Source organism: Malania oleifera, chromosome 1, assembly GCF_029873635.1.
Source record: "Malania oleifera isolate guangnan ecotype guangnan chromosome 1, ASM2987363v1, whole genome shotgun sequence".
Lineage (NCBI taxonomy): Eukaryota > Viridiplantae > Streptophyta > Magnoliopsida > Santalales > Ximeniaceae > Malania > Malania oleifera.
The window spans coordinates 130626298-130692857 of NC_080417.1; the positions used below are offsets into that span (position 1 = coordinate 130626298).

Here is a 66560-nt window from a genome sequence, read left to right on the forward strand (position 1 = left end):
ACATTAAAGATTTGGATGCATTACTTGTACGGTGAGAGATGCAAGATAGTCTCTGATCACAAAAGTTTGAAGTACTTTTTTATTCAAAATGAGCTGAACATGATACAGAAGAGGTGGTTGGAACTTATTAAGAATATAATTGCACTATCAATTACCACCTAGGGAAAGCAAACGTGATAGCAGATGCTCTGAGCAAGAAATCAATGGGACCAGCACTAACAGCTATAGACGTTCAGCATCCAATCCTGATGGATCTGGAGAGACTCAATGTAGAGTTGGTAGAGAGCGATCCTCAGGCATTTATTGTCAACTTAGTGGTGCAGCCTACATCACAGGAAAACATTAAAGCTGCTCAAGAAGAGGACCCAGAATTAGCAGAGGTAATAGCTAGAGTACAGGGTGGTCAGGGAGAGGAGTTCAGTAGTTCAGATGACGGAGCTCTGAGGTTTCACACTAGATTGTGTGTTCCTACAAATGATGATATTAGGAGAACAATTTTAGAGGAGGCTCACAGATCTCTATACACGGTTCATCCTGGCAGTACTAAAATGTATAGGGATCTGTGAGAGCATTTCTAGTGGAGTGGCATAAAGAGAGAGATTACTAAATTTGTGCAGCAATACTTGATGTGCCAGCAGGTTAAGGTTGAGCACCAAAGGCCGACAGGGCAGTTGCAGCCACTTTACTTCCCTGAGTGGAAATGGAACCACATATCCATAGATTTCGTCACTGTGCTACCGTCGGCACCGCATGATCAGAATGTCATCTGGGTAGTTGTTGATCTGCTGACGAAAACAACCCACTTTTTACCTATTAAAGTTAGCTACCCTATGAACCGATTGGCAGAGATCTACATTCAGGAGATTGATCGACCCCATGGAGTGTCAATATCTATAGTCTTGGACTGTAACTCATGCTTTACATCACGATTTTGGAAGAGCTTGCAAGAGCCTTTGTGGTCTCAATTACCATTCAGCACCGCTTTTCATCCTCATACAGATGGTCAGACAGAGAGGACAATCCAGGTACTTGAGGATATGCTGCGAGCGTGTGTATTGGATTTTTGGGGTAATTGGACCTAGTATTTGCCGCTGGTTGAATTTTCCTACAATAACAGCTATCAGGCCAGCATCGGCATAGCACCTTACAAAACACTTTATGGTAGGAGGTGTTGTTCTCCTCTATAGTGCAGCAGGCGTACAATAAAGTCCGATTTATTAGAGAAAGAATTAGTACAGCTCAGAGTCGGCAAAAAAGTTATGCAGATAATCGTCGTCGGGAATTGGAATTTGAAGTGGATGATCACGTATTTTTGAAAATAGTACTACTGAAAGGAGTTATGAGGTTTGAAAAGAATGGTAAGTTGAGCTCTAGGTTTATTGACTCGTTTGAGATACTTGAGAAGGTTGGGTCAGTTGCCTATCGGCTAGCTTTACCACCAGTTTTGTTCAGAATACATGACGTATTTCATGTTTCTATGTTAAAGAAATACGTTTCAGATCCTTCACATGTCATTAGTTATGCAGAATTGGAATTTAGTGATGCTCTAACTTATGAGGAAACTCTAGTACGGATCTTAGACAGGAAGGAATAGGAATTGCGCAGTAAGAAAATACTACTAGTAAAAGTCTTGTGAAGGAATCACGCGGTAGAAGAAACTTCTTGGGAGCTTGAGGAGGAAATCAGACAGAAATACCCACACTTGTTTAGTGTGGTATAGTAGTAGTCTGTATAGTTCAAATAATGATAGTTTTATTTTGTTTAATACAGAGTGATGAATGTATGATTGTAATTTAGAATATAGGATATGTAGTGTTTTTTTGGTTTTAGGGGAATTTTCTTTTATGAGTATATTTATAATCTTCCAAAACTGTTTATGTAACCACGGTATTTCTCCGTCATAAGTGAGGGTTAGTAATAAAATAAGTAACCCATTTTCTTTAAAAGATGATGTCAATACAAATAGTAAATTTCGAGAACGAAATTTTATAAGAAGGGGAGAATGTAAAGACCCGAAGAATTAAAATAATTAAATAGTAAAAGAAGGGAGAGAAGAGAATTTTTCAAAAGGGATTTCAGTAGGGACTCGTCGACGAGTGTAGAAGTGCTTGTCGATGAGCAGGGCTCATCGACTCGTCAATGGGAACTCGTGCCTCGTCGATGAGAAATTTTCCAGAACTTGAAATTCATCGACGAGGAGAAGGTGTTCATCGACGAGCTCCCTTCATTGACTCGTCAACAAGACGACGTGTCTCGTTGATGAGTCCACGTGGACAAGCTTTCTATATAAGGCCGAAAATTATTTTTTTGTGGGAATTTCATGCTTATTTTCCCCTCTCTCTCTCTCTCTCTCTAGAAAACGCATTCTCTACCTTCTCTCTAAGTTTTCGGCTCCGTCTCTCCCCGGTTCAATGATCAAAAGCTACTACAGTGATCCTGGAGAGATTTTCTACAACATAGCCGAAGCAAAATATTGATTTAAGAAATTTAGGAATCATCCCAAAATCAGGGCAAGTAGATTATTTGGGTATTGTTAGTATTACCAAGTTTATTTGAGCCTAGATTTTGTATTATATGAGAATATACTGGAGTTTTGTGAAGTAAAATCAAGATATTATATTTTCAGGAATAGGGTGTTTTGGGACCCTGCAGGCATGGATTGAGGACTCCAGTGGGTGATATTTCAGGAACCCGGGTAAAATGATACATGGTTTATAGTTTAGAAATTATGCATATATGGAGTTGGGGAGAATACGTATGTGATAATTATCTAGGTGAATTCACTTGTTGATTAGGAAATTATGCGTGTATTATCTTAGGATGTTGAAATTATGAATGTTGCATGTGTGAGATTGTAAATAGCAGTTAGTGCTCAGATAGTCAGGTAAAGGAAATATGCTATGCTGGGAAATTTTAGTACAGTTATTAGTATAAATTATATGTTTTACCAGATTATTATTCAGATTATAAAATAATAGTATAACAGAAATTATAGATTTCAGAGCATGTGAATCTAATTATTTAATTGTGTGGCATGAGCTTGTAACAGATTAGTACAATATTTATACAATTTACAAATACCATGTTTTCAGTATATTAGTAGAAAATATCATGAAATATACATATTCTATAGAATGATGAATTTTCAGTATACATACAGATAGAAATTTTATAGAATATTCATAAACATGATTTATAGTATTTCCAAGATTCCATGATTTCAGAACCATAACACCCAAATACTCAGATATTCAGACAGATATTCAGATATACAAATGTTAAATATTCAGTCGGTTATTCAGATTATTCAAATCAGTTTTATAGTGTTGTAGTTATTTCAAAATAGTGGTAAAACAGTAATATAGAAATATTAGTTACATATATAGTATCATATCCTAATGGACCAGATTCAATCAGTAGAGCACGGTTGCGTAGTTATTTTCAATTCAGAATGCAACCACATAACTCAGATAATATGTTGATTTTCAATAGTCGATCGTGCCTATGTTATGGACAGGCTCCCCGTCAGTTAGGGTTAAGGAGGCTGGTCTGACATTCGAAGTTTAGTTGACTTATCCTAATCGGCCAGCCAGTGATAGGGTCCCGCTTGCGAGCCGCACAACCCTGTCGTGAGGGGTTAAATCATGACTTTCAATTATCCATTTAGGGAAATTTTCTCAGTTATTATATATATATATATATATATATATATATATATATATATATATCCAGATTTATAGAAACCGTAGACATACCTACGAATATTAAAAGTATTATGAATAGAAAATTCAAAAAAACGGTTTATATTAAGTAACATAAGTATGAGCTATACTGTACATTATTTATATGTGTTTTCTCAAAGTCAATTATTTGTAGTACTTCTAAATCAGATTTTATAATTATGTAAACTCATCTGCTACACACTAGTAATAACATATTTCGTCTTACTGAGTGTTGTCTCATCCCAGTGATTTAACATTTTTCAAGTGACCCAACTAGGCGAGCAAATCAGACTTGTAGATAGAGCGGACTACAGTGCTGTCCTATATGTAGGGTGAGTGTTTTTGGGAAGTCATTTTTTTAGTAATCTCTAGGTTTGGATGAGGGTATTTTGGGAATGATTATGTATGCATATTCTGAAAAATTATGACTCCGGTATTATATATATTGACGTGGTTTTATGTATTCTGCTTTTCGCTGCATAGGTAGTTTATTGTGTCTTAAATTCCACGATTCCTATCTGGTCCGTGATGATGGTTTGGTTTATATTAAAAGGTATCAGAGTAGTGAAATTTTACAGTTATATATATATATATATATATATATATATATATATATATATATATATATGGAAAAAAATGGCATGAAAAATCAAGTCGTTACAATATTAATATATTATAATAATTAGTATATTATATACTATTAGTAAATTAAAATATATTATAAATTAATAATTAGTGTATTATTAATATAACTTATATTATATATTATAATTAATAGCTTATATTAATATAAAAGTATAATTAGTATATTATTAGTATTATTTAAATACTGTTCATAACTTATATTAATATATTATAATTAATTAAATATTATATTAATTAAAATTATATTAAATAATTATAATATATTATAATATAATATGATTAATAATAATAATAATGATAATATATTAATAGGTAATATTATAATATATATATACTAATATTATTGATTAACTAATAATATGTAATATTATTAATAATATACTAATATATTATCATAATATATTAATATTATATTATTATTAAATATATACTAATATATTATTAATACTAATATAAAATAATATTTACATTATTAATATAATAACCTATATTTAAGGTGAAAGTGAATAGAAATATTGATAAAAATAATATTATAATATGATTATTAATATTATTAAATATTTGTATAATATTAATATTATAAATTAATAATCATAATAATAATCTAATTTCAGGATACTAATATTATCAATAACATATTAATAAGAAATATTAATATTTTTTTCATATTTTACTTAAATTTCATTAATAATCACTAATGATTAGTTTAATTAGTCATTTTCACCCAATAACACTAATGATTAATATGATATTTGCAAAAAATAATATTTGTTTATGATCCATTCTGTATTGATCATTCAAATCATTAAATGATACAAATGATCCAATAAAAATGGAGTGCAATAGTGATTTCCTAATTAAAATGTATATAGTACAATTTGGTCCCAAGTTATCACCTAGGAAAGGCTAATGTAGTAGTTGATGCTTTGAGTCGAAAGTCGGTGGGTGCGTCAGTTTCAGCGGTTGTTGTACAGCATTAGATCAGGATGGACCTAGAGTGGTTTGGTGTGGAGTTAGTAGAAGGAAACCATCAGGCGTTTATTATCAGTTTGATCATTCAACCAACCTTATAGGAGAAAATTAAAGCCACTCAAATAAGAGACGTGGAGTTGATGAAAATTGTGGAGAAAGTACAGAGCAAGCAACAACTAGACTTCAATGTTTCTGAGGATGAAGTTCTTGGATTTCACGCCAGATTGTATGTACCTAACGATGCGGAGATTAAAAAGACGATTTTGGAGGAGGCTCATTGCTCTCTCTATACTGTTCATCCAGGAATTACAAAGATGTATAGAGATCTGTAAGAATCCTTCTGGTGGAGTAACATGAAGAGGGAAATTTCCAGATTTGTAGAACAGTATTTGACATGTCAACTGGTAAAAGCAAAGCACTAGAGGCCAGCGGGACCACTTCAACCACTGGAAATCCCTAAGTGAAAATAGAAGCACATCTCAATGGACTTTGTATCGGGTTTGCCTTCAGCGGTGCATTGATAGAATGTCATCTGGGTAATAGTGGATCGGCTGATGAAGACTGCGCACTTCGTTCCAATCAGGGTCAGTTATTTTATGAATAGGCTGGTAGAACTTTATGTGCAGGAGATTATACGACTTCATGGCGTTCCAGCTTCCATTGTTTCAGATCGAGATCCATGGTTCACCTCTTGATTCTAAAAAAGTTTGTAGGACGCTTTAGGATCTCAACTCACTTTCAGTACCGTGTTTCACCCGCAGACAGATGGGTAGTCCAAAAGGACCATTCAAATTTTAGAGGATATGTTACGGACATGTGTGCTGAATTTTGGGGATGGTTAGATTCGCTATCTACCGCTCGTTGAGTTTGCGTATAATAAAAGTTATCAAACCAGTATCGAGATGGCACCATATGAGGCTTTATATGGTCGCCGGTGTCGATCTCCATTGTACTATGATGAGGTAGGTGAGCAGTCGATTTTAGGGCCGGAATTTGTTCAGCAGACCTCTACAAAGGTTAAGCTTATTAGAGAGAGGATTAAAACAGCACAGAGTCAGCAAAAGAGTTATGCGAATACTCGCCTACGGGAGCTAGAGTTCGAGATTGATGATATAATATTCTTAAGGATTGCTCCAATGAAATGGGTGATGGGGTTTGGGAAGAAAGACAAGTTGAATCCTAGGTACATTATACCATTTGAGATCCTGGAAAGAATTGGTCCAGTTGCCTATCAAGTAGTGTTATCCCCAGCTTTGTATAGAGTTCATGATGTTATCCATATATTAGTGCTGAGGAAGTACGTGTCAGATCCTTCGCACATGATAAGTTATGAGCCTTTGAAGATCGAGGATGCTTTGGCATACGAGGAGGTACCAGTTCAAATTTTAAATCAGAAAATACAAGAGTTACATACAAAGAAAATACCATTAGTGAAAGTATTGTAGCGGAATCATGCAGTTGAGGAGGCTTCTTGGGAGTTAGAAACAGAAATACACTAGAAGTACCCATAGCTTTTCAGAAAGACTTAGCGCTAGACAGTTCAGTATAGCGGCACAGGTAAGTGTTGATTTTGTTTGCAAGTTAGATAAGATAGGTTGTGTAGTTTTGTCAATTAATTATGGTTTTGTACATAAATAATCTTTGGGATATTTTTGTATGATATTGTAATCTCTCGAGACATTGTGTGTAACCACGATATTCTTCCGCCATAAGTGAGAGTAGTTAATAAACTTGGGACGAGGCCGCTATATGGGTGGCTACCGACTCTTCTATAGAGATGGATCGTGAGTTAAGGATGTAGTTGGTAACAGTTAGCAAATTTCGAAGACAAAATTTTTATAAGGGGGGGATTGTAGAAACCTAAACCCAAAAAATAAAAGAAATGAATAAGAAAAGAAAAAAGAAAAAAATTAAAAGGGCAAAGCAACAGGACTCGTCGACGAATCCCTGGTTTTCATCGACGAGTGCCCTTCTATGACTCGTCAACGAAGTGCTAGCATCGTTGACGAAGAAATCTTGAAAGCCAAGAATCTCAGGCTTAAGGTTCGGCAATGAACCCCCTTCTTTCTTCGACAAATGTTCTTCTGCAATTCATTGACAAATGCTTTATTTCGTCAACGAATCCGGCCAAGTCAACGGCCTATAAATAGCCCTTAAATAACTTTTCCATTAAGAAATCAAAATATGTTCTTTCTTTCTCTCTAATCCCGCGAGAAACCGCTTTTCTCTCTTTGATTTCTCGTCGTTCGTCCCAAAATCGATGATCGGAAGTCACCACAATGATCGAGGAGCGTTTCTCTACAAGTCTAGCGAAGTAGATTTTTGAATTGGGCTTTCCAGATACTACTCCAAGGCTAGGGTAAGATTTAGGGAATTAAGCAAATTTAATGTTTTTGGGAGTTTAATCATTCATTTGGAGTATATGGATCTGGGAAATGTTAAAATAGTATTTTACCTAGGGTTGAGTTGATTAAACTAGGATTTATGAATTCAGAGTTCATGTGAGTTGTGGATGCGTGTAGATGTACTTGTAGATGATTACTTTGACTGTGTCTGGGCTGATCCCCCAAGGCATAAGTTCAGCCTTCGAACTACACAACCCGTACCATGAGGGAAGTAAATGGTATGTTAGTCTCAAGGAGTGTATTTTACGCATATATGTTAATTTATGTAAATCGTGTTATTAATTATTAAACTGGTTCATACTAAGGAAAAAAATGCATATTTTTCAACTGTAATGGTGTGAGTATTAGTATGTGAATTTAAAATGCATGAATGTTTATGGTGAAGTAAACTCTCCACCCAAGGGCTTGCTGAAAAAGGCGAGTGCCCTAATAAGTATCAGTTGTAGCCATACCAGGTTACATAACGAATTAAAGTAGAGGGGAGCTACATGTATGAGCGTATAATCTCCCCTATCCTTAGGAACTTTCGCTTTTTAAATAATTGTTTGTTGTGTGTGTGTGTTAGTATGATCTGAGAATGATTTTATAATTGTGGTTAATTAACAACTGATGATATTTTTGTATATATTAAAACTCACGTTGACCACACACTAATATTAACTTAATCTGCCTTACTGAGAAGTGTCTCACCCCAATATACAAATCATCTTTGCAGGGCCATCTCAAGATCGAGTTTAGCGAACTCCGGGGAGAGGTGATAAATAGTTTCGGTTTTTTTGTGTGTTTGTAAGAACTCCAATGTATTTAAGATATGGTTGAAGTCCCTGGATATGTAATATGGTCGTATAGACTGAGTTAGTTTTCTTTCTTTTTTGGTTGGGATGTAATATGGATATTGGGAGACTTCTATGTATGTTAGCAGTTTAGAACTCTAGTAATGTTTTGGAGAATGTATCATCTATTTCCACTGCTTTTATATGATAAATATGGTATCAAGTACACAGATGTCACTAAAGTAGCACCCCGAGCCCCATGTGGCAGGTCGGGGCGTTACACTTTGCTCTTTTGGCTTCCGCTCAAGTGATCATGATTCAGCCTTGTTTACTTATTCTACTTCTGCCGGGCGTATTATTCTCCTTCTTTCTGTAAATGATATGATTTTAACTAGCGATAATACAGATGGGATTGCAGAATTGAATTCAAAGCTGCACCACCACTTTAACATGAAAGATTTGGGACCCCTGATATACTTCCTTGGCTTTGAGGTATCCTATTCTCCTAAAGGTTATCTCCTTTGTCAGTCTAAATATACAGCTGATGTCATTCAAAAAGATTGTCTTACTGATACTCGAACTATAGAAACTCATCTTGAACTCAATGTTCATTATACCTTTTCTGATGGGGTTCCATTGGCGGATCCATCGTTATACCATATTATTGTTGGCAGTTTGGTTTATCTCTCTATCACTCGACCTGATATTACATATGCAGTTTATATTGTGAGTCAGTTTGTCTCCTCTCCCACTACGATCCCTTAGGCTATAGTTCTCCGTATCTTGCATTATATCCGTGGGACATTGTATCAGAGTATATTACTCCCCTTTACATCCACTTTAGGACTTTGTGCTTACTCTAATGTTGACTAGGCTAGAGATCCTACAAACCGCAAGTCCACAACTAGTTTTTGTGTTTTTCTTAGTGACTCTCATTTTTAAAAGAAGCAAGAAGCAATCTATAGTTTCTCGTTCTTCTACTAAGGCTGAGTATCGTGCCATGGCTTCAACTACTACTGAAATGGTTTGGTTGCGTTGGTTACTTGCTGACATGGGTGTCTTACTTGCTGAACCCACTCTTATGTATTGTGACAACACCAGTGCTATTCAAATTGCTCATAACTCTGTCTTTCATGAACGCACTAAGCATATTGAAATTGATTGTCATCTCACTCGTCATCACCTTCGCCTTGGTACCATCTCTTTTCCATTCATTTCTTCTACTATGCAGTTGGCTGACTTCTTCACAAAGTCCCACACTATTAGTCATTTCAAGTTTCTATGCGGCAAACTCTCGATGCTACTTGGTGCGCCATCGTGAGTTTGAGGGGGGATGTTAGATAATAAGTATAGTTGACTAAGGGCAATTTAGTCTATGCACATATTTAGGTTTAGGTTTATTTTTGTATTTAATCTCTTTGTATTAAGTTTCTGGGTATTGAAGCATGGACGTATGAATTCTCACACTCCGATCCACCTAATATGGAAATTCCTTGATTTTGATCCAACTATTATCAAATTTAATGGGTGTTTTTACCCCATTTTAAGCCTTCACAATCGAGCATCATTGGCTTGTGGTCCTATTTGCATCTTGTTAATGCTCTTTGACACAAATTTTGATGGTTTTCTTCCCATTCGACACTAATTAAGAACCTATCTAGCTTGCAAAGAATGGGAAGATCTTGGTTGTTGGACCATGTAAAGTTTGCGCCACTTAATGGGAGATTGATGAGTTTTCATTTGGAAACGAGCTCAAAAAATTTCCCCATTTAATTTTCCTATTAAATCTAATAGTTCTTGATCTTTTCACTAGCTATATAAGGCCCATACACAACTGATAATAAACTCGCTTTCATTGAAATTTTGTTTAGTAATTCCAATGAAATGGAATGTTTGCCTTTGATAATTTTCCCTTTTTCTCCAAGAACTAATTGTTCCATAGTATGATGATGCCCCCACCGACCTTTCAATTCAATTCCTTCAAAATCGAAGTCTTTTTCTTTCCTGATAGACTTTACAATCCTCCTCTCGTATCTATTCAACTTTGTTTCTTGTAGAGAAATAATACCTGGTTTCCATAGATTTAGAACTACTCTAATTTGTCTTCTCTTAGTGTTGGGAGAAACAACAATACTTAAATTTCCTCTTTGTGTGAATCGGTAGGAAACTATAAAATAGAGCAACATATAAGCGAAAAAATATACATCCAAACAGCACAAGCAAAAGACACACAATTTTTACGTAGAAAACCTTCTCACAGTGTGAGAAAGGAAAAATCACGGGATCGTAGTCCACTAAAACAATTCCACTATCAACAATTACGAGAATACACAAGTCTTCTCTATTCTTTAATGTTGTTTAGGGACGGAAGAGGCCTTTAATAATAATAATTAGTATAATATAGTATTATGATATTATTATAATACTATATTATGATACTATATTATTAATTATTATATTAATATTAGCTATTAAATATAATAGTATATAGTATTATAATATACTAATTATTATAATATAGTATTATTATTATACTATATGTTATTAGTATAACACTATTATATATTAATCATATACTATTATTATTATAATAGTTAGTAAATTATTAATATAAGTTATATTATATATTATAATTAATAGCTTATATTAATATATAAGTATATTTAGTATATTATTAATTAGAATTATTTAAGTACTATTAATCTCTTATATTAATATATCTAAATAATTAATATTAAATATCTTAATTAAAATCATAAATAATACCCCCACTAATTTATTATCGATTATAACTTATATTACTTCTTAACAAACCCTAAATACAGTATTACTTTATTATCTATATAATATATATTAATCTAATCCAATATATAGTAATTCTAATATATTCTCTCTCCTCTCTCTATTTCAAAATTTGTACGCAACCTTCACTGAAAACTCCCCCGATTTTGGGTATTTCCATATTCACTTCCCTAACTCCCTCAATTTGGAATTCTTTTGATTTTCTCAACTTGCTCCTTGGATACATACTCTAGAATTTTGTCTAACACCCATTAATTCCCTTTTATCCATCCATAATTCCTTAACACTTATTTCTTTTACATGTTATGTAATTAGTGTTATTGGGTGAAGAATGGTAAGTGCTTCAACCTAAAATGTAGACCATGATTGTCGTTTGAATTAATACTATCAAATAATTCCAGAAATGGTGAAATGTTGTGATTTGAGCATATTAAACTAATATATGATTAACAATTGGGTAATATTATGCAAACATATCGGTAATTAAGAGAGCACATGCTTAATCTAATTAACCAAACGACAATGTTATCATATGGTATAATAGTCATTATAAACTACTTTAACATAATAATAGTGGATTATAAATAATTAATATGATTATATTTATAAACAACTAGTTAATTATTATTCTTACTTTTTATAACTTTATTTTTACCAATCTTCTAAACTAATGGAAACTTTTTATTGCCTAATGTTCTTGTAAGCTGCATACGAGTATTGATAATTTTTTTATAAAAAATATTATTTGTAATGAAAATTTGAATATTTTTAAAAACAATATCAAAAGCTAAATAGAAAGAAATTTCACATATACATTTTTTAAATTAAAAAAATAAATATAACGTGATAAATTAAAACTTTCGACTTATAAAGTTCAAAATCTACAAATTATAATTATGTGCAAGACTAGTTTGTTTATTTAATAATTCATTTTTTATTCAACAAAATTAAATATACATGGGACTCAAAAAAATTTTAAAAAAAATAACTTATAGAATTATTAGGAGAAAAAAAAATGAAAATTTAAGGAACTACTAAGAGAAGATATGATAGAAAGAGTATTTTCTTATATGCCTCAAAGTTTTTAACATAACCAATATTTTTGCAATAAATAAAAGTATGCAACAAAGGATGAGTAATAATAATTATGAATTAATTATAAATAATTATGAGTTAGTTGCATAATACGTAATATTTTTTGCTATATTATCTTTACTATTTAATTGAAATTTTATAAGTATACATCTAAAAAATCTAGACATTAAAAATTGATTATTAAATGTAAAAGAATACTTTAATTTGTACCTTGTTATTAATTAGACTATAAGATAAATTACAATAATTAAGGTGTTCTGGGGTGGTCCACATTTGTTTTAGTGGATGTAGTATCCTCATCGATGAGGACAATAATATATACATACATACATATACATATATATATATATATATATATATATAAATAATTAATTAAAATATTATATGTGTGTGTGTGTATATATATATATATAGAGTAAGGATAAGTAACAACCTTTATGTTAGTTATTTTTAAGGTTTTTGTTCACGTCAAGCGATACCTCTAGACTAAGGTAATATAAAATTACTTTTTACACTCCATGTTTATGCTTCATGTGATAATGTATTGACTTTTTCCAATCATGCAAATTTAAATATTTTCTTCAATAAAAAAAAATTATAGTATTTTATTTTATGTTTTAAATGTTTAAATAAAATAAAGTTTGTGCTATAATGGGATGTTAAAAAAAAATTAATAGTTTATAAAATTAAATTGTTGTTCATAAATGACTTATTATGTTTTGTTTGTCATTTTTTTCATAAACAAACATGAAAAGAAAATTTTTAAAAAAAATTTTTGGACTTCCCATCGAGTCTAATTACAAACTAAAAATAAATTTAGTAAGAGGACCATGTATGAAAAAAATCATTTCTTAATTAATTAATTAATTAACATCAAGAAAGGCATAAGGTGGTAGATTGCTCAGTTGCCAGATTTGTTGACAAACAAAGATACATAACTTTCAACTCCAGAAAAGGAGAAGGAAGTAGCAAAGAAAGAAGAAGCGTTTCTCAGAAGAGAGAACGTCGAGTTCCAGTTCTAGAACAAAGTCAAATGAAGAAGGAAAGTTCATCTAGGAAAGATGAAAAGCCCAGTGACAAGAGTTATATTCAGTGCTTCATTTGCAGCTAATATGGACATTATAGCACCCAGTATATCCAGAATCCTAGAACCATGAGGGTAAAAAGAGAAGGCATACAGAAAAATGACTCAATTTCCATCAATAAGAATGTTTCAGGATCCAGTAAAGATAAAGAAACAGTTGAAGTTGATTTGGTTATAAAAGATTTTCTGGGAAGGACTCCAGAAATCTCAAAGGAAAAAACAAATTTGCTAGAAGGGATAATCAATAATCTAGCAATTCCAGCAAATACATCTTTTTCAGTTAGTCTAAAAGAAGTGGTCAAAATATTGGAAGAATTTGAAGCCATTATTTCAGAAAACTTCAAAACTATGAACTGGAAAAGTACAGCAGAACTCATTCATCAACAGATCAAGCTTAAAGTTGAAATGAATATCCAACTTAAAAAATACAACTTTACTACCATAGTGATAGTAAGTATTTCGGAATATCTTGAATTAAAACAGTTTTGAATGAGGAGCGGATTGTATGTTTCGAAATAACACATTCTCACAAATATAAACCCTGAATTATTAATTGTAGTACAAAAGGCCTTGAGGATAGGAGAAGTCCAATTTTTTGGATTCAGCAAAATAGGACAAGCTTTTGATTTCCTACCATCAATGGTAAAATGTGTGTTAAATTTCACTAATCCATGACAGTTATGACGGATTGGATACATTGAACCAATTAAGTTAAAATCAGGAAGAGTTTTGTTTTAGAATTTTTTCCAGAAGATTGAAAGGACGGAGCAGTCTCAGATTTTCATAAAGAAGAACCAGACTAGGAGTATTTACAGAAACATAGGAAGTTCTATGAATTGATTCAGAATTTATGGGGAATTTATCTTCTTGAAGCAATGATGGCTTTGGATTGTATATTTTTCGCAGATCATGAAACTTTGATTGCTGTTGAAGGAAAGTACCTCCAGAAGTTTGAAGAAGCAAATTTAGCAAAATTAGTAATTGGAACAAAAAGAATAATTAATCAAATTAAAAATTAGGAGCATCATCTTCCTTTAACCCAAGCCATGAAGAGTGATCTTCAGATTGTACTTGTAGAGTTAGCATGAAAAGAGCATAATGAAGAGATCATTGGAGCTTTGAAAGATCTCTAAAAAAGGACGAGATCTTTACCAGATATACGATACTGAGCGGACTATTAGACATTTGTCTAGAACCATGTCATATCCCAGGCCTCGCCGAAAGGACAATCCGTCGAGTCATATCAATTGCTTTTGTATTTGTATTATCAATTGCTTTTGTATTTGTATTCTTATGCTTTAGTCAAAACTTATTTTATTAAAAGTTGTCGGTATTTTGTTTTGTTTTAAAAAGGTGAGTCAGCAAAGCATGTTTTGTCCCCTCCTTTATTTAAAGTAGCTTTTACTTTATGTCAACATCGAATTAGCATCTACTTTTGAAAAAACAAGTTGTATTTATCCATTAGTAATGCTTGTCTATATAAGGGAGCTCCGACCCTCGTGTTCGGAGATGAAAAATTAAGATACATTAAAAGAAGTCTATTCAGTTCAAAACCTCTCTCTCTCTCTCTCTCTCTTTGAGTCTTTCTTTCTATTCCAAACATTATTATGTGAAAATTGAAACTCTACAGAAACCCAAGGAAGCTCGTTGGAAGGAGCGTTCATAGAGGTTCCATTTAGACACCAAGCATAATAGTGGGATACGAAAGACTACCTGATACAGCTTTATGCAAGGTCCTTTGTTATTCTTGTCTCATAATTGAGTCCAGTAAGAATTTGCGAGAAATTGGTGATGTTGAATTGAATGACTGAATAAACACCATTTATAAGTATTCTTACGTATATTCCGGCTTTTCTCTTTTCGTGCACATCATTTTGTTCATGTTTCATGCAATCAAGTGAGGATTTCTTGTACATGCATCACAAATATTAAACACAGATTATTGTTTATCTATATATATAAAAGTGAAAGTTTAGAATTTAAGTTCAGTCGGGTTGGCTCATGTGGTAAGGGTGATTTGTGACTTTTATAACCCCAAGGTCACGAGTTTGATTCTCCATTGAAAGTCTACGTCAGGGTTTTTATCGAAATATAAATTTAGTTTTTATCTTATATTTATTTTTACCATTTTAAATATTTTAACTTAAAATCTTTTTGACATGTGCTTTACGTATATATTTATATTTATAGTATTATATATGACGATAGCTGAGATGAGGAAAGATACAACTTAAAGGATCCTGGGTTAAAAGTTAGGACACAAATGACTCCCCACCAACTATAGGTTAATGCATTGGCATGAGTATGGAGGGCTTGCTTTCAAATATATATATATATATATATATATACAACTTATTTAAGTGCCAATTGGATATAATCAACATGCATGTACCAACTGTTTGTGTGTGGGTGTGTGTATATATATATATATACACATATGATATTATATTAAAGCATGGTGAGTGTTTGAGAATTTCACTTGAAAGTTTGTCTCACATTAAAAAATTTGATTAAATGATAGGTGTCTATATACATGATTCAAGTCCAAGACCCAATAGGCTTAAACTTTTGGATCAAATTTGTGTACACCCATGTGTATCAATCTCACCAATGAGCTCCTCTTATGCTAATAGTAAAGGCGACTTATGACTTTGATGACCCCAAGGTCACAGCTTTGATTCCCCCTTAAAGCATTACTCCAGTGAATTACCAAGGGTGTGTCAATGGGCGGCGGCTTTCACCCTCCCGGGAAGTTTGGCGTGATGATGGTTAGAGTCCTCGAATTATTAAAAAATATATATTATATTAAAATTACTCAAAAGATATTTTTTGAGAATTTGTTTATTAATAATTTAAGATTTTTATGTTTAATTTTGTTTGTTTAACTGGTAAGAGCGAAGTTTGGGCCTTTTAAGTTTCAAACTTCAATTCCTCGCTTCTGATTTATCCAATGAATTACTAGGAACGTGTTAATGAGCAAATAATAATGTTTTCATCTCAAAAAATTAAAAAATAATTTTAAATTCTAGCTACAAAAATGTGGACTTAGAAGTACCTTGGATCCTTAAAAAGAAAGTGGTGGGGATTTGAATCCTACTAATTAATGTTTTGGACGCAAATGGGGGCAGAGCTTCAAGTAATTAGGCACTTGCTCTCGTAGAAGTTATAGTACATGCTTGTTTTAAACACTTAATTAAGGGCTTAAAAAAATCAATTTCAATTTTTTTAATTTGTTCTTTGATATAATAATATGTAGTTTCTTTCATTCAATGTTTTAGAGATTAATTCTCACCATCTTCACTAATTCTTCTAATTAAAATTAGAATTTAGCGTAAAAGTATGATGGTATATGTTCTCCATTTTGTTCAAGCCCAATGAACTTGCACGTCCAAAGACGTGTTAGAGGTATTAACATTTTAAAATTACATTTAGTTTCTCAACTAGCTAGTATGTAGCTTAGATTTTTGGAAAATTTGATTGTATATAGCTTGTTTTTGAATGGATGTTTCTTGCAAGCTACGTACAACCCGACCTATATTGCAATATTAACAAATAAGTCTTGCAATGTTAAGAAAAATACTCCCATTACATCTGTATATATACATTAGTGTTGAATTTAAGCAATAAATAAATAAATAAGAGGAAGTTTTGAACCTATTTGAATGCAAGACTAGTCTCTGCAGCGAGAGTCACGCAATCAATATTGAAGAATAACTTAATTGAAAAACTTAAGTCATTAAGTAAAGTTTAATTAAAGAACAATTTTTATTATTTAACATGTTCCATCATGTGCAAACTTTTTAGGCTACAAAGTTGTACAAAATTTAGACACATCATTTTTTACCCTAACTAGCTGTTTTAATATGTATTAAAAAATCACTCAACCTAAATGGGTAAATGAGCTATTAGAAACATCTAACATACAATACCTAGAGGTGTTCACTAGGAAACTCGAAAATCCCTTGTTTACAAGGAAACTCATACATTTCTTTTCATTTATGGAAATCTTGCATGGAAAGGTAATCAATTATACACATAAATCTATTCTTATACCAACATATCTATCATTTAAACTTTTAATTTATCATTATAATTTGTCATTGGTTATTGAAGTTCATTGCCTTTTCTTTTTCTGATTTATAAACTTATAAAAGTCTTTACTTTGTTGAGTTTATCATAATTGTCATTATTAAACTATTTCTTTTTCTTGGTTTTTGAGTGTTGAATTCATATTTCAAAATTCTAAGTTGTTTTTTTTTTTTTTTTTTAAAGAGGGCGACACCTCCTTTCTTTATTAAAAAACCCTCCACTTATAGTGGAGGAAAACCGTGGTTACAGCAAAACAAGTTACAAACAGAAAGAAACGCAACAAAACAAAATGGATCGAAGACAAAACAACACACTAGACTCTTAAATTAGGAATACCAATTTTATCAAGTTGTATCATGTCTTTAACTAAACGAGGTAAAGAATCAAACTCCAGATATCTCATAATGGTGTCTTCCTCTCCCTGACGTGCCAGGAAGTTTGCAGCCTTATTTCCTTCTCTGAATTGGTGAGCAATGGTGAAATTAATCATGGAAAGAGTCTCAAGCAACTCTTCCCAAAAATCCCACAAATACCATACCATCCAATTCCAATAAAGAACCCAATCAACCACTACATTAGAGTCACATTCAATCTCCACATTCATATAACCCAAATATTTACACATCCGCACTCTCTCCGTCAGGGCCCTAAGTTTGGCTTTGTTATTCGAGCCATAGCCAAAGAAGGAAGAAAAAGCTCCCATAAAAATCCCCGCTGCAACCTTGAATCATACCACCCCCTCCACATGTCCTTGGATTCCCACGGCAACTACCATCAACGTTCAATTTTACAGACCCAACCCGAGGTTTCCTCCACCTAACCACACAGTGAGTCCGTGCCTTCGGAGTGATAATTGGAATCTCAAGAGCACTTAGAATCTTGCTATCCTGAGTAGAAAGAGATCTGCTTGATCTCATATTCTCTAAAATCCTCCTGAGCCAAACCTTGATTGCCAATCAAATTCCTTCAGCCGATTCCTTAGCACCTTCCATTCGGGCTCTACAACGACACACCCAAAGTCTCCAAGTTAGTAAACTCGGCAATATACCAATGATTACACCCCTCTAAGTCGATTTCTTAACATAAGTAAACTATTGTTGAACACAACAAATCCAAGAAATTGCATTCATACAAGGAACCCCCAAGGCTGTTGCAGCAAAGTCTCAAACCTTCACAGCAATCTCACTCGAACAAAGCACATGATTCAAAGTTTTTGTTTGCCCCAGCTTGCAACAGTTACATCAAGAAGCAAGAGCAATTTCCAAGGATTGAACTTTCTCATCCAACGGCAAGCTATCAAAACGAGCTTTCCAAACACATACACTGACCTTCTTTGGCAAGAGATTATGCCACAACCTATCCATATCCCTTACATGTGGCCCTTTGACTCTAATTAAATTCCACGCACTTGACGACATGAAGCTTCCTTTATCATTGAGTTTCCAAATTAGAATATCCCTCCCCCCCACCCCCCCGGTCTCCCACAAGTAATATTCTGAATGACTTCTTCGACTTTTTCATTTCCCACCAACTCCACTAATTGTTGCCTATCCTAGGCACCATCCACCCACACATCTTTAATATTAAGCAGAGGGTTTTGAATATTGTTAAATTGCAGACAAAGCGGGCCACTAGCCAACATTTATCAAACCAAAACAAACCATTGCCATTCTTTACCTTCAACTGCACATTCTCCATCACCTGAGGTAGAACCCGCATAACTAATTTCCAAAACCGAGAACTTGAGTCTTTAGGAACCACAATAGAGATATGTCCTTGTTTCACATATTTAGCACAGAAGAATTTTGTCCAAAGATTATCTAAAGGCATAAGCCTCCATGCGAATTTCATATGTGGAGATTTTTGAACTTCACCAAAATCACGAACACCCAAACCACCCTCACTAGTGGGCTTGTGCAGCTTGGACCACGAGCACCACTTCACTTTCGGCTTTCCATTTATCTCACCCCAAAAGAACGTTGAGATGATAGAATTCATCTTCTTGTGGATTGCCTTTGGAATGTCTAATACCGCTAACAAATGAGTCACTATACAAGTGAGAACATGCCTTCAAAGAATTAGACGACCACCTTGCGAGAGCAGCTTTAACTTCCATCCCGCCACCTTACTTTTTATTTTTTGAACCAAAGGTTCCAAGGATCTAATCGTTAAATGCCCAAAAACGAGCGGGACTGTCATTCTTAGTTTTTCATACTTTTGGCTTCTTGACTTGTTTCCTTTTAAAAGTTTATCCAACTTTAATTTTTTAATTACCTTCACTTGAACTCCTTTATACATAGGCACACTACTTGGACCTTGTGAACGTTTAGCACCAAAAGTTCCCTACTTACTCATAAGCTAAGATATAGCCCATTCATTTTGAGGAAGCTCGATTGATTGGGAATGGGTTAACCATGTATGGTGCAAATTCCAAGTTTTAGGCCTTATGGGTGGGCCAAGCTCTGGCCCATGTTTTACCTTTTCCTTACTTCAAATTACTTTTTGGTCCATTGGAATCTGACTAGATCTAGGCCCACAAATGGGAGGCAACCCATCTCTCATCTCTTATCCTTTTCTTAACCCTCTCAAGATTCAAAAACATATACCTTTGACATGAAAGTCCCAAACTCTAACTATTGGTATGGTTTGTAGTGATAGATACTAATTAACCATTCTAATCTTTCTTTGTGCCTATACTGAGAGTCTTGTTACCAAGATTAATTCATTCTTGCAATTATAAGCCTCATGTATCTTTGAATTCCCCTCTCCTATATTGTTTTTGTAGTTTCTTCGTGAAAACTATGTCCAAGTTAATTGACTTTGAAGTTGTTTTTGCTTCCCTCGGTGCACGAGTGTAGGTGCAAGGAGGTGGTGTCACTATCCCAAGGATGGTGATCACATATACTTTCCATAGTGAACAAGGGACAAACTACTCTAAGAGAAGTGTATGGTATACCTCAATTTGATCAATTTTTTTTTTTTTAATTCCTATTAGTCACATTTTTTTTTTTTTTTCCAAATGTTAAGATAGATCATTATGGATGATGCATTGTTGACAACAAAATCAATTCCAACACATTCAAAACCAAAACCTACAAGGATGTGCACACACTTCAATCAGTGGCAAGAGAGGCACTTTCTCCTTAGACCTCCTTAGGGTGACTATGAGAAGAACCTAAGGAAGCTAGGGATTAATAACTATGAGAAGAACCTACACTACTGCTAGAACACAACAATAATGTGCAAACATACAATATCCTTAGGACTATATTAAATGATCTACAAGATTTTTATCATCCACGCAAAGAATTAACCAAATAAAATTTATAAACCATTAAACAAGAACTTCAAAATTGAGAATGTCATGCGTAGAAATTCACCACATTCATGGAATTTTTTGCAATGCATGATAATAATGTACAAATGCAATCTAGCAAATGACGTAGACTATTGGAGGATGTTAAGAATGAAGCTCCCTAATTCCTATATGTTTGGTAGCTAAAACAAAAGATAAAAGGTATATACTGAGAAGATACCATGGCATGTGGACATTATAGTAAAGGACAAGGTTGACTGTGAAGGATAAGGAGTCATCCAAGGACAACATAGTTGAATCAGTTCCTAAATGTTAGAATGTGAACTTCAAACAAAAAGCAACAATAACAATGGACGACCTGACTTCTAACCTAAAACCCATAACCCAATCTTCAGGAAGAAAAGAAGTCGTTATGTTTGTGGAAGACTTGATCATCATGCTCCGTAACATAGACACATAAAGAGGAACAATAAACATCAATGTTAAACTAATTAGCAAAACCTTAGTTGAAGTAGATGCTATAATTGCAATTTGTTCTTTAATTGAATATGGTCGTGAACAAGAAGGTCTAGGTGATAGATTGATTTTGGTGCTACCTGTAGGAACATCTATGGTAACAGAAATACCTTTACCTCTAGTACACATATATACGAATGGGAAGAAATTGTATACCTAGGGAATTGAGGTCCCCTTTTATTCTGAGAAAAGGGAAGGTTTTTTATAAGCTTACTTCCGGAGAAGTTCTATCATTGTCTAATGTACTTTTAAGTTCATGGTATTCAAGTGAACATTTTTATCAATATCACTTCTTTGAAAGATTGGAGTGAAGGTTGCATTTGAACTTGATAACTTTGTCCATATAAGAGTAATGTTTCTAAATAAGGGGGTATTGTAGTCATGGTCATTTCAATATGAATGGTCTTGAAACTATAAATAAAAATACATATATTTCTTTTGATTCCTTAATTATTTTTTTTTTATCATAAATGTAAATGTATTGACCAAAATGGATATGTACAATACTCTGGGCATACCCAAGAGGAGGGAAACCAAATCTCCACAAACAAAATCAAGCAAATACACAAAACCTAGGCATACCCAGGGCCAAAAAGGCTTTACAAAGTATTAAACTCAACAAAACCCATCAAGAAATAAGATAATTGGGTTCGGATGACAGAGTCAATTTATCAGTCAGCCGAACCTACAAAAACCATAAAACATTCTCAAAACCAACTAATCAATCCTTAATTGATTGTATTAATCTATGTCACGATAGAATAATTAGGGCATGTTAGCTTATAATACGTCAAGAAAATTGAAGAAATTGGCTTGATTTCTTTTTCTAATTCAGTATAAGCCTATATGCAATGTTGAAACTAAAGCTATTTAAAAGACATATAAATCAATAGATATTGAAAATAAAATACTAAATTTGATTTGTATAGATTTAAGTGACTTAAAGCACACTATGGCTTGAGAAAGATGTTAGAATTTTGTGTTTTCCCATGTTACATATAAGGTTATGAGATTGTGTATGTTTCGACAATGTAATATTGGTGCCCCTTCGAATATGTATACTTACATAATTGGAAATGTATTATTCCATTATGGACATTTGTGTATGTTCACGAGATTATGTGTGTTTTGACTTATATGACATTAGTATCCCTATCGAATATAACTTTTTGCACAGCTCGATATGCATGATCTCATTTTAGACCATTATGTTGGATGGTGGTTGCTCATGTTCGATATTCTTTGTTGTGACTACATGTTGTGCATTTTTAGTTCGGAGATTTTTTTTCTTTTCTTTATAAAACTTTAGTTATATATGTAGTCCAAGTTGGATATTATTAGAATTTTGTGGACTTGCGTAATCTATTTTACAAAACCTAAACTAAATAAATATCAGACATTTTGGGAGTACGTATCCATAGGCATTATAGTAAGTGATCACCATACTATAGATATGGGCCTAAAGTACTAGTTCGTGAGATTTTAGTGTGTATGAGCCTTGTTTACACAAGGAGTCTGTGATGGATAGGGCTTCCTTATGTTGGTATATTAGCAACAAAAAGAGGTTTTTCCTCACCCAATTTTCACAGTAGTTCCCCATCAAGTTACACATATAAGAAGAGAAAAGTGTAGCAAGCTCTAGTCAATCTTTTCATATCTCAAAAATGGAATTCATGGTACAAGGTACACGTTCTGAAATCATTACCTATTTCAAGTTCATTTGCTTCATTGATTAAGGTGATCGTTTTATTGTTCTAAAAATTATTGATCAAAAGAGAGATATATATTATATATTATTTATCCATGACTAGAACTATTGTGGATACACTAGGGTATATCTTTTATGAAACAAGTCTAAGGCAATTGAAACATAAAATATTCAAATGAATTTGAGAACTAACTAAATAGGAAAATAAAGAATTAAATCGTATAGAGGAAGAGGGCATGAATCTAAACCTCATAATGACACCTCTTACTCAGCTAATCTAGAGTTGCACAAAGGAAGAACAAAGTTTTGAAAGAAATAATGAATTCTTTGCTAAAAAGAACTAGTAAACAATCATACAAATTGTGTAAAGAATATAATTCTAAATTAAAGAAACACTTTAAAGTGTGAGGATTTTTCCAAATTTATTGTCGTCAAACCTAAAAAAGAGAAAGTTTGGTTTAGAACCCCTTATTCTATTAGAAAATTAGAACATTGGCTCTCCGTACTCTTTGATTATATGCTAACTAGAGAGACAGAATATAGGTTTTGAGTCCTAGCTTAGAGATGATGTTTTGGATCATAAAAAGTAGAATTTTTTTAGCAAATATTTTCTCTTAAAGCTAACCAATGAGAATTGTTCACACTCTAAATATGTATTGAACTTGAAAAGTGAGAAATTGAGAATTATAACCAGAATGGAGAAAGAAGGGACAAAGACTGAAAAGAAACTAACTTTGGAGATGAGTATTACATTTTCTTAATCGAAAACAACCCATTTATTACAACTATGGTGTAACTTGATAATAGTGATTTGAAAGGCATTTTTAAGCTTTTTAGGGCAAAAACGCACCAAGACGTATGTGAAAAGGTGTAACTCCATAAAAGCGTATGCATCAGGCAAAAAGGCGTACGCCTCAGACAAAAACCATCGCCTTTTTACTCCTCAGCTTCAAGGCGTACGTCTTTCGGTATTCCTAGGTTAAAGCACATTTTTAAAAGGCCAAGTCCTAGAACACACTAAAACCCTATGCTCCCTCTCTCCCGCGAAGTTTCTTCTCCTCTGCTCTGTTGACGAAGCCTCTGCTCTCTCTTTCGAAGCCTCAACGAAGCCTTTGCTCTCTCTCGAAGCCTCTGCTCTCGAAGTCTGTCCGACAGGTCTAAGTTTCTCGTCTCTTGTCTCTAAGATTTTTGTTTCAGATTTTAATTGCTTAAATCTTGCTGCACATGCTAAAACATGTCTGAAGCTGATTCTAAGGAGCAGAAAAAGATTTTATTTGGAAATACATAAAAGAAGTTGATGGAGACAAATACTTTAAATGCAAATTTTGTGATCAACGTTATAGTGAGACTGTCACAAGATTTAAACATCATTTGGCTGGTACAAGGAAGGGAATGAAACCTTACCCAAAAGCCCCTCAAAACGTGAGTGATGAGTGCAAGATTGCTCTTGAAAATTATGAGAAGAGAAAGGTAAAAGAAATGAACTTCTTAAAGAGATTGGGCAGGGTCCAGGACAAGGGACTCAAAGTGCTATGTCTCCATTAGTTGGAGATTTTGAGCAGCAGAATAGTGGGAGTGGACATACTTCTAGGGCTAGAGGTCCAATGGATAAGTTTTCATTTTCACAGACCAAACAATCCACTCTAAACTCAAAATAGAAAGAGGAAAAAAGAAATGAAGTGCGTAGGAAAGTTGGTCCTTGTGTGTTCAACAATGCCTTACCATTTAATTTGATGGATGTCGTATATTGGCATGTTATGGTGGATGATATTGCTAATTATGGGCCAAGTTTCAAGCCTCCATCTATGCATGAGATGAGGACATGGATCCTTAAAGATGAAGTGAAAGACATCACCGAAAGCATGTTAAAAGACCACAAAAAAACTTGGAATGAATATGAATCTTCAATCATGGATGATTGATGGACTGATGGGTGTTTCAAGGATCTTGATTAATTTCCTTATGAATAGTCCTGCCGGTAGATGGTTTTTAAAATTCATTGATGCTTTTGATTCTATAAAAAATGGTGATTTGATGTTTAAGTATATCGATGAAGTAGTTGAAGAAGTTAGTGAGGAGAATGTTGTGCATATGATAACTGATAATGCGAAGAACATGATAAATGGTGGAAAAAAGCTTATAGAAGAGAGAGAGAGAGAGAGAGAGAGAGAGAGAGAGAGAGAGAGAGAAGCACTATTGGACTCCATGTGTTGCACATTGTTTGGATCTCATGTTGGAGGATATTGTAAAATTGAAGATCCATGCAAGGACAATCCTAAAGGCTAAGCAAGTTATGAAATTTATTTATAATCATTCCTATGTACTTGCAATGATGAGGAAGCATTTCACCAAAAACAAAGAACTCATGGATGCCTTGCAATGACGCGCTTTGCTATTGCATTTTTGACACTTCACAACATTTACAAACAAAAGCGAGGTCTTCAATCTATGTTCTCTTCGGAGATGTGGTGCACTTCTACATATGCAAAAATGCATGAAGATATAAGGAGCCGCTCAATAGTTTTATTTGACCAACATTTTTGGCCTCACATGACATATGTTATCAAGAGTGTTGTCCCTCTTGTGTGTATTCTAAGGGAAGTTGATTCTGAGGAAAGACCAGTCATGGGGTTTCTCTATGAGACGATGGATTCGGAAATGGAAAAAATTGCGACAAATTTTTCTACAAATGAGAAGAAGTATGGACCCATTTGGAGCAAAATAGATGATAAATGGATTCCACAACTTCATCGCCTTTTACATGCTGCAGGATATTATTTGAATCCCCAATTGCATTATAAGGAGAACTTCTCTCATTGTGAAGAAGTCAAGCAAGGACCATTTGAATGCATTAGAATGTTGTCATATGAGGAGAGGCTAGCTGCAGACATCCAATTGAATTTGTTTGATAATGCACAAGGGGATTTTGGGTCTCGTGTGGTTGTTGATTCTAGAATGTTGAGAAGCCCAAGTAAACTTAATATTTCAGTAAAAATTAGTTTAGTAGTGTACTCTATCCTTGTTTCTTCTTATAAATTGAAACTTAAACATGTTTTTTCTTCTTTTTTCTTTTGTAGCTGATTGGTGGAAGCATTTTGGGACAAAGACCCCAAAATTGATGAAGCTTGTTATTCGTGTTCTTAGCCTAACATGTAGTGCTAGTGGATGTGAGAGGAATTGGAGCACATTTGAGCAAGTTCTTACTTCTCACTTCTTACAAATACCATGTTATTATAGTTTCACTCAAATATGAAAATATCTTCTAATATCTAAAAATTTAAATGTTTTAAACTCAATTGTAGATTCATACGAAAAAGAGGAATCGATCAGAGCACAAGAGATTGAATGCTCTAGTTTACATCAAGTACAACACCAAACTGAGGGAGAAAGCTATAAGAAGAAGATAGAATTATGATCCAATATTGGTGTCAGAAGTAACTTCAGATGATGAATGGATCACAGAGAAAGAAGAACCTATCCTCCCAAAAGATACTTCTTGGTTTGATGATGAAAATATCCTAGATGTTGATGTTATTAGAGCTTTGCCCGTGGTACCTTTTGAAGGAGATGATGCTCAAGCAACACAAGCTTCTGGTAGCTCACATTCTAATCTTCCTAGCAAAAGGAAGATTAGTGATTATTGTGAGAACTTGAGCACATACATATCAATAGTCATTTTTGAATCTACTAATTTATAATTCTCCATTTCTCCTAACTCCTAACCTAAAGCTTTATTGAATATGTAGGCACTCAAGACAAAGGCAAGAGGCCAACATTGGGCACAATTGAGGAAGACGATGATGTTGAAGTGGGAGAGGAATTTATTAGTGGAATAACTCCTATTATAGATTATTTTGATGAAGATGAGGACTTTGTTGAAGATCTTGATAGTTCTCTCTGAACTTTATTAATTAAAATTTAGATTCTTAGAAATTAGAATCTTTGATGATGAGGCACTTTAATGCTATAATTTGGCGTTTTATCTTTTTTTGTAAACTTATGGCTTATTTTTAACATGCATTGTTTGAGTTAGGTAAAATTGGCCTATATGATACTAAGAATTACGTTTTTATTTGTTTCTCCATTATTCTAACATTTTTCTCATTTTCATACTATCTATAAATATTTTATTTATTAATTATTTTAAAATATATAATCCCAAAATGCGTACACCTCAACACCTTGAGGCCCACGCCTCGCCTCGCGCAAGGTAAAACGCCTCGCCTTACACCTTTGCCTTTTAAAACACTATTTGATACACCAACTTAACCTAATGTACCCTTCTCAAAGGATGCTAAAAAGAATGAAATTGAATCACTTGAGCATAATAATATTTGTAAATTATTTCATCACCCTTACAAAACTAAACCATTAATAGAATGGATGTTTTAAAAGAATAAATTTAAGTCTAAATGGATCCATTATATTGAAAGTTTTAAAGTTTAGTTGCTAAAAGTTGGACACAAATGAAAAATGTGGACTAATTTGAGACATGGATACATTCACTAGCATTGCTTCAATTAGAATTTTAATCTCTTTAAACTTGGCATGTAATATTTTAATTCATCAAATAGAATTTTTTTTTTTAAATTTAAATTTATATATTTCTATTTTTTAGTATACAAATGCATGACATATTGGCAAATTACTATCTCTTAGGTTCATTTAACTACCTATGAGGACCATGCATGGACCTAAATTGGTTGGGCCAAAAGCCTTACAGAAGGAGAAGGCCTAATTTCGTTAGGCATGAATGTGAAATTGAACCGAAGCAACTTGTAAGTGTGTCATCAGAGAAATGTTGGGTGATTACAAACAAGCATACATACGTTAGTCCATGTCTCCTTTAGAATCCATGGTACACTGTTGGTTTGACATATGAACCTTAAACTATATAGGAGTCAGGACAAAAGCCATGTGTCATGGTTTCATATATTAAGGGTGGTTTGATATATGAACCCTAAACTATGTAGGAGTAGAGACAAAATGCATGCATGTGTCATGGTTTCATATTTTAAGGGCAATGTCATTCTTTAGGATCCATCTAAGAAAAAGAGAGAGGGTTGCGTAGCCTCACCAGAGGAGTTCAAATCCACCACTCATCCTTTAGGGTGAGGGCACCTACCCTTTTGATTAAGTGATTTCTAATTACTATAGTTCTCATATTGGGCATTGTCGATGAAAAGGGGTTTCGAAAAGGCCTAGCCATTAGCAGGAGATGTTGAAGTTGCGCATGAAGTAGTATCTATCTCTTACAGCTATTTTTTAATCAAATGTTTCATAATTTAACTGCACAATTCAAGAATTAAGCTGAAATAAGGAGAGAAGGAAAATTGTACAAGGTGGTCGACTAGCACTACAAGAAAAAAAAAAAAAGATTTTTTAGTGACGGAGGCATTAGTGACAGAGCTAAAATCGTCACTAATAATGATTCATTAGTGACAAAAATAAAATTCGTCACTAATAATTAGGATAGTAACGAAACTACTAACCATCATGGAAAATGCAGTATTAGTGATGATTTTAATTTCGTCACTAATACTTTCATCACTAAAAGTAGGTATCCCGCTCAAACCATTACACAAAAATATTAGCAACGATTTATTGACTACTAGGGACAAATTTTCATCACTAATAGTTGTGTTTTAGTGACAGTTTTTTAAAAATCGTCGCTAATTGTGGGTTTTAGTGACGTCTTTCAAACCGTCACTAAAAACCTTGCCCAGAAAACCCCAATTCTGCATCTGATTCTTCGCGCAGAAAAGGTTTCCCTAAAAATCCTAAGGCAGAATCCCCAAAACTCCGAATTTCCCTCAACCCTGCTGCGAGTCGCCAAAGCCCATCTGCGAGTCAACGAAGGCCATCTGCGAGTCGCCGTAGTCCGCCACGAGCCACCGCTCGCCTGCAAGTTGCCACAGACGTATCTTGTCAAGGCCACAGAAGAAGCTTCATGTAAGTTCCTCTAATTGAAAAACATGTACAATAAGAGGGGAAGCCAAATATGGAAAGATTGGTTCATGAGCCAATGATTTTCGGACTTTTTTTTGTTCTTTGCTAAGATTTGATATGCACCATCAGTGCACGGCCCAATAGTTTCTAAGTAGTCCTATGTCAATTCTCATTATCTGCATTTTCCCTCTATTTGTTTAAATACTATCATAAGTTGGATACAGTTAGTCCTACCATAAAGCATGTTTATGGCAAACTGAGGCCCACACAGTTCAAACTTAACGTAAGTACATTACCCACAGATTATGAAGAATATTTATTTCCATATCAATAATCATCTGGTGACATTACACTGTTGTCTTGTGGTAGAATATCTATACGAACTTACCAGAAACATCGAGACGTGACAATAGAATTGTAGCACTCACGAATCATATACACGTGTGTGTGTGTGTGTGTTCCCGAGCAGACATATATATATATATATATATATATATATATATGTGTGTGTGTGTGTGTGTGTGTGTGTGTCCTATATTATTCGATTCATTAAAATTTTCTACAGAGAAAAACATTTTAGACACTTCCCTTTCCATTTCCAAGTCTTATCATTCATTGAATACAAATTACTCATTTCATCTCCTATATGGGGATCATATAACATAAAATGAATTAAATTAATCAAATCTAGAACTGCATCAACATTTAATAGCACCTCTATATGATTAAATAAAGAGCCAATAAATAAATAAATGAAATGATAAACATGAATTATTAGTTTGAGTGAAGTAAATTTCCAAGCTCCCGTGGAATTGCACCATAAATAAAATTCTCACACAGATAAAGCTGTGTGAGGGTGGCAATTGTGCTGAGCTGGGTTGGAAGTTCTCCATGGATCCTATTGGTGCAGAGGTCAAGGACCTCAAGATGATAACAGTCAGCAAGAGCTTTTGGAATTGGACCAATGATGAGGTTTCTTAAGATATTTAACTCGGTTAATTGAGGTAGCTTACAGATGCTTGAAAACGATAAATTTCCAGACAAATTAAGGTTACTGAGTTTTACAGAAATTACCCTAGAATCAGAACTACACCCTATGCCAACCCAAGAGCAGGGGGTCATATGGGAAGAATTCCAGCTTTGGAGATTGTTATTTGGGTCAATGAGTGATTGTTTAAACTCCAGAAGAAAAGCATCCTCCTCATTTAATGACCTTACCAAGACGACACCAAAAGTAATAATCAATAGCAATTGAAAATGCTTTCGGATTAGGGAACCAGCAACAGTTCTTGCCATTTCTGGGAGACAATAAGAAAGGAGAAAAAGGAAAGAAAAGGAACAAAATGAAGGTCCAGAAAACAAGCAAGTCTTGTTTTCCAATACTACAGCATCAAAAATGTCTTTAAGGCGATTTCAATACGAAATTATTGCATCATTGTGATAAATAAATAAATATTGAAAAAGGGTCAATCATCAAGAAGCTTGTAAAGCTGGGAGAAGATAAAATGGTCGGCCGAATTCATGACCAACAGAGGAGAATTTTAACAAGAGCTTCCAATCCATAACAGAGGAATATGTATCAATAAAAATGCCATTTATATTTTTTTTAAAAAAAGAAGCTTCTTTATATCTAGCAAAGGCACATGGAGACACCAGAAATTAAAGGAACAGTGGCCTCAGCTGTGCCATTTACGAAAAGGGACTTATCCCCATCTCAGCATGAGGCCTTTCAAAAGTGAGAAAAATAAAAGGCCATGGAACATTCAAGAGAGGGAGAGAGAAAGAGGTGCCTACCTTTAACCTAAGAAATACTTGCTGCAAGGATTTCCTTTTCAAATTGACTCAATCATTCATCACCCTCGTTTTTATGAATTTCTTCAAACATTTCAAGGTACATTGGTAACCTACCGAGCTTCTTTGTCTGTATTCATTGCATATAAAAATGATAAAGCATATTATACACTCCACAAATTATTTTTTTTTTTTTTTAAAAAAAAGGCATCAATAATCATACGAAGAGAAATCTCTACTCCTCGAAAGGGATTGAACCAGCTGCATGAATTAACCCAGATCCTTGAACACAATTATTTTAGTCTTCTTACCTCGCTCAGTCCACTTCCCAGAAAGCCATATATCTAGCATTTGATTCCATATGCTTGTCGCAAAGTAATCTCATGGGTCATCACAAGATGCTTAAATCTTCCCTATGCAGACCTTTTTGTTTTCTACATGCAGCACTTATCCACTTCCTATAATTCTCAGTGGAAAAAATATTCCACAACATTCTCCCTTCATCCATGTCCTCTGTTTTGAATTGAAAATATCCGTACAATGTAAAAAAATAGTAAATGTCATGACAAATAAAATGCGCACATGCTTAATAAACTAGAAGGTAGAACATACTAAGAGTCTCCCAAAAGCCATGTCCTTCTCTGCTAAACTCCACTGAGTCCAATAAGTATGCGTGGGAAGATGTGCTTTTATGATTAGTCCATTTTTTTTGCATATAGGTACTTCAAGAAAACTAACACTAGAAGGTAGAACATGCTAAGAGCCTCCCAAAAGCCAAGATGTGCTTTTATGATTAGTCCATTTTTTTCCATATAGGTGCTTCAAGAAAACTAACAATTAGCACAAGATTTAAAATAAATATAAATTAAGTTTATATAAAATCAAGTTATTACTTATTCTCTCCCATAAGTGGGAAATGGCGTGCCTCTGGATTTGGAGGCTCGTTTAATCCTCATGTATTCCCATGATTCTTCTTGGTTGGGTGATTAATATCATTGCTATGAACATCTCCAATACAGAAGCTACCTAAAGTGCTACTGCTCTCTCTAATAATGATAGGAGGGGAAGTAGTGGCTCCACCTCTGCCTTTACCACGCCCTCCTGCACTCCCACCCCATCCACACGCCCACGCCTGTGCCCATGCTATCATAAGTTTTATTTTGGTTCATACTACTAAATATTTACAAAACAATATTAGCATAAAAATCCCAACTAGCAATATTAGGGCATAGAAAATATTAACATAAACATCGAGATTAAATAAGAAAATTCAATTATTTTCACACATGCTTAGTCATCCTCATCATCCTTGTCCTTCTTATCATCATCAAAATCAGCACCATCAGTTTCTTCATTTTTTTTTTCTTCCCCTCTTTTTTCTTCCTTTTCTTTCTATTCATTATCAACTTCTATGACATCCTCAACTTCAACTTCTTCACCTAGTTAACCATCATTGTGAAGAATTATATAATCATCATCAATGTCCAAATAATTACGCAATATATGCATCTCTTTCTCTCAATATGTATCTTCATTTTCATTCATGGTTGCAGATTGTTATGCATATCATATGTATTCCTTTCTTTAGTTACTATCATAGTATACCAATCTTGGCAATTTTTTGATACATATTTAGCATTGAAGACCTAAGTAGCATAACCTGCCAGCACAAATGGTTCATTTGTACATAGCCTAGACTTAATTTTTACATCTACAATCCAAAATTTTTCCACTCCAACTCCATGAACAACATCAAAACAAACGCATTTAAATAAAATCACCTTGTTTCCCATTCCAAAAATTGTAATCTAAGTACCTTGAATTCTTCTTCTTAGAATTGATGCAGAACAACCTTAATTACTGAAGGGTGATTAAATGATCTTGATCCTTTGATTTGAATTCATTTGATCTTCTCAAATGCTAGATCAGCAATCAAGCAACTAGTTCCGGATTCTCACCCGCATAAAAATAATTCCACATTTCAGGAAAATTCATCAAACTGACCCAGACATTTCACAATAAATATGAACTCCATCAGTTTGTTTTACTCATGTTCTTGAAGTATGCCCTTATGTAAGTCAATATAATGCTGGCTTTATGCAAGTTCAAGAAATCAGTATCCTAATCAACTCTGATCCCCATATATCCTTTTATCTTTCTTTTTCTTTTCTTTTTGATATTCAAAGGACTGAGTCCATGCAAAAATTGGAACACAACATGGCATGAATGGCTAGTGAAAAATATGGTCATCCAAAGACAATGCTAGTCTTGCCATTCAAATCCTATCATGTAGCAAAAAGGTAAGAAACGATAAATTTTTGCGACATGATAAAATTTAAATGAGAAGACCAACATGTTTTAGGTTACCATAAAGTTGAGAGGACTTTGAAGTAAAAAGAAAAGAAAAAAAAAATTGAGAGAAATAATGGTCCAATACCACAGAAAATTGGTGGAACAAGCCAATGGATTTCTTGTAGTGTGCTAAAAATATATAGCCTTTTAGCTGGACCATCTATTTTTCAATGGTTATAGGACCAATTTCAATTTCTGCTACCTACCAATGCAAATATGAAAAAAAAAAAAAAAAAAACACTTTAAAATTCTGTTAATTTATGCACCACCATGGTCTAATATTAGAATCAAGGCATAAATTATTAATATTAAATGAAATTACATGTCTTGGTTATGTTAATGACCGAGATGGTTTAGAAATCAACTAATTTTTATCCTGGAAATTGGATTGATCAATGAGATGGATTCAAGGGACTCATCGCCAAACTTTATACTTCAACCCATGAAATCCATGGGTTAGGAATATGTGTTTGGAAAAAATGAGAAACCCTTTTGAGTCCAGTGTAAATGATCCACTAATCAATATTAAATTTGATAAGTTGATTCAAGGAGCCAAATTCATGGCATGTAGAAACATGCTTCCTTAACAAAAAATGCACAAGTAAATAAAGTAAGGTGCATTTTATTCTGCAGTAAAGAAAACATAAAAAAGATAACTTAATCCCAAGGGATAATCCAACAATTAAAGTAAAATTGTAAATCATTACAAGTATTGAATTGTTTTGCATATTAGCCGGTGGTTCTTTTGTGGTGTAGGAAGAAAAATGTTGAGATCTTGCCAAAAAAATGGCCTAATAGGTAGAGGTGCGGATAGACCGATCTCCAACCTATCTTTTTTGCTCACCCTAAGCGTTTCATAGGTCACCAAAGGGTTCTTGACAAGGTTTGAAACTGGATTGGCTATCATATCATTGTCACAAGATCATGTTCTGATGCAAAAGATCATTTAATTAGCTGCAGATATCACTTGCCTTATTACTCCCCAAAATCCCCCAAAAATCCTATATGGCTATTTTGCGGTGCGCAAAAGAGAATGTTATTATACGTCATGTTTGGTTTGCGGACAGAATTGGAGTAGGAAAGGAATGAAATGAAAATTTGAATAGGAAGCATGATGAAATTAGGTGATAAATTCAAATCCATTCCATTCTTACGTACCAAAAGTATAGTTAATAGAAAAGTCAGACCTAACATGCTAGACTCTCACCAAATAAAAAAATCTAGATATATCGATTGCAAGAGGGGTCAAACCATCTTGTATTTTCCAACACCTTACTTGCCCCTTTGTCTTCTAAGAGAGGTTAAGACTTGAAACCTATGTTAGAGCAATGTGCTACCTCTTGTTGTGTAGCCTAGACTCAGTGTACATGCTCAATAAACCAAAAAAAACACCCTACTTGCCCTTCTGAGGATTCATGCAAGTCACCTATGAGTGTCTAAATTTATTTTATATATATATATATATATATATATATATATATATATATATATATTTATTTATTTATTTGCAACCAATGATATTTTATGTCATTTGGATCTTAACTAATTCACCGATTATAGGGACATTTCCGTAATTTTCATTCTCCTTTATATAAGCACATATAAGATTTGAATTTGTGAGCAACAACTTACATTATCTGTGGGGGTTATTAGGCATATGATTTGATTGGCTTTGATATCACTTAATTTGTCACAAGATTGCATTATGATGCAAAAGATAAAAAAAAAACTTGATAGGTGAAAATATTGAGGACTTGTAATGAATTATTGACCTCAACATAGAATTTGGAAGCAGCTAATTACTTGGACCAGCCCACATCATTGGAATTCAAATTGAAGTATATACTCCATTGATATGAATCTTAGACACCCATTCATCAAATGGTACCTCATTAATTACAAATTATCCCCAAATTAAATTTAATAACCTTTAATTAACTCCTTTTAAAATAAACAATTAATTAATTAATTAATTAAATGACAAAATTAACAGGAAGTTAAAAACCTCAATGTGATTTATTCAAGTCATGATAATATAACATCTTATAATTAATGGACTTTAAATCTTATGTGAAGCAACCATTTCTTGTCGTATTTTTCAAAAGCATCATCTATCCTATTAGACCCGAAAAATCTTAACCTGCAATTTCGGCTGTCTGACACCCTATACACCCTCATTGACTTTGCTAAATCTGAAGGGCAGGTTTGTTTAGTTTGAAAAATAAGAAACTCAACAGTAGTCAACAGTGAATGGAAGACTCTGGTGCATACAAAGGCAAGCTAGCCCAAGTTATTCCGCTATTGGGCCCTTGGCTCGGGCAAAGCTAATTAAGCCACACCTTGGGTCGACAAAGGAAAGGGTGAAAACCAAAAACAAAAGAAGGGCTAAACTGAAGTTTTCCTACCAGCATTGAAGCTCGAACTTTTAATAATATTTTGCTGAATTCTGTCCATTAGTTTTCATGTTTCTTAATTCAATTTTAAGTTTGAAGAAGTAAACATGTTTTCATCAATTTTTTTTTTCCAAAAAAAATTAACAGTTATATGCCTATTATAAAACTTTATATTTTTTCTGTACTAGCAAAAGTTTTGCCCCATTTTAACCCAAAGAGGAAGCCTCACTTTGGTTAAAAATTGTCAAAACCAACAAAATAAAATAGTTTAAATCAATTAAGGTCGGTTTAAAAAATACATATTATGGTTAATAGTTTTTTTTTTTTTTTTAAATTACCAAATTCATTGACAATTCAATTCGCCTAGCTAATAAAAGTGATTGATCAAACAACAAAATCTAGACGCACACATACATCTAATGCTTTTCTATGTATCAAAAAGAATTATGCAGCTAATTGATCAATGTAGTCTAGCTAGTTTTCAAAAACTTTGGGGTATTAGTACATTAATTCTTTCGGACGTTTTAACTTTTGAGCACATGAAATTTATTTTATCTATTCACTCTCCGGTATTTGAATAGCTTTCTATAGTATCATATGGAGATAAGCATGGTTCGGGTTGAATTAGAAAAAAAAAAAAAAATGAAAACTCTTCCCCCTTTTCCATTTTCCCAAGTTTTTTTTTTTTCATGAACAGGGGACATATCAAGTTAAGTCGAGTTAACATAATGGCATAATTGAACTTGATCAATTTTAGAATTGATGAACTCAAACTTAAATATGAAAGTTCTTAAAAATTGAGCTGGACTCAATTAAGATCTATTTGATTCTAAAATAATAGTAAATACATACATAATATATAATATTAAATATATTATATACATTATATATATTACTATCTTATATATAAGCTCCTTTACACTTGTGAGTGGTCTTGTAAAACTCATACTCAACTCATCAGGGTAATCAAGCAGCTCAAGTTCGATTTGAATTCAAGGAGGAAGTCAAGTTATGAAGTGAGTGGAGTTAAGAGTAACTTGTGAGTCAAACATTTACTTACACCCCTTTCCCAAGTCGTCATACTATTCTGAATCAAGATATAACAAGGGACAAAAAGTTAAGAACTTGTCATAATTATTTGAATGAACGGACTATGTCAATCCAAAACTATGACATGTGTGTTACCGTATATAATTTAGCTATTAATATTGATGTACACAATATTTACCATGCATAGATGCTGAATATTAGGAATATGTTAAGACTTTCCTTTGTATAGCATAATATCTACTTTTCTTGTAAAGATTGGCTATTACTACTTTCCTTGTAAAAATTGGCGATTTGCCTTTATAATGAGAAAGGACTAAACTGAGAATGGACAGTTTTTCCAAAAGATTCCTTGAATTTGACATGGTATCAGAGCAGATTTCTAGTTTCTTACCTGTTTCTCAAATTTTTTTCTTGGATTTTTTTTCGGGGGTCCATGTTTTGGGATTTCAGTAATTTCTGTTGGTGGTTTCGGCGCTGTCTGTTGCTGCTCTTGTGGATTTCGGCACTTGGTTGGTGAGTTTGTGGTATTTATTTTGGTTGTCAGTGCTTTCTGTGGTGAGTTTGTGGGCTCTATGTGTTGAAATTTTATGGAATATTTTTTAGTTTGTGGGTTTTCAGTCCTTTGTCTTTTTCGGTGCTGGGATTTTTTTGTCTCTTCGTGGGTGCTGGGATTTCTTGTTTGTTGGCATCTTCGGCAACTTCTTTGTGGAATTTCTAGGAGATCGGTGTTTCTGCTGTGGGTGGAATTTTTTTTTTGGGATTTATGGTATTTCTCTTGGTTAAATCATGTCTTCTACTGAGCCTTTCAGGGTCCGTTTTACTGGAAAAATTATTCTGCTAAGGAGTTTCAGTTTCAATTGTTTGTCAAAGGGAAAATCTTGTGGGGTCATATTGATGGGAGTGATCCCGCACCTTGAGATGACGAGGCTCTGTCTAAATGGGTAATCATGGATGCTCGGGTTATGACCTGGATCCTTAGCTCGGTTGAGCTTCACCTTGTTCTCAATATGAGGCCTTATAAAACTGCCGCTGACATGTTGAGTTATCTGCATAAGGTTTATAATCAAGACAACACAGCTCAGCATCTTCAATTGGAGTATGAGATGGCTAATTTCACACAGGGAAGTCTCTCTATTGAGGAATATTTTTCTGGTTTTCTAAATCTTTGAGCTGCCTATTCAGACATTATTTATGCAAATCTTCCCACTGCAGCTCTCTCTGCTGTTCAAGCAGTGCATGAAACAAGCAAGAGAGATTAATTCTTGATGAAGCTATGGTCCGACTGTCGCGACGTCCTGGTGGAACGAGGGTGCCCCAGAGTTGTGCGAACTGAAAAAGATGTGAAACATGGAAGGTGGAGTTGCCACTAACCTTGGGGCACCCTCGCTCCTCAGGGACGTCGCGACAGCTTGGCGACTCTGCTAGGGATGGCCAATCAAATGCAAGGTTCTAAGATCCCGAATAAATACTCAGGTGTAGGACTTGAGGGCCAATGCCCTGGTTTCAAAACAAATGGATTAATTTTTTTCCTGGGTCATCTGCCCCAGTTTCAGAATTCATGAATCAAATTGGCTTGAGTCAGCTGCCCCAGTTTGGGTACTCAGCAAAACAAGGATCGATTATTAGCAAGGGAGACAAAAACTTGTACAACACAACAAATATGACTGAATGATGCTACATGATGCATGTTGCTACTTACAATGTCAAAATGCGGGGATAAGTATGCATGTTGATGTGATGTGTATGCACTTTTTCTTTCCTATGCAATGCATGAAATGCATGATGATGCCTGAATTTTCCTTTCCCAGCGCACCTGTGATCAATAAACCAATCTTTGATCTTGGCCATGTTTTCAAATTCCAATCCGATATGAAGGCACCTGACTTGGCTCAAATGAAACTCAACACGAAATCTGCCCCAGTTACATTTATTTGTCATTGATCTTGGTCATGTTTTCAACTTCCACTCTGATATGAAGGCACCGGAACTGGCTCCACTAAAGCTCAACACGAAATATACCCCAGTTACATTTATTTGCGACCGATCTTGGCGTATATTTTCAAATTTCACTCTGACATGAAGGCTCCTGAATTGGCTCTACTGGAACTCAACATGGAATCTACCCCAGTTAAATGCATCTGTAACTGCTCCTGGCCATATTTTCAAATTCCACTTGAATAAGCAAATCTCTGAATTGGCTCTCCTGAAACTTGACATGAAATTTGCCCCAGTTAGATTATTCTGTGACCGATTCTACCCATATTGCACTTTCTCAACGAGAACCTCTTTACAGGAAAATGGACGGGTGATTTTGAAACCTTTCGACTATCCGTCCTCTTCTTGGAGTTTTGAAGAGTAAGAAGGTTTTTTTTTTTCTTTTTTAGGGATAAAAATGATTATGCCTTTATGACCCCAATTCGTTAAATCAAGCGATCAATATGTACAAAATAGATATTCTACCATGTTCAAATGCTGTTTTAGAAAAAGGGGAAAATTTACACCAGTGTCGCAAAGTCAAATGATGTTAATGTTAATTTATCAAACTAAACCCTTAAATAGCTAACTTTCCCTTTTTCACGAACTACCCCAGTTCCATCGAAGGAGACCCCTCTTCTTCTTTCCTTCAATGTTGCAAAACCCAAATGGAACTCCCTCCTTCAACTGTTTGTCCATGGTTTAATCGAGCTCTGCCCATGTTTCGATCTCAAGATGGCCTTTACGAATCGGGACAAAATGTAGGCTTAGGGATGCGGGTTTTCAGAAGAGAAAGGGAAACTAAGGCTCGAGAATCTCACCCCCAAATAACGTTTTCTGCCCCAGTTTGGGGTTTCTACAAGGTATTGACCGAACTTGTTAATTTGAACAAGCTGCCTACGTACCTTTTCAGGATCAGGTCATTACATAGTTCAGACTCAGTCAATTCATTTGAGACAATAATGTGTACCAATCTGGTCAGGACTTTCATTTGAACCGTAATGTAGGCTAGGGGTATTGGTTAAAGAAAGAAAGGTTTAAATAAGGCTCAAAATTATCAATCTTATCAAGGGTAATTGTTAGTCAAAGATCACATATGAATTATGTCCCTTGTTTCTTTCTTCATTTTTTTCTTTCCTTTGTGCATCTTCTTTTTACTGCGTCTTTTGCTTTTCTTTTCGTGAAGGAATATCGACTTTGTTTTCATTTGAACTCCTTTTGGGACGAAATCTTTTTAAAACTGCCCTAGTGTGGGGTGATCCTTTGACAGGTTAGCCAAGAACTCGGATATTTTAAGCTCAACAGGGCTAGCAAAGAGTATTTTCTTTCTCGACTTTTTCTAGGTAGCAGGAAAAAAATGGTCTGCCATCATTTTGGGTAACCAATTGTTATATCACATGATTTGCCAGACCTTTGGAAACCCCGAACCCGGTTTAAACTTTTGGGAAAATGACTTTTGAAGAAAATGGTTTAATATTCAAGCTCAACGGGTTTAACAAATGGTAAATAAATGTTTGGTTCTTTTGAAGGGAAAACTGGTCCACCAAAAAGGGTCATCTGTCATTTGATCAAAACATGAGAAGACAAACAACATAAACATTTTATTGAATTCCTTCTGAGAGTTTACACAATTTCTGAGCAAAGTATTTCTTTAAAACATCTGAGTTAATGGGGTGCAGAAGAACGGTTTCGTCCATGTCTACCGACAACAAGGCGCCTCCTGAAAATGTCTTCTTTACCACGTAAGGCCCTTCATAATTAGGAGTCCACTTACCGTGAGGGTCAGTATGGATTGCAAAATTTTCTTCAACACTAAGTCTCCCTCTTGGAATTGTTGAGGTCGGACCTTTTTGTTGAAAGCTCTCATCATTCTCCTTTGGTACAACTGCCCATAAGCTATGGCGGCCATTCTCTTTTCTTCAATCAACAACTGATCATATCTGGATTGCACCCATTCTGCCTCGATCAACTCTGCCTCTTTTAGGACCCGCAAGGAGGGGATTTCAACTTCTAGTGGAATCACAGCCTCCATTCCATACACCAAAAAAAAGAGGGGTAGCCCCTATAGAGGTTCGAACTGTAGTTTTGTAAGCTAACAAGGCAAAGGGAATCTTATCATGCCAATCTCTCGGTCATCTTTTCCAAGATACTCTTGATGTTCTTGTTGGCTGCTTCAACAGCCCCGTTCATCTGCTGTCTATAAGGAGCTGAGTTATGATGCCTAATCTTCTATTGACTGCATATCTTCGTCATTACTTCATTGTTCAGGTTCTTGGCATTATCTGAGATTATCATTTTCGGAATCCCATATCTGCAGATCAACTCTCTCTTTATGAAGCGACTGATTACATTTTGAGTGGCACTGGAGTATGATGCCGCTTCTACCCACTTAGTGAAATAATCGATGGCCACGTAGATGAACTGATGCTTATTGCTGGCCTTCGGGGTTATCGGCCCAATCACATTCATGCCCCATGCTGAGAAGGGCCAAGGCACAGACAAGACTTGGAGTTGGGCCAGAGAAACTTGTATACGATCCCCATAAATCTGAAACTCGTGGCATTTCCGAGCGTACTCTATGCAATCTCTCTCCATGATCACCCAATAGTACTCACTCCCGAGGATCTTTCAAGCCAGCGAGTGACCTCCGACATGGGTACCACAAATACCTTCGTGGACTGCACGCATAATCTGCCTTGCCTCTTGCACCTCTACACATCATAGGAGAGTCATATCATGGTTTCTCTTGTAGAACACTTCCCCATCCAAGAAGAATCCCATAGCCAACCTTCTGATTGTCTTTCAATCATTTTTAGAGGCTCCCTCGGGATACTCGTTCTGTTGAATGTATGTCTCAATGTCATAAAACCATGGTCTCTAGTCAATCTCTTCGGTCACTGCGCAGTATGCCGATTCTGACTGCACCCTTATTCGAATTGGCTCAATCTCCATTCCTGGTTCCACTTTGAACAGAGCTGCTAGTGTGGCTAGTGCATCAGGAATCAAACTGTTCTCCCTTGGTATGTGGAAAAACTGATGCGGTCAAATCCTTTAATCATTTCCTGGATGTACTCCTGATATGGTATCAGCTTTGGAATCTCGGGTTTCCCACTCTCCAGTCAACTGATGAATAACCAAAGCTGAATCCCTTTTTACGGCCAAATCTTTAATGCCCCAGTCTATGGCAGTTTGCAAACCCAATACGCATGCTTCATACTCGGCTACGTTTTGGCACAAGGAAAGGTAAGTTTTGCCGTGACCGGGTAATGTTTATCTTCTGGTGATATAAGCACGGCCCCTATTCCATGTCTCCACATGTTAGTTGCCCCATCGAATAACATCACCCGTCCAACCTGATCCCCTTCTTCTTGACTTATCGAATCAATGTCTTTGTCCGGGAACTCAAACTCCATGGGCTGGTAGTCTTCAACAGCCCTATCCGCCAAATATTCTGCTATGGCGCTCTCCTTAATGGCCTTTCTTGTCACATAAGTGATATCATATTCTGTCAACAGCATTTGCCAATGAGCCACTCGACCTGTCACCGCCGACTTTTCAAAGACATACTTGATCGGGTCCATCTTGGAGATCAACTACGTTGAGTAATACAATGTATACTGTCTCAGTCTGCTAACCACCCATACAAAAGCACAACAAGTCTTTTCCAAATCAAAGTACTTAGATTCACACTCCGTGAATTTCTTGCTTAAGTAATAGATGACCTGCTCTTTTCTTCCAGACTCGTCGTGTTGCCCTAACATGCAACCCATACAATTCTCCAATACTGCTAGGTACAGTATAAACGGCCTTCCAAGTACTGGGGGAACTAACACCGGAGGGTTCAAAGAGATATTCTTTTATCTTTTCGAAAGCTTCTTGACATTCTTCATTCCATTTCTCCAGATTGTTCTTTCTTAACAACTTAAAGATGGGTTCACAAGTGGTGGTTAGCTGGGATATGAATCCGGCTATGTAGTTGAGCCTGCCCAGGAAAATCTGGACCTCCTTCTCAATCCTAGGGCTAGGCATCCCTCAAATAGCTTTTATCTTGTTCGGGCCAACCTTGATTCCCTTCTCGCTTACTATGAATCTCATTAGCTTCCCCGGAGTAGCGCCAAAAGTGCATTTCTCTAGATTCAACTTTAGCTGGCATTTTCGCAATCTTTTAACAGCTTTTCTAGATTTGCCGCATGGTCACCTCCATCTCGGGACTTAACGATCATATCATCCACGTACACTTCTATCTCCTTGTGCATCAAGCCGTGGAACAAGGTTACCATGGCTCTCTGATACGTGGCCCCTGCATTCTTTAGACCGAATGGCATAACCTTATAACAAAAGGTTCCCCATAACGTGATGAAGGTGATCTTTTCTTTGTCTTCCGGGCCATATTAATCTGGTTGTGTCCTGAAAAGCCATCCATGAATGAAAATAAAGCATGCCCAACTGTATTGTCTATTAACACATCAATGTGTGAGAGTGGGAAATTATCTTTAGGGTTAGCTTTATTTAGGTCCCAATAGTCAACAAAAACTCGTACATTCCCATTCTTTTTTATTATCGGGACCACATTGGCCATCCATTCGGGATACTTGGCTACTTCCAAAAACCCAGCCTCAAACTGCTTTTGGACTTTTCCTTTTTTCTTTATCAGCGTATCTAGCCACATTCTCCTCAACTTCTACTTCACGGGCTTACAATCAAGGTATGTGGATATCTTATAAGTCACCAAATTCGTGTCCAAGCACAGCATGTCTTGGTAAGAACATGCGAAAACATCTCGGTACTCCCTCAAAAGGTTGATTATTTTGCCTTTTTCCTCACCCCTAAACAGTGCCCCAATTTTTATTTGTTTTGGTTCTTCATCAGTCCCCAAATTTACTGTAACTATGGGGTCACTACTGGTTAAGGTTGATTTTTCATCAGATTTCAGCATTCTTTCCATTTCAGGGGACAAATTCATTTCATCTTCTTCAATTTCAGCCTCCTGGATTTTGTTTTCAAAATTAACGTCAATTTCCGGCTCATGGGTACTGGTATTATTATTTTCCCTATTCGTGCACGAAATCAAAGCAAACAACCTTTTGACAATTGAACTCAAGATGCGAATGATGTCAAGGAATGCATAATCTATTTCATTAATGAAAAAAAAATCTATCTGGGACTATATTGCCCACGGATTACAAAACAAGAAAATTTAGAACAAAGAAAATAAAATCATTACATGAAGAAAATAGGATAGTCAAAAGTGTCCCATTTCTGCAACTCTGCTCCAGCGGGTAGAGGGTGAATCCATTTGTTTGAGGCATCCACAGGATCTTCCAAATCTATCACCGATATGCTCAGTTGCCTCATCTCCGCCTCAAGGTCGGCTTGACTGCTTTTTCTGAAACTCTAACTAATGGGCGGGACATCTGATCCCCTCTGGGCGCTCACTTTACCCGTGAGCCTCTCCATTCTCTGTTCTTTCTTCTCACCTGCCTTCTTTTTTCGATCTGCGAAGGTAGGGGTATAGAGACCGTATCTATCATTCCCGCCTTCTGGCAACAGTGGTGTCAGAATGCCCTGGACATATTTTCCCAATCCTTTGTCTGGGCAATATCCCGATTTGATCAATTCAGAAGCAACAATGTGTACTGAGGAAGAAATCCGGGGTCGAGGAATGAAAGACTACTCCATTACAGTAGTGGCATTGATGATTTCAAGGCCCGAAATGAATCCTTAAGGGCTTCTTCAGCTGCTTCCACATAGGGAGTGGAAGAAAGTTTGGTCAACATTAAATCGGTCTCTCCATAGACATACCCCATTTTGCCTTCCACTACGAACTTCACCCGCTGATGCAAAGACGAAGGAACTGCCCTAGTATTGTGTATCCATGGCCTTCCCAACACGCAACTATAGGATGGCGTAATGGTCATGACTTGAAATGCAATGTCAAAAGTGACCGAACCAATTTGCATAGGAATTTCTATAGATCCCACGAATTCCCTACGAGACCCATCAAAAGCTCACACAATCAAATTGCTCTCCCTCATGTAAGAACGGGTAACTTTTGCAGAGTAGTCATTGGCATGACGTTAAGAGATGACCCATTGTCTATTAGTACTCTTGCAATCATATGGTCTCGGCACTTGACAGAGATGTGCAAGGCTTGGTTGTGACCTTGGCCTTCTGCTGGGATTTCCTCATCAGCAAATGTGATGTAATTAGTGGTTGTGAGACCCCTTTACATGATTAAAGTTGTCAATGTTGATGTCCTGAGGAATGTAGGCCTGATTAAGGACCTTAAGCAAGGCCTCTCGATGAATCTCCGAATTCAGCAGAAGCGACAAAACAGATTTGTGTGCGGGCATTTTTTTAACTGATCGACAATGTTGTACTCACTATGTTTGATTATCTTTAAGAATTCTTCCGCTACCTGTGGTGGGACGGGCTTCTTGACATTTTTGCTTTGCTCCCATACCTGCTCCAAGCTTGTTTTCTCCAAGTGCTCCATTGTGTATGCTCTTCCACTGCGAGTTACACCTTTCACCCCCACTATATTGTTGGTGCCTCCTTCAACATGAGCTTCACAGTCATACTTCCAGGGCACTGCCTGGTTGCTTTGATACAGGAATGGCCTAGGAGTAGAGATTACGAGATGCGCCCATGTTTCTGGGATAAGAAGGATCCTCTTCATAGTGGGTATGAATGGCCGGTTAGTGTACAGAGGGTGCTCTGACCTGTCCTTCCCAATGGCTGAGACATCATTGCTTTTTTTGATACGGCCAATCTCCACGCATTTGTTATTCACTAACCCTTGCAGGAATATTCTGAAAGTCACACAACACTGCACTGATCTTCCTTCTTTGCTCTGGCATGCACAGAGTGTGTCGTCCGGACAAATAACCTCCTGCTCTATCTGGCCTGCGGTGATGAGTTCACTGAACACCCAATCTAACGACATTTGATCAAGATCTACTTCTTGAACCCCTTCCGTCCCTTCTTCTATCATTCCAACATTATTCCCCCCATGATCAAGTAGAGGATTTCCTTAGATCCCTAATTGTTTGTCGTCAAAAGCCAACCAGCCCGCATCCCTTAGTGTTTGTACTTTGTGCTTGAAGGCCCAGCATCAGTTGATGGTATGACCGAGAGAGTTAGCATGGGAGTCACAACGGGCCTCTGGATCATACCAATGCGGGGGAGGGTTCGGAACGGGAATTTCAGGCACCGTTGATACCATTCCTCTTTCCCGCAACTAAGGAAATAGTTCAGCATATGTCATAGGAATGGGATCCACTTTTCGAAAATTTCTAGGGATGTTCCTGTCACGTGTTTGCAAATTCTGAGGAGCCGGCACGTGCCCAGGAGCCATAAACTGGGCCCTTGCGCCCACATGCATTGCCTAATTTACTGTGGGTTTGAAAAACAAAGTTTCTCCTAGGCCACTGATTCCGGCCTCTCGGGTACTAATTCCTCTTATTGAAACAACCTTGAATCATTGGGGTTCTTCTTTCTTCCCTTTGGTCCACTTCTTACTTGGACTAGTTTCAGAGATGCTGCTTTTGGCTTTTTCGGACTTTATCACTATCTCTATCCTTTCTCCGGTAAACACGACATCCATAAAATCATAGGGGGTTGCCCCTAAAAGATGCCAGAAGTAAGGATCTTTCAACGTGTTTGCAAACAAAGAGATCGCTTCATTGTCGTCCACCGAAAGGCTCACCTGGATGGTCATGTCTCTCCATCTGTATGCATATTCCTTGAATGTTTCGGTGGACTTCTTTTCCATTGCCTGCAGGGTCACAGGGTCAGACGCCATCTGTGTCACATGGCGATATTGAGTCATGCAGGCATTAGTCAAATCCCTCCAAGTGCGAATTCGGGATCGATCTTGTTGAATATACCACCTAATAGTCGCACTGGTCAAGCTATCCTAAAAACAATGCATCACAAATCTCTCATCATCGGAATATGCTGCCATTTTTTTACAATAAAGACGCAGAACGGTTCGAGGGCAACGGGTTCTGTCGAATTTTTCGTAGTCTGGGACCTTAAACTTTGGTGGTAGAATCACCTTCGGCACCAGGCAGAGGTCCGTATGATCAACAAAGTCGAATGCATTGGTTCCTTCCATGGCTCTCAAACGTTCCTCGAGCATGTCATAGCAACGCACGGTTTCAGATCTATTTACCCCCGTGTCTGCGATCATCATCGGAGACATTCCAGCCGTAGGCAATCCCGGCATCGGTGCAGTAGGAACGAACGAGGAGATATTCGATAGTGGGCCCTCTGTGACAACAGGCGGCGACGCTGATGTTTGCCCATGAACTGGGGTGAAACCCGGAGCGTGGGTGGGGTCTGAATCTACCACTTCATCTTGTATTTGTACCGCCTTTCCCTTGCCCATTAGCAATTCCAAGAGTTTACTCATTTTATCATTCATTTCTTCTTGCCCCTATTTTAGGCCCATAACCCTGCTTTCTAGCTATTCACCCATAATTCTTGCCTTCCTTCTGGTGTTGTAAGGGTGGGTAGAAGTCTCAATTGTTGCAGTTTGGTTTTACCCCTTGCTTTTGTACAGAAAACCTCTTCTTTTAGAAAAATGAATGCATGATTATGTTATGCAATGGATTTTTAAGGCATGGATGCAATTCATAAATACACAAACAAAGACATGGACATGTATGTATCCTAGTGTACTTTAACCAAGGTTCACGAAAAAATCTCCATCATTTCATTACAAATTTGCTTCTTTAAAAGGGCATCTTCATACAATATTTCAAAAATACAAAAAAGCCCTAAGTGATTTAGATAGATCTCCGATTCGGAATCCCGAGCTTGCCCTTGATTGAGTGTCTCGTGCCTTCCTGAGCTAACTTCGGCTTTTGAGGCGTTGTACCAGCCATCTTTCGCTGCAAAGCTCGGTACTTGGCTTCCTAGTAGTTAGTTTTTGTCACACAAAGTTCTATTTTGTCTAGAACTTCGTTATATTTGTCCCTCTATTTATCCCACTGATTCTGCAACTCCTGTATGTAGAGGGATTTCCCTTCAATTTCTGCTTTGGCGTTTTCTAACATCCAAAATTTCTGGTCAAGTGATGCTCGAAGCGCTCGTATTTCCTTCCTCATAGCCACTTCCTCCTCCTCTGATTGGTACCGAGTTTTCTGCCGCTTGATTTCTCTATGATAGAAAGCAACTAACTCTTCCCTTTGCTTTGTCTGTTGATCTTACATTACTGCTTCCATGGCTCTTTTCCCTGCTGGACGTGGCTCTTCTTGCAACCTCAACTGCAGGTCTTTTCTCGGTGATTTGGTATGAACGACAAGGGAATTTGAAATCCCCTTGAGTTGGGGGTTTACCCAGTTGACCCACCATGCTTCGTAGTTCCCTTGAATTGCAACCGCTCCGTCACCCGGGTCCACTAGGTGCACATGTTTCCAAGCCACCACAAACTTTTTAATCTGATTTTGGGCGTCTCCTGTTTTCATAAGCAAAGTCCGAATCTGCCAATCCGTGAGTCATAGGCACAAACTGAGACACTCCCATTTGACTCCTGACCATCAAGGGTGCATATGCTATCCCTCCCCATGGGCCTAGTAACAGGACCCACAAGAGGTTTCCACACCGATATATCATGTTAGAATAGTCCATCCATGGCGCCTGCCAGACAAACCCCGAGTCAGCCAAATTATGCAATTTCGTGTTCCAATCGGCCTTGCTACATTGTTCATTCTGCTGAGCTTCTTCAAATTCGGCCAAAGGAATTGTAAGTGTTGAGAAGATGTTACGGTATCCCCCTTGGCTACTTGACAAGTGACTAGCGAACCAGACATAAAGTAGTGGCACACAACATTTCAACCATTCCAAGCTTTTGATCCTACAACGGTTGAGGGATCGGAATGTCTCTGCCAAAATACCAGGCACTGGGTTAGCTCCATTCTTTACTTGTGCCACGAAGGAAACAGTGGCTCGATCGATGGTTCCCAATTCTTTAGGAAATATGATTAGACCGTACATGGCAAGGGCTAACAAATGCAACTGAGCCTCTTCACTTTCTTCTTTTTCCATTAGTGCCTTCAAGTATTTCCAAGTGATCTTCTCATCTTCCCCCGCAATCCTTTGAATCTTGACTCCGGCAACATTGTACAACTACCTTGCCAAAGAAGTTCTAGGATCGGGCACATATGTCTGGTATGGTGATCGTCTTCGATTGTCGGAGCCACGTCTATCCCGTCCATTGTAAGGCACACATACAGAGGATTCCAGGATTCCACCAATGCTTTTATCATCTAAAGATTCACCGACACATGCAGCAAGAAGCCGATATGACCGTATAGTTGTGAGAACTTTGGACGGCGCTGAGGCGTCCATCCCTTCCAAATGGCATGGACGTCTAGGCCACCCAAACTCAAATGTACTTCGTACTTTATTTAATTATGGTTTGTTGGAAAATACAATGTGTTCTTCTCTTGATCTTTCCTTTGATTGTACAACATACAAACTAAGCAAAAGTAAAGTTCTACCTTTTCCTCATCATGCATCTCGTGCCTCACAATATTTTGATATTATTCATGGTGATGTTTGGGGAATTGGACCTGTTGTTTCTCATTCGCATTATAAGTACGTACTTTGTTACTTTCATTGATGACTTTAGTCGTTTTACTTGGGTTTACTTCCTACGAGCTAAGGAAGAAGTTTTTTCAGTCTTTAAGCACTTCTTAAGACTCAATTCTCTGTCAGCATCAAGATCTTGCGATCTGATTCTGGAGGAGAATACATGTCTAATGAGTTTCAGGACTTCCTTCAAAGCAAAGGAATCATCTCTCAACATTCTTGTCCTTCAACACTACAACAAAAATGGTGTTGCTGAGCGGAAAAAGTGTCACCTTCTTGATGTGGTAAGAACCCTTTTACTTGAATCATTTGTTCCTCCTCATTTTTGGTGTGAAGCGCTTCCTACTTCGGTTCATTTCATGTTTCTCCTTTCTTTAAGTTGTTTGTTCATTCTCCTTCATATTATGATCTTCGTACATTTGGTTGTGTTTGTTTTGTACATCTCCCTGCTCATGAATGACATAAACTTACTTCTCAGTCTGTTAAGTGTGCCTTTCTTGGTTATGCCATTCCTTAAAAGGACTATGTTTGTTATGATCCTCGTGCTCGTCGTCTAAGAGTTTCTAGGAATGTTGTTTTCTTTGAAAAATAGTATTTCTTTCCATCTCATGTTAAGCTGTCATCTACATCTTTATCTCTTTTGCCTAGCTTTTCTGATTCACCGACAATTATGGAAAGGTTCAAACCTGGTTTCGTATATAAAAGACATAGTCGACATGAGTCTGGTTCCACTTCCTCTGTGCCACCCCAAGATCTTGACCCGGCGCCTGATCCTGCTCTTGCTTCCACCACTCTTCGCTGGTCTACTCGTCCTTCTCGACCCCCTGATTGGTATAGTTTCTTCTCTCTTATTTCTCTTGTCGCTACTTTATCCTCTATTTCCATTCCCTCTTGCTACAAACAGGCCATGGAACATGCGTGTTGGCAAAATGCAATGCAAACAGAACTTCAAGCACTTGAGGAAAATCACACTTGGGATATTAATTGTTCCTTGTCCTCCTACAATCAATCCCATTGGGAGCAAATGGGTTTTCTCTGTCAAGCTTCGTTCTGATGGCTCTTTGGACCAGAACAAAGCTCGCCTTGTCGCTCTGGGTAACAAACAGTAATATGGGGTTGATTACAAGGAAACATTTGCTCTTTATGCTAAAATGACCACGATTCGAACCATCTTAGCTATTGCCGCTTCACAATCGTGGCAACTGCATCAGATGGATGTGAAGAATGCCTTTCTTCATGGTGATCTCCAAGAAGAGATCTACATAAAGATTCCCTCTAGTATGACGACTTCCTCTCTCATGATGTCTGTAAGCTAAGGCATTCTCTATATAGGCTCAAGTAGGCTCCCCGGGCTTGGTTTAAGAAGTTTTGTAGTACACTTCTTACCTTCAGCTTTATACAAAGTCAATATGATTCTTCTCTTTTCTTCCACAAGTCTAGGGCAGGTATAATCCTTCTCTTGGTTTATGTGGAAGACATCATCATTACTGGAACTGACCGTGGTTTGATTACTAAGCTTCAGAAGCTATAGCATGCAACTTTCCACATGAAATATCTTGGCTCTCACATACTTCTTGGGACTGGAAGTTCATCATCGGGCCACTGGTATTTTCTTAAACCAGCATAAGTATATTCAAGATCTTATCATGTTGGATGGTTTGGAGGATACCTCTTTTGTTGATACTCCTATGGAGATAAATGACAAATACAAGAAGGATGAAGGGGATCTTCTAGATGATCCTACTCTCTATCGGCGCCTAGTTGGGAGTCTTATCTACTTTACCACTACTCGATTGGATATCTCCTATGCTGTTCATCAAGTCAGCCAGTTTATGTCTCCTCCTCGGCATCTTCATCTTGCTGCAGTTCGTTGCATTATCCGCTATCCTCGAGGGACACCTACTCGTGGGTTATTCTTTCCTATAGGCTCATCTCTTCAACTTGTTGCCTATAGTGATGCAGATTGGGCTGGGTGTCTAGATACGTGTTGATCTACTATGGGGCGGTGTATGTTTGTAGGTGATGCCTTAATTTCGTGGAAATGCAAGAAACAAAATCATGAATCTAAATCATCTACTAAGGCTGAGTATCGTGCTATGTCTACTACTTGTTCTGAAATTGTATGGTTATGGGCTCTTCTGGAGGAGCTTGGGTTTCCTTTGACTAATTCTACCCCTCTTCATGTTGATAACACTAGTGTTATTCAGATTGCAAAAAATCCTGTCTTCTATGAATGCAGCAAGCATATTGAGGTTGATTGTTATCCTATCCGAGATACCTTGGAGAGTCGGGGTGATATCTCTTCCTTACATTTCGTCTGATCTCCAAGTGGCTGATGTCTTCACCAAAGCCATGACTCGATAGCGGCATCAATTTAGCTATTAATATTAGATGTACACAATATATTTACCATGTATAGATGCTGAATATTAGGAATACGTTAGACTTTCCTTTGTATAGCATAATATCTACTTTCCTTGTAAAGATTGGCTATTACTACATTCCTTGTAAAGATTGACAATTTTCCTTTATAATGAGAAAGGGCTGAACCGAGAATGGTCAGTTTTTCGAAAATATTTCTTGAGTTTGCCAATGTGCTCGCTAGCAAACGGAAGAAATCAGTTGCCATGCATGAATTAAATCACTAGGGACCAAATCAAATCTTTGCCATCTATAAATACATCAACAATTACTGAAAAAACAACAAACGACATAAATAATGGGGCTAAGTAATTGACTCGGGATATATGTACACACACACACACATGTTTCGTGGTTTGAAAGAAGTAAATTCTTTGTTATCATCCAAAATATAATTTATTTTGCCTAAGGGTGTGACTTAGTGGTAGGAGCAGACAAGAGACTAAAAGAAGACATCAATTCGATTCCACTAGGGACATCTCTGAATTATTCGGTGCTAGTTTATGCATAGCATGATCAATTCACCTCAGGGTTTGGAAAGGAGGTAAGGATTCAAAGGGTTCCGACCACCCCAAGTTCCTTATCATCAAGCAAAAAAAAAAATTAGAAACTTGTTTCCATGTTGCTGTTCGACCCTTCTTATGTACTCTATGTACCCTTAAAATTTAATCATCGTGGAACATCACATTATTAGCAATCATAATGTCTAAGTAGGTAGGTTGTTTTACATTAAAGCATTGTTCTACAAACTAGATCACACATATCGACAATGCAAGTGCTCCATCTCAATTACTATTCCATCAAAAGTCAAATTTCTATGCATATATAAACACATGCACTAATTCTAACTTCAATAGTTAGAAATATATGTGCCGCATATATGCCCTCTCTATGTCCATAAAGAAATGCCCTCTCTGTACATGCAAGGAATTGGTTGAATCATTAATCTTGTGATAATCATGCAAGTAGTAAATTTCTTAAATAATTCTAACTCCAAAAAAGAAAATTATTGAAGAAATTCATACATTTTGTATGTCAAGTCTCTCAATAAGATCATTGTGGGTTAACACTTTCCTGATTTTTATTCATGTTGTCTATGCATCGACGTCTTACCTATATATTTATTGTGAGTTTGGAAACGACTATAAAAACAATCTCCCAATTTTGCAAAATAAGAATCAAATTCAATATATTCTAATTGAAAATTTAATGCCCTTTACCACTGCCTTGTGAAGGCATGTAAGGGAAATATCAAGGTTAAATTGACTGATATGATGTGTATTATTGTGGTAGGTTAAACCTAAATTATATTTTTTTTAAATAATTAGAATATATATATATATATATATATATATAAATATACTAATGAAGCAAAAGAGCCATGAAGGAGACTGTTTATAAAAAAGAATACTATAATAATAAAAGTGTTCTAGAAACCCTATATAATAATAATAATAATAATAGGTGTATATATGGAAATTGCAATAATCTAGGTCATCTGTGGTTGTTGGGCGGGTGCTGTTGGTACTAAATATTGTTGCCCTGTTCCTCAACAAACTACCCTCCTAACTATAAACTATTTTCCTTTTCCCTCTCTTTGAAAGGCGGCATAGGCCCCACTCCTCCCACCCCTCTCTCTCCGCCAACACATTTTCACAAGAAACCCCCCTAATCTTTTTTTCTCTAATTAAAATGATTATTATATATTTTCTTCCCACCAAACACATCAACGAACGCCTAAACTTATAACACAAACATTACCAATCTTTTAGAAACATCTCCAAATAATTGCAACCTCCAAAAACTAAATGTAGCTGGAAAACACAAACGGAAGATTTTCCTAGATATCATACAATATTCCTTCACATCTTCTAAGTATTAATTAATCAACCAGCTAATATATATGTTATATATATGTATGTTAGAGATTAGTATGAAATAATTAACTCTAAAACACATAATTAGTTAATATTTCAGAAGATATATCTCCTGCTGTCTCTGCATATACATAGGAGAGTTTATACTGAATATCTATGAGAGAGAGAGAGAGAGAGAGAGAGAGAGAGAGAGAGGGAGAGGGGAAATAGTAATACCAGTGATAGCCTTTCAGGTCTGCTCAATCTCACGGCAGGCCATGACAGCCTCTACGGCATGGAGTCGGACATGCTGTTGAAGTTGTTCTTTGAAAGAGCACAAAAATAATAGATATTGGGACTGTTAACACACACCACAAATAAATATATAGTTAATTAATTACATATCTGCTCGTGTTAATCATAAAATTATACATACAAACGTCTGTGTGTGTGTGTGTGCGTGTGTGTGTGTGTGTGGCTATAAAATATACTTGAAAATACAAGGAAAACACAAAATGGGTTTTGAGAATAAAGTCATGTTAATGCTCAAACCAAACAACAATTAAAACATGAACTAATTATAAAACAAAAAATAGTTAATGGATGCTTGAAAATAGAAGAGAAAACAAATGGGTGTTTGAGATTGAACATTTAGGTATTTGCATCAATCCATTTTGCCTAAACATGATCAAAGGAAATGTTTTAATCATTAATCAATATACTAACTTTGTGTCCTTTGATTTGTAAGGTAAACAAATATTAAGGGTGTAACTTCGGAAATTAATTTGTCGATTTTGTTTAGTAAACATTTGAAACAATATGATTAAATCATTTAATGACTTGAAATAAACAGCCATTACTAATTATGTTTATGAGTACCATGATATTTGCCTAATCCGGTACAAATAATCCATATTTAACATCCATTCAGGAAAGTGAATAAAAATATTGATAAAAATAATATTATAATATGATTATTAATATTACTAAATATTAGACTAAGCAAATATTATTAATCAAAAAAATAATATATTAGTATTAATAATATATTAATATGGATAATATTATTATAATAATGTTAATTATGATAATATTAATAATTAAGATAATATTAATATAATATTAATTATTAATATACTAATATTATCATAATAATATATATTATTTTTAATATACTAATATATAATACTAATAATATATACTAATATATTATTTTAATAGTATTAATAACAAATAATAATAATATAATATTAAATATATATTATAGGAAATAAATGAGTATAAGTAACATGCAAGTCAACAAGAACAGGAATTAGGTGAAGAATAAATGACAGAAAAGGAGAATAGGATCTCCTTGCCTGACCCCCCCACCCCTTCAAAGACTTCAACCAAGATTTAGGCTCTTCAATAATGATAGTAGAGAACAAAGAATTAGATAAGCACTCCCTCATCCAAGGTCGCCGGCCGCCGCCTTCGACCAAAGCCCTCTCTCAAAAAGATTTTATCAAGGAAGTTCCAACCAACTCAATCTAAACCATTTCAAAACCTACCTTTAAAACCACCCCTTTATTTCTCCATCTACGAACATCCTCAACAATGTCATTTGCTACTAAGGGATCATTTAGAACCACTTATACAAAAGTATTTTTCTGGAAAAAAGTACTCATCTAAAAGTAGTCTAAGATTACTTATTATAAGTACTTTTTCAGATAAGTACTTTTTTTTAGAAAAATACTTTTTAAAAATATTTATTTTTCTTAAAAAAATAAGTAGTTTCGAAAAGTACTTTTCGAAGGAAGTACTTATTTTAAGTGTAAACCAAACACTACCTATTGATAAAGTACTTAATTTAAACATTTTTCATAATAAGTACTTATTTTTTAAAATATTCCAAACAGGAGCTAAAATAGAATTCAAAGTCTGCCTGTTCCCCACAAAAACACTTTGAGCCTCTAAAATAGTATCCACTACCACAAAACTCAGCCTTTCAGCTAAAATCTTAGCAATGACCTTACACCAGTTACTAACACCAGTTACTAAACTGATAAGCTAAAATCTGCAACTGTAATAGATCTACTCTTAGGCACCAAGGACATTCCAAACAGGGGCTAAAATAGCATTCATAGTCTGCCTATTCCCCACAAAAGCACTTTCAGCCTCTAAAATAGTATCCCCTATCACAAAACTCAGCTTTTTCGCAAAAATCTTAGCAGTGATCCTGTACACACTAGTCACTAAACTAATAAGCCGAAAATATGCAACCATAATACACCTAATCTTCTTAGCGCCAAAGTGATAAAAGTTGAAGTGATGCTTTTTCCCAAAATCCCATTAAAAAATAAAATTCATTGAAGATCTTCATTAAAACCCTTCTAACAATATCCCAACATTCTTGGAAGAAAGCCATACTGAACCCATCCAGATCCAGAGCCCTATCCCTCTCCAATCTCCATCCTAAATACAACGGCTTTAACCTAACTTTCCTCAAAAGGCAGCTCCAACCACCTCATCTGATCACTAGAAATAGGACTCCAATCCAGCCCCTCACACAAAGGCCTACAAGCGGCCTCAATAAACAAATTAGCAAAACTCTTTATACCTCATTCCCTTCTCCTCTTCCCCCCCCCCCCCTCCCCTTTTTTTTTTTTTCCCCGGAGCACTATAGCAATGCATAATCTTTTAATTGTCCAAACAAACAAATAAAGAAACAACACATCATCATAGTAGCATCTACCATTTTAATGTCAGGTTACTAGCTTAGAACTATTTTTATTACCACTGTATAGATTGTCCCCATTGGTACTCCGTGTCAGATCAAACAAATGAATGTGCACCAACTAATAGTTCAGTTAGTTTCACTTAGAGGTGTTGACCCAATTATGGGATAGGTTCTAATTTACAAGTACGAATCACAATGGATTTTAGATAACTTTTCCAGGATATTTGAATATCATCATCCACCAACTAGAGAAACAGGAAAAAGAGGGGATAAGATAGCAAGGAGCATGAACCCAGACGTAATACTAGGATAAAAGTTGTAAATGGTTGTACAAATCAGAATAGCAACATGACTTGACAAGATAAAAGGGAATTTATGGCAAAAGCACGCCACTATGTTTTAAGTCAAATCATAAATTGGAACTTAAAAAAGAAGCTCTGACAGAAAAATTGAGCCTGAATAAAAGAATAGGAATCTTATTTACAAAGATTCAACCGTCAAAAATGTTCATGAAGCATTAAAAAATAGCTATGCAGAATTAAACTGCAGAAAAACAAAACTTAAAATTTACTAGAAAAAGTGCAGTATCCAAGTGTTCCAGAAACAAGTGCAGTTTTAAATTGTGAAATTTTCCTGAAGATTTTGTGAAACTTCTTAGTCATCAACAAAGGCACTTCCCATTTGGGATGAGGTTTTGTAGTGATTATGGTCCAATTGAGAGAATTTTATGCATCTGCAAAGAGAGTTCCCACTTCCCAATCATGATAAGCTTTCCCAGTAATGGCCAACCTCTAAACTGCACCTAGAGGGGGAAGGAAAACGAGGCAGTCGCAAAAGAGCAAGGTTTTTTACTGCCCAACCCTTTACTAGGTCTTCCCACTCATTCTTTAACATGTCTGCCATGTTTGGGCGTGGAAAGTATGATTTAAAATCCTTGCTACGATGAAGGGCATGTCACCATGTCTCCATGTAATTTGTCTCACAGTTGAACTTTACATCATGCACCTCAATAAACTGTGCATATAACATCATTTTTACAAGGCATGTCATCATCATAGTAGGATAAAAATAATAAAAAATTTAAACAAAAAAAAAAAACCCCGGAGAGTGCTAGTGCAACAACTAAAATTGGTGAAAAAAAACAAATAAACAATATATCAACCAAAACTAGAACAGGTCTTACAAGAAGGAAAGGAACAAAAATGCATTAGTCAAGAGAAGGTTCCCGACCTTACTAACTCCTTTGAGACCCAGGTGAATGACCCGCATCTGATCCATAGGCAGAGGAACTGCCACTATCAGAGTCTGCACATAAGGTACCCATGAATTAATAAATTTATTTCAACTTCAACACAATGGCCATATATAAACTGATATATGCATGCAGCCATATTGAATGAACCCCAAATGTTTACCACTTGAAGACGATCCAGAATCACTGCTGGAACTGGTTGAACTACTTGAAAGACTTGCATTATCCCCCTGCTTTTCTTTTTGGCCAGGAGAAGTGGAAACTGTCTTTTCATCTGCATAGGACAAGAGGTGACTATGTTGCCATCAGAACCCAATACTAAAATTCAAAAAAAAAGGCAACAATTTTTTGTTTCCAAAAGGTTTACCTGTTTTAGTTTCTTTTGGTAGTTCCACCATGGCTGGGGCTAGGTTCTGCAAATATTTTTAGATGAAATGAGTGAAAAAAGTATTAGCGAGCAACAATTCAATCTCAGAAGGTAGCATGGGATTGAAAACAAAAACTACTAATATAATAATTCAAAGTCCTACAGTTTCATGGGTGCGGCTAGTTTTGGCTCTAGCTTGAAGAGTTAGTTCAGCTTTCCTCTTGTTCTTGCTTAAACTCTTCTTGTAATTGGTCACAAACCTATCGAGTTCCCAAAGTGTTTCTGCATCAACACTATCAATGTCAACTTCGATCTCATCATCATGTTGCGAAAGTGCTGAATTTCTCTTCTTAATGATCTGCACAATGTTGTCAAGCTTCTCTGAGGGTAAACTCTGAAGGTTCATGCTGAGCCTCTGCTTCTCTTCATAGGTCATGTCCCTTTTATGGGGATCCTTGGCTTTAGGTTTTTTTGGGACAGGTGTCCTACCTACTGAAGCATAACTCACAGGTTTCAACTTGGAATCAACAGGCATTGTCATAGATTCCAACCTATCCAGTGTTCTTGTTTCTGGGCGAGGCTGCGGTGGTAGATGAGGGGGAGCCTTCCTTGAGGTGGGAGTTGGTAAACTCACTTCACGACCCACACCATATCTCCAATTAAGATTATATTCTGCTTCGATGGCTGCCCACTTCTCTTCAAACATATTCAATAAAGCCTCTGCCATGATGTGAACATTTTGCCCTCTTGGATTATATGTCATGGCATTGCAGAACGTAAGTCTCACATCCTCTGCAAACTCCCTAGGTGACTTATACCAATTCTTGCTAAGCTTACTCTTAACCGTACCTAAATCCATTGGTTGTTTAATGATCGTGTAATAGTCATGTAAACCTAGCCCCTTCACATCCACCGGTACATTAAATACCCAACCATGCTTATGCTTCATCAATTTTGCTAGCAAAGTGTTACAACTCTTAAACACTTGATTCATATTCTTATCCATCCCAAACCCATGTGCCCCTTCTCCCCCATGTTTCTTAGACTTCAACTTCTTGTTGCTCTCTGGTGGTGGGAATTTATCCTTTCCCAACAAGAATTCTGAATTCCGATAATATTGATTAGCCTTTGGTGTTCTCTTCTCTTTCTCAGCAGATTCACTAACCCCATGGCTGTTCTCCATTACTGAAACACTAAGCTCTCGAAATGGTCGCGAATTGCGTGGTCCCACAGAACCCACTTCAGAGTTCCCCCTCAACCCACTTCCTCCCTTCTCTATCAGATCATTTGCCGACACCTGAGAATGACTGTACCCTCCAACACCAGAATAACCACTAAGCTGAACCTCCCTACCTTCAAGTTTCTTCACCCAGCTCCTCACCTGATCAAGCTCTCCAACCAGCTTCCTCCTTATATCCCTAATCTCACTCTTCGACCTCACCAACAAATTATTAATCTTGATTCTATTATCCACCTTCACTAAACCCATCACTCCATTTCCATTGGGTAGCTCATAGCCGTTTGGTGGCCCAGCGTGGGGCCGATCAAGGCTCGATGAATCGTCGGAGGCTGCATCGAACTGTGATAAGATCTGTGGCTGTGATGATTTTCCATCTTCAGTCGTCGCTAAGGTTTGCGAAGACTGCTGGGCAGCGTTGATGTTGCTGTTCTTGCTATTGTTGGCGGTGTTGGCGGTGACGGCAGTGGATGTGTTGACGTTGTTTGTGTTCTTCAGGACTTTGTTGTGGAGCTTCCGCGTATAGACCTTGTTACTCTCAGGCCACCGATGCTTTTCCCTAGAATCATCACTACCTAATGGTCTCGAAGCCATACATACATGCAACGAATCAAATGCTGGAGCTCCAGCAAAACCCTAGATTTCTCCACACAGCAAGGATTTCGGATCACCGGCGCCCCAGAGACAGACGTATTAAGGACGGCTAAAAAACCCCAGATATCTCCGGTATGCGGATCCGAACGTGTACGGCACTATAGTTTCGGATAGAAATGGTGCAAAGAAGCAGTTTACTAGCCGAGCTAAAGGGAAAATCGGTGATTAGAGGATGATCCGAATTAGGGTTTCGATCCTGGACAGAAAAACCCTAGAAAGTGACACTCTGATGCACGAACAGATCCGGACGTTTCTCTCTCCTCTCTTGCGCTTTTTCTCTCTCCTCCACCCTATTCCACGCGCTCTTTTGGTTTGCGATGATGCTACTCGTCGGCCATGAGTAACGAGGCCCGAGACACCGTCAGATAGGTAAGCGATGCTCACGCGCTCAGGAAAAGAGTGGGTTGAGCAGCTTCACCGATGACAACGTCAAAGCCCTAGGTTTTCATCTGTTTGGTTGTGGAGAAAATTCGAGAAACGGAAAGAAAAAGTATTGGTATTTGAATCTTGTCTAGGCACAGGTTTGGTTTCCGAAGAATGGAGACCAATCGCAATCTAGTTTTTTTTTTTTTTTTTTTTTTTTTGCCCTTTTCCCTTAAATAAAAAATAAAAAAGAGTTTTCATCTAAACATAATTTCTAAGATTAAAATTTTGCCCCGCGAATCCTTTTATTTTCTAATAGTAGTTGTCTTATATTTTTATTGGTTAATTGATTGATTATTTTAAATTTTATTGATTTATACTAATTTAAAAATAATATAATTTTTAATTAAAAATAATTTCTTAAAAGTCATTAATATCTTTGAAATGGATCGAAAAATGTAAAATTCATTTTCTTTCACTTCTATGCCAACCCCTAAAATTGATTCCTTCATTCTGAAAAACTATCTTCCTCTCTCCTCCAACGCTTTTATGTGATATTTGATTTGTATAATAAACTAATAATTTTTTAGAATATTTATTAATTTCTAAGTATTTCCACATTTTATTCATATTGTATAATTAAGTTCTCATTCTCAAAACACTTAGACCCCCCCCCCCGGGGAAGCCAATAAAAGATCACTTCATATTAAGTTTGAGGGACCATTCTCTACAGGTTGACACAAAAGACTAAAAATCTTTGTTCGACGTCCAACGTCCCATCACCAACACTACCTGTCTTGCTTTTCTTTTTCTCAAGTTACTTCTTTTGCATGACAAACCTTCGACTTCAACACCAATGCTAGCAAAATAAACTATTATGATAAGATTCATATGCCTAAATCAAAACAGGCTTATAATTATTATTTATTGTATGCATATATTTTTCTTCAAATAATGGGTGTTGTTTTCAGGTGGATTGTTTTGGATTCACAGTCACCAAATAAGCATGCAATAATCATAAGATGTTAAAACTTAGAGAAATGATGATTAGTGAGTCCTTGTTCGGGTCATGCGACAGCAAATCCACTGGTCTTGTCCCCTCAAACTTGAACTTCAAGCTTTGGTCACGTGTTAGACAACGATCAAGACAATTGATAGTTATTAGTTGGTAATTTTTTGTTTGAATTTTAGTTATTGAAATTCAAATTTGGACAGTTGTTTCCTCTATATTTGAGTGGTATATTAATAGATGAAAGGGGGGATATTTTGTGGCATGTTTAAGTGAAAATTGTAGAGAAAAACACAAGGGAACTCGAGTGCTTTTGGATTAAGAAGAATATTCACTTCTTTTTGGAAATTTGGAAGAGTTTACATCTATTTACTCTTCTAATCTTTGAATTTTTTGAGTGCATGTATTAGAAAGAGTGTATCCCCACTTGCATACCTCTAGTGCATCATTATAAGGTTACTCTTGTTGACATACTTTTCTTGTTTTTAAGTGTCATCTTGATTTTTACATGAAAGCATGTATGATCTCGTGTAATTTGTTTTGTTATTATTTTTGCACGAATTCATGTAATACTTGATAAAAGGTGTCATCTTTGATCTATCTGAAGTGAAATTATAAACTAATGTGTGAAGAAATCACATAAAATTACATAAAATTTGCATTTTTCAAGAAGGGAATATGCATACGGTTAACCACCCTACAAGTCAATGGTCGACTAGTGTAAAGACTTGAAAATTTTAATAATTAAATAATAGAGAAAAAGGGTAAATTTGAAGGAGGTAAAGCAGGGCTTGTCAACGAATGTCTTGACTTCGTCGACGAACTTCTTCTAAGATTTGTGGACGAAGTTCAGGGTTCGTCGACAGAAAGATACCGATAGGGGGTTCTTCAAACCTAAAGGTTCGTCGATGAATTCTTTTCCTTCGTCAATGAACCACCTTCTTCACTTCGTCGACGAAGCCACGTGTCTCGTTGACAAAGCCACATGTTAAGACACCTATAATTACGCAAAATCGGGAATTCAGTGTGAAAAATATCTCTCCCCCTTATTTTCTCTCTCTAAAATTCGGTGCTCTCTCATTCTCTCTAGATTTTCGACTCCGTTTCTCTCTGGTTCAACGATCGGAAGCTACCACGATGATCCTGGGGAGCTCTACAACCTAACTAGAGCAGAATGTTGATTTGAGAAATTTGGGCACCATCCCAATTTTAGAGTAAGTAGATTATTTTGGTATTTTCCAATATTACCAGGTTTATCTGAGCCTAGATTTTGTGTTATATGAGAATATACTGGTGTTTTGTTAAGTAAAATTAGGGTATTACGATTTCAGGGTTAGGGTATTTTTGGGACCCTACAGGCATGGGTTGAGGACCTCAGCGGTTATTTTTTCAAGAACCCAGGTAAATTATAATTTAAGAAATTACGAATATGTAGATTTAGGAAATGTGAGTATGATGATTTTCTGAAAAATTCAGTATTTTACTCGGGAATTTGTATATATGTAATTACATGACTTTGAGGTTGGTACGCCGAAGGTGTGAGGATTGAATTGGAGGCAAGTCTCTCAATCATATAGGTAAGGAAAATATGTTATGCTAGGAATTTTGGAATGTTTATCAGTAAATTATATGTTTGTTCAAATTATTGTCCAGTACGTAAATTATTTGTATATTAGAATATACAATTTTCATAATATGAAATATTTATTTATTTAATTGTGTGGCATGAGACATTATTAGATCAGTACAGAAATCCTACAGTTTTCAAATTACTATGATTTACAGTACTTATGCAGAAATATGTTTTATCATATTTCACAGAATTATGAATTACAGAGAATATACAGACAGATATTTTATAGCATTTATAGATTACCATGATTCTCAAAATTTAAAAACCATAATACTATGATATTACAGTTTATACAGTTCAGATATTACAGATAAGTTATTACAGCTATTACAGTTCAGATATTACAATATTTTCATAACAGTTCACGATGTTATGGTTATTTTGGAATCATAATGAAACAGTAAGATGTATATATAGAAAATAGTATTATACAGTATCAGACCCTGATGAATCAATTCAAATATCAGTAGAGCACAGTATCGTTGCTATTACATATTAGAGTACAACCACACATCTCAGATAGTGTGTGGAGGTTTCCGTCAATCGTGCCTAGAGAGATTGTAGGCTCCTCAAAATATTGGGTTAAGGTGATCGATTTGACAAGGTAGATACCAGTACCGTGTCTTGGAGAGTTTGCAGATGGTTGGGCTGAGGATTTGTAGAGTTATAGTTGACTTATCGTGGTAGGCCAACCAGAGTTAAGTCCCGCATACGGGCCGCACAACCCTGTCATGAGGGGTTAAATCATGACGTACAATTTTTCAGGGTAAATATCACAATTATATATATGTATACAGATTTACAGAATATCAGCAGATATATTATGATACTAGAAGTATGAAAAAGTAGAAAACTCGGATATTACAGTTGTATACTAAACTATAATAGATGCAAGTTGTACTGTATATATATTGTTTTACTAGCTTTTACAGTTTCAGATATTTATCAGTATAGTATTTATGGAACTCAGTCGCTACACACTAGTAATAGCATATTCTCTCTTATTGAGCATTGTCTCATCCCAATGATTTAACATTTTTCAGGTGATACAGCTAGACGAGCAGATCAGGCTCGCCAATAGAGGGATTGTTGCACTGCCCTGGTTGTGCGGTAAGTGTTTTCAGAGAGATGTGTTTTTGGGTAGCTTTCCAAGGTTTTTGGTGGATGTTACTAGGAGATATGTTTTTGTATATGTATATTTTGGGGAATTGTTGAATTTTGGTATTGTAAATATGGATATATAGTTTTATGTTTTCTCGCTACGTGGGTGTGCAAAATAAACAGGATTTCCTCAGTACTCATTTGGGGCCTGAAATGTTATAGTAGATAATCCAAGGGTATCAAAGTAAATTAAGTTTCAGTATATAGTAGAGTTTAATTTTTAAAAAAATTGTATAGATTTTTGGGTCGTTACAGTTTTGTATCCGAGCCTAGATTTGCTAGGTTTTGTAGACTCTAGAGTGCAGCGGAAAATATTATCAAAATATAGGTATGGATTTTGAGGAAAGATAGGAATTGGGATAGAACAGAATATCAGTGAGATAATGTTGGGAAATTAGGATGAGAATTTAGGGTTTTGTTCTACAGTATGGAAGCAAGAATTTCGGAATAGTTTCTGTGATTTTCCTAGGGTGACGATTTCAGGAAAACCATAATAAACTATCACCGATTTCTATTTCCATATGGTAGGACTAGACCCTAATAGTGATAGGAGGTATGAGGTATTTTAGTTAGAGTAGCATTGTAAGGTACGGATTTTCATAATCATTTGGTATTATTACAGGATGGACCCAGGAGGTAGTAGTGCCCACGCTAGAGGCAATGATGGAGCAAGGCTGTCTGGCATGGGAGGTGGGGACTCAGATGCTATATTACGCAGCATAACCCAGCAGGTCATAATTGAGATTGCACAGAGCTCTAAGGAGCAGGGAGGTTCATCTACTACGCAGGGGTGCACGATAGAAAAATTCACAAAGATGAACCCTCCAGCATTTTCAGAAACAACTAATCCTGCAGTTGCAGAGAACTGGATGCAAGAGATAGAAAAGATATTGACGGTGTTCCACTACACTAACGAGCAAAAGGTCCTTTACGCCACGTATAAGTTGGCAGAAGAGGCCGAGAGATGGTGGATGACCACGAAATTGCTGAAGGAGCAGAGACTCATCTCAGTGACGATGACCTAGGCCCAATTCAGAGACATATTCTTTGAAAGATACTATCATGCCATAGTTAGAGAGGCTAAAGTACATGAGTTTCTGAGTTTGACCTAGAGATCGTTGACAGTTCAGCAGTATGCGGTGAAATTCATCGAGTTTTCACGATTCGCTCCATATATAGTACCAGATGAAGTTAAGAAATCCAGAATGTTCGAGCGGGGTTTGAGACGAGATATATACAATCAGGTGGCAGTACTGAAGATGCAGGATTTCTTTAAGTTGGTTGACAGAGCTATAGTAGCAGAGGAGAGTGAGCAGATAGATGTAGGAGTACCGAGTTAGAGGAAGAGGTCCACGCCACTGGGTTTCTTGGCAGGTCCCAGCCTGGGCCTATGGAGAGGAGACCGATATGAAGGAAGTCAGAGACAGATGATGGGGCACAGCAGTGTTCAGGGTAAACAGATTATTCCTATCTATCCTAAATGTGGCCTGAGGCACCCAGGTGAATGTCGGTTGGGAGAGAATGTCTGCTATCAGTGCAGGAGACTTTGCCATATGGCACGATCATGTAGGGGACCTCCGATTCACGCACTAGCTCATAGACCACTTCGAGGTGGTTATCAAGTGTCCTATGGGGGCCAGCAGAGGAACACATCACCAGCGAGGGTTTATGCATTAACGTCGAGAGATGCTGAGACTGCTGGAAATGTCGTGACAGGTATCGTTACTATTTTACCATATAAAGTTGTTGTTTTATTTGACACAGGTGTCACTCATTCCTTTGTATTGACGAGGTATGTTAAAGTAACTAGGGTAGAGGCATAGTTGTTATGTTGAGTTGTTTGTAGCCACGCTGACAGGATCTATTATGAGGTGTAGGAAGGTACTTAGGAACTTTCCAGTGGGCATTCAAGGGAAAGTACTACCAGCTGATCTTGTGATATTAGATATGCAAAGGTTTGATGTAATATGAGGTATGGATTGGCTGGCGGCCAATTACGCCAACATAGATTGTTATCAGAAAGAAGTGATTTTCAGACTCCCAAGTAAGAAAGAATATAGATTTGTGGGTTCACGTGCATGTGCCTCGTCACAGCCAGTGTCAGCTATTCAACCGAGGAGACTGATTCAGGGTGGATGCCATGGATTTGTAACTTACATAAAAGAGCTGCCAAAGGAAAAATTGAAACAAACTGATATTCTAGTGGTTAGAGAATTTCTAGATATTTTTCTAGAGGAATTACGTAGTTTACCACCAGATCGATAGATCGAATTCATCGTGGATTTGTTATCAGGGTCAGCATCAATATCTAAAGCACCGTACAGAATAGCTCCAACCGAACTGAAGGAATTGAAAGATCAATTGCAGGAGTTGCTGGATAAAGGGTTTATCAGGCCCAATGTGTCACCTTGGGGAGCTCCAGTTTTGTTTGTAAAGAAGAAATATGGGACCATGAGAATGTGTATAGATTATACGGAAACAAATAAACTGACAGTCAAGAATAAATAACATCTTCCCAAAATTGATGATTTATTTGACCAACTCCAAGGGACCCAAGTCTACTCCAAAATTGACCTTCGGTCAGGCTATCACCAGGTGAAAGTCAAGGCAGATGATGTATCAAAGACAACATTCTGAACTAGGTACGGACACT

At 36.1% G+C, this 66560-nt stretch overlaps 2 protein-coding genes across 5 annotated transcripts in view; both read right to left on the bottom strand.

Annotated features, from left to right (window-relative positions):
• Positions 1–21832: 21832 nt before the first annotated feature.
• Positions 21833–60380, bottom strand: LOC131146706 (transcription factor GTE4-like). Of its 4 annotated transcripts, none has more exons than XR_009134439.1 (6): positions 58014–60218; positions 57851–57896; positions 57647–57757; positions 57462–57536; positions 53750–53870; positions 21833–22104 (listed from the first exon to the last, which is right to left on the bottom strand). XR_009134439.1 is itself a non-coding variant. In XM_058096462.1 (5 exons), the coding sequence occupies exons 1-4, from the start codon at positions 59679–59681 to the stop codon at positions 57466–57468; spliced, it is 1896 nt and encodes a 631-aa protein (XP_057952445.1). In that variant the 5' UTR covers positions 59682–60380; the 3' UTR covers positions 53591–53870; positions 57462–57465. The 4 variants fall into 4 exon arrangements, 2 of the variants coding, with proteins under 2 accessions (XP_057952445.1, XP_057952456.1); XR_009134440.1 differs by lacking the exon at positions 21833–22104 and adding an exon at positions 28355–29029 and having other exon boundaries at positions 58014–60380; XM_058096462.1 differs by lacking the exon at positions 21833–22104 and having other exon boundaries at positions 53591–53870; positions 58014–60380.
• Positions 60381–63099: 2719 nt separating this feature from the next.
• LOC131146719 (transcription factor GTE4-like) overlaps positions 63100–66560 on the bottom strand; it is a 22136-nt gene continuing 18675 nt past the window's right edge. Inside the window, exon 5 of the mRNA XM_058096479.1 lies at positions 63100–63472. The gene's annotated coding sequence lies outside the window, so the exon portion shown is untranslated. The remainder of the gene's footprint in view (positions 63473–66560) is intronic.

Excerpts from the sequence above, each read along its gene's own strand:
- LOC131146706 (XM_058096462.1), bottom strand. The coding sequence starts at position 59,681 with ATGGCTTCGAGACCATTAGGTAGTGATGATTCTAGGGAAAAGCATCGG. Across the intron at positions 57,897-58,013 it reads CTAGCCGCACCCATGAAACT|AACCTAGCCCCAGCCATGGT; the intron begins GTAGGACTTTGA and ends AAATATTTGCAG. Across the intron at positions 57,537-57,646 it reads TTCTGGATCGTCTTCAAGTG|ACTCTGATAGTGGCAGTTCC; the intron begins GTAAACATTTGG and ends CCTTATGTGCAG.